This window comes from Pipistrellus kuhlii, unplaced genomic scaffold, assembly GCF_014108245.1.
Source record: "Pipistrellus kuhlii isolate mPipKuh1 unplaced genomic scaffold, mPipKuh1.p scaffold_m20_p_7, whole genome shotgun sequence".
NCBI classification, from domain to species: Eukaryota; Metazoa; Chordata; class Mammalia; order Chiroptera; family Vespertilionidae; genus Pipistrellus; species Pipistrellus kuhlii.
The window spans coordinates 51,037,887-51,109,975 of NW_023425573.1; the positions used below are offsets into that span (position 1 = coordinate 51,037,887).

Below are 72,089 nucleotides of genomic sequence, written 5' to 3' on the forward strand. Positions count from 1 at the left end.
GCCCAAGAAAGCATTCTCCAAATTCAGATTCACACTCCTTTTAAATTGGTCTTGAGAATGACAGGCAAGCTACTTGCAGGGACAGAAGAGGAAGCGCCTGGGGCCCTAGCAGCTGAATGCCCCAGGCAATCTGTAAAGACAATACCCGCTCTCTGAACTGGTGCTGGGAGTGCCCTTGCTGGACAGATTTGCTTGTTGGGAGTCTTTCTCTCTCTCTCTCTCTCTCTCTCTCTCTCTCTCTCTCTCTCTCTCTCTCTCTCTCTCTCTCTCTCTCTCTCTCTCTCTCTCTCGTTTTGAATCAAGATAGAGAAATCATTTTGCTATGACAGTCTATTAAAAAAAAAAAGAAGTCAGGCAGGACTTGACTCATGAGGTGTATATTCTCTTCTCAGTGTGTTTCTGTAACTCCTACTGAAAGCACAGGCAGTTATGCAGATGCACGCAGGAGAAAATAGTCTCTTCTTAACATTAAACTTCAGATCTGGGTCTCCCCAGAGCACGCTGGTTGCTGGAGTGGCTGTGAATGATGCCTTCTCACAAATGTTTCCGCTGTAAATCAATCCTGAATCATCATTTTCCTGGAGTTCTTTTCTACTCTTCTAAAATCCTGGTGCATCACACATGCCCCGACTCCATTTCGTACTGAGCCTAAATACATATACCGAACGAAGATTCAAATAATTAAATGCGACTTTTCTCATTATTTTCCTCTGAAGATCCAGAGCCTAATCTGACTCTTGGTTAATCAGTTTAATTGGACTTATGATACAGTGTCACTTTATTTAGTTGGAATTAGTTTTCTATTTCTCCCCTTTTTGTAAGCGTTGCCTGTTTACTTAACAATATTTGGCTTTGCCTAATGATATGTACAGAAGACAGTGCTAAGTGGAACATCAGCTGTTTACATCAGCTCTAACAATTAATGCATGTTAATTTTTAATTACACTGATTGTACTAGAGGCAGAATGTATGTTTCTTCACAGAACAGATGTACTAGTCAGCTTGACTGGTGAACATGCATATCGATCAGATGTTGATGCTGCCAGCAATTCAGCAAAGTCTGCTAAGAGTGTTGGCTTCTAATGTACTTACAAGCTTACAGCTTAGAGTCCTGGTGGAGGCAATACAGCTCCGTGCTATCTCCTTTAATGTTAATGGATTGTCACAATATGTTTTGTGGTGAGCCTTCTTCAGTGTGTGATTCGAAGATTGAATGGGTAAGAGGGGACCCAAAGTGACTTCACTTGTAGATTGCTTTCCTCATTCGTTTTTTGAAGCAGTGTCTTCCAATATTTCATTTTGTCATCAGGAATATTTTTTGACCAATGGTTCTTGTGTTAATGTTAAATGCTTGTTACAGATGACCATTGTCACTACAAGTAGAAATTGAAAAGATAACATAGATACTTGCAAAGCAATCTGTCTCCATTGAGTGCTATCAACACAGCTAAATGGAACATATATAGAAAATGCCAACAAGTAAGAGAGCAGACACCAAGCAGGCCTTCAATGAATTGTTAATCAATTAAGAGGCATTTATTGACTATTTCAATATGTTGAGCATTTCAAAAAGCACTATATGATATCTACCTATGAAGGGTAGAAAGAAATCTCAAAGTTTTTTGCCCTTAGGGAACTCATATTCTTATTGGAGAAATAATACATACTCAAAACAAATATATACATATGCAGTTATATGCTGGGTTGATAAAGTGTAGTTGGTAACATGGATTCAATAAATAGAATGTTGGAAATGCTTTATAATAGAGTTAAATTAGAGCTGTTTTCCTTCTAAATAGTTATTAAACAGGAGCTTCTTAATTTGCTTTGCCAAAATCGTTTACATTATTCTGCAGATAAGAATATCAAACTAAAACAAGTCTTCTTTTCCTCCTTTCCTCAACTCTTGGCCCCTAAAGCATTCCCAAATAAATTCATTAGGTCTCTTTTTGCTTATGGATAAACAGTGAGAGCCTGATTTAATCTTGGTGACCCAGTGACTGAGCTTGGGATATAATTGTGTGTGTGAGTGTGTTTGTGTGTGTGTCTGTGTGTGTGTGTGTGTGTGTGTGTGTGAGTGTGTGTGAGAAAATTTTTTTAAAAGATTGAAAATTTACTTGACAATACAAAGGCCTAAAAATAGCAATGGCAATCTGAAATAACGAAGTTGAGAAATGTACAATACTAGATATTAAATGAAGACAGTGTGGTATTGTCAATAAAGCATCCGAGCAACTAAGTGAAGAATTTAGAAATAAGCCTGATTATGTATGCCATGCCAATTTACAAGAAACGATATGATTTTTAAAAAAATATATATTTTATTGATTTTGTACAGAGAGGAAGGGAGAGAGATAGACTTAGAAAAATTGATGAGAGAGAGTCATCGATCAGCTGCCTCTTGCACACCCCCTACTGGGGATATGCCCACAGTCAAGGTACATGCCCTTGACCAGAATCGAACCCGGGACCTTTCAGTGCCCAAGCCGATGCTCTATCCATTGAGCCAAACCGGTTTCGGCCAATATAATCTTTTTAATAAATGGTGATGGTCCTTGTCAGCGTGGCTCAGTGATTGAGCGACAGCCTATGAACCAGGAGATCACTGATTTGATTTACTTCACATGCCCAGGTTGTGGGCTCGATACCCAGTGTGGGGTGTGCAGGACGCAGCTGATCAATGATTCTCTCTCATCATTGCTGTTCCATCTCTATCTTCCTCTCCCTTCCTCTATGAAATCAATAAACACATGTATTTAAAAATAAATAAATGGTGATGGACCAATTGTATATCCAGATAAATAAATATGGGCTTTCAACTCTCCATTTTACACCACACACAAACAGTAATTTAAGGTAGTTTCTAGATCTAAATGTGGAAAGTAAAACTATTTAAGTTTTTTAAAAAAACAAACCACATAAGACAATATATTTATGACCTTGATTGAGGCAAAGATTTCTTTAAACACACAGCAAAATATTCAGAAAACAACAAAAAAAAAATTGCTAGACTGGAATTTATTAAATAAATAAATGTATTCATCAGAAGACATTGTTAACAGAGTGAAGAGACAGACTGCAGACTAGGAGAAAGTATTTGCAATGTATGTCTCTCACACAATATATAAAAGACTCCTAAAACTAAAACAGAAAAAGACAACCAAACTAACTTTAAAACAAATTAAGAAAGAACTACAACTTGCACCTAAAATAAACTATTCATTTGGCCAATATACGAAAAGATGTTTAACATAATTAGTTATCATGGAAATATAAATTATAAAAACAATGAGATACCATCACAGCCCTTTTCCAAGAGCTAAAATTAAGAGGACCAAACAACACCACAGGGTGGCCAGGCTATAGAGCAATTAAAACCTCTCTGTTATTGCTGGTGGAAGTACAAATTGTAAAAATAATTTTGACAAATGGACCAATGTTACTAAAGCTAAATGTGCATGCATTCTATGACCCACAAGTTCCATTCCTAGAAATATGCTGAGAACAAATAATTGTTGGTGGCCATCCAAAATGTATGAAAATTGTCTTAAGAGCTTTATATGAATAGTCCAAAACGAAATAATGTTCAAGAGGACAATGAAAAATGATGGCTATTGCACAGGAAAGGAGAATAAATTACTGATAAATGCAATAACACAGATGAATCTAAGAGGCATACCACTGAGTGAAAGTGATGTCATTGTAATAACCTATTTATTATTTAACAGGAAAGGTGGAAAGGGAAGACTAGATAATATAGGTGTGCCATTTATATAACTTTGCTAATTTAACACTCTCCAAGTCTGTTCGCCACTTATGGATGGGGGAAGGGACTGGGCAAAGGCATTTAAACGAGTGCCCAGTAAGGTCTGTCTGGTGGGCACACCTTGGAAAAATCAGTGGCCAGGATGGACATGACCATTACAAGCATGTAAAATCTGCATATTTCAACTTCTGAACAAAGGAGTGCATTCTATAGATTTTTACTCTCTCTCCAGCCCAGGGCTTCCATGACTCCTGTTGCAGGGGCATACTCCCCTGCGCCCATGTAGCTCATGGCCACGTGGGACTTCACACAATGGATGAATGAACCTTTAATTAGCCTGGATGTTGAAATTCCCCGAGCTGTGACCTGAAATGCAAGCTCTGGACACTAGCCTTGCTTCTGACTCTTTTAAAACCCCAGCTGCTTGAGACTTTGGAACCCGAGGAATATAACTCTGTGCAAATAAAGCTTTTTACTACATCACATGCTCCCATGGGAGTTTCTGAAAATTCTTATTTCAGTGATTCCACAAGAACCCCACTCCCACTGGTGTCTGGGAAATCTGGCTTATTAATTCCTCCTGCACTAAAATTACCAGACATAACAAGAGTACCCCCATATGATTCTATATAAAATAGTATCAATTTATATCCTCGGGGTTAAAAAAATAAGCAAACTGATAGTTTCATTTTGAGCATGACTATATTAGGAGCTCTACAAGCCCACACCCTTCAGTAACACTGGTGAAAATTATAAATGAAAACAACCAATTAAAGTTTTAGGAAATAGTCCCATGGGCATATAGCAATCGAGGAAACATTTAGTCTAGAAAACCTACTGTAACTCAGAACTGCAAAAATCCATAGTATTTTAATGAAGGCCCATACCTTCCATTCTTTCTCCTCCTAATTCAGTAAGTCAGAAACTCCATTCCAGACTGTAAGAGCCAGGAACACAGGACTCTCTGACTGACTCTCTGGCTCGCTCCTTCCTCGCTCCTTCCTCGCTCCTTCCTCGCTCCTTCCTCGCTCCTTCCTCGCTCCTCTCCTTCCTCGCTCCTCTCCTCTCCTCTCCTCTCCTCTCCTCTCCTCTCCTCTCCTCTCCTCTCCTCTCCTCTCCTCTCCTCTCCTCTCCTCTCCTCTCCCTCTCCTCTCCCTCTCCTCTCCCTCTCCTCTCCCTCTCCTCTCCCTCTCCTCTCCCTCTCCTCTCCCTCTCCTCTCCCTCTCCCTCTCCCTCTCCCTCTCTCTCCAGCAACTACTTTCCTGCAAGTATAAGAAGACATCAGCATTTCTCATCTTGTTTCCAACTACCTGCTGCTGAGACAAAGTTCCAGGTGAGTGCGGTTGAGAGATGGGGGCTCTTTTTCTTCTGTCTAACCCCACTCATGGGACTGAGGCTCTACCTTGGGCATGATGCTTGGGCAAGGTACAACCTTACAGCTTGAAAATGAACACTTTCAGGAGATCTGGTTCACAGCATAATGATTATAGTCAAAATACTATATTATATACTTCCAAGTTGCTAAGCCTACATCTTAAATGTTCTCACTATAAAAAAGAAATGACAATTATGTGACATGATAGAGGTCTTAGCTAACAGTAGGATGACAGTCATATTGCAATAGTTAAATGGTTCAAATCAAAATCTTACACAAATTAAATTTACACAATGTTAAATATTAATTATCTCAATAAAATTAATATAAAAAGAAAATAAAGTATACATGATAAAAAAAGATCTAATTATATATAAAAATTTCAACCCAACTTAAAAATATATACATAACTTTTGCCTTTCTACTCTTAAAAAAAAAGTAATTTATAAGCCTGTCCAAAGGCCCAGAACCTATTATCTCCTACCTGGCCAATTACAAAATCCTCATACATGTTCTCCTTCTTTAGCCTCTATTCTCATCCTTTATAGATAGACTATTCTCTGTTGTTCAGGCAGAATGATCCTTTAACATTAAGTCAGATAGACTGCTCAAAACCTCCCAGTGGCTTTCAACATCAGGGCCTACAAACTTCTACCTATTGTGGTACCTGCCACCTCTCTGACCTCATTTACTCCCGCTTACCCTTTACTCATCCTCTTGGTCTTTGGCCTCTTTGCCATTCTTCACACACACTTAGCAGGTTCCTGTCTCACAATTTCCCTGGTTGGAAGGGCCTTCCCTATGTGGTTCATTCTTCTTCCTTTGGGGTCTGATTAAATGTCACCATCTCAGGGAGGCCTTCTGCCATTGATCTATGCAACTTTTTTTTCTTTTTCTTTTTTAATATATTTTATTGATTTTTCACAGAGAGGAAAGGAGAGAGATAGAGTTTGAAATATCAATGAGAGAGAAATATCGACCAGTTGCCTCCTGCACACCCCCCATTGGGGATATGCCAGCAACCAATGTATATACCCTTGACTGGAATGGAACCCGGGACCCTTCAGTCTGCAGTCTGATGCTCAATCCACTGAGCCAAACCAGTTTTGGCGTATGCAACCTTTTTTGACTCTTTCTCCTACTTATCTTTTGCAGCACAAAATAGGAATCACCTCATATTTATACACTTTTTTCTCTATCTTTTCCCACTATATTGTAAACATTTTTAATCCTTTTATATCCCTGGCTCCTAGAAAAAAATCTGACACAACACATATACTTAATGATGAATAGGTAAAGAAAAATAATAATCTTTGACTATATAAAATTCTTTATTAAAAGCGCTGTAAGCAGAGTTGAAAAACCAACATTAAAATGAGCAAATTCTTTTCAACCTCTATGCCAGAAAAAGGCCATTTAATATATAAAGAGCTCTTATATATCCCTTAGGAAATGACCAAAAATAAATATATAGGCAGTTAAGAGAATAACTAATAATAATAATACTGAATAGATATATGATAAGTTCTTATAAACTGACTAGTAATTAGGGAAATGGAAGTAGAAATACTATTTCTTGCCCAATAAGATTAAAGGACATTAAAAAATTGTGATGGTGTGCAGAGTTGTCAAAGTGTGGGGAAAATAGGTACATTCACATAGTCTTGATATCAGAGCATTTTTGTAAATTAGATTGGAAGGCAATTTGCTAATATTTATTAACATGTTAAAGGTGCATCTGTAACCCTTTTAGTAACCTTTATGACTGAAACACTCTCACCAGTACACAGCATTTATGTTATTTGTCTAGGTCATTCCTTGAAATAGTGGAAGTGTGCAGATAACATAAATGTCCTAATGACAAAACCATCTTCTAGTATAGCATGCTGGCCTATTCAGGTCTCTCTGTTCTAATTTCCCTGCCTACCTTCATAATCACCTGATCTAATGTATGGTCTGGTCCAGATTTTATTTTGTTTCGCAAAGTATGAGAAGCACTCAAATATTTATTAAAATAAAAGTATTGCTACTGTTGTGAAGGCATAGTCATAATACCTTGCCAAGAGAAGGAAAAAAAAATCATAAATACCTGGAAGAATATAAAGCAGCTAGAGGCCCGATGCATGAAATTTGTGCAAGGAGCTTGGCCCTCACAGCCCCAGCTTTGTCCAGAAGGACGTCTGGAAGGTAATTCGGCTGTTTGGTCTAATTATATATTACCCTTTTATTATTATAAATATATGAGGAATGATTCCTTCAGAGGAGTAGAAAGGCAAACAATGTTTTTTTATTTATTATCACACTCAACTGTTTGATTTCTTTTTTCCCCCACAAGAATCATGTGTTTATTTGACACTATTAATCATTTAAGAACAATAAAGTTATCTTTTAAAATAGATGGCAAAACTTACAATTACTGAAACCAGATGTCAAATGGGGGTCAGGGTTAGGATTAGGGTTAGTGTTGGGCTTGTAATTTTTATTTTATTCCATTTTCCCTCCAGAGAATGCATGAGGGAGCACATGGCATGAGAGTGCAGGGAGAGGATGTGTGAGCATGCACAAAGGTGTGTGAGATGTTGCTTCTCACTGTGTTCCTATTTGAGAGGTGTGGGGCATTCTGGGTCCAAATACAGAAGAGTTGTCATACCTATAGGAGAAAGGAGCACCCTAACTTTTCCATTTTTTATTCCTACAACAAACCCCCTATCACTACAAAAGTTGTATTTTTCATAGAGAATATGAGCATGTGTTCAGTGTTATCTTGTGCCAACTAATATTGTATTTCTAGGACAATTATAGAATATGAAAGATTTAGTGTAAAATTTTCATTATCCTTCATAGATATTCAAAACATATTCTCTTGACTTCTTAGTAGACCTAAAAAGCACCCTTGAAATGCTCTTTTGATGAAGAGCTGGATTTAAAATATAAAATAATAAATGGAGCTACAAAAAGTAGAAAAGAATTCTACCAAATGCATTTCTACTACTGTGACAGCTACTAATACTCATAAGCACCATTATTACCAACATTCATTGAATGCTCAGTGTATGCCAGAAACTATTCCAGGTGGCTTACGAACACACAGGCTTAATATATGTATAGAGTATTTAGAAGTGTTCTTGGTTCATATTAAATATTCATAAGTATTAACTATCATTATTCTATACAATAAGGTGGGAACAATTACAATTGTGCATAGGGGAAAACTGAGGCACTGAATTGAAAGTCAATCCTCTTAACATTAATTCCAGTCTTTTTTTCAGTAAAGAAATCTAAAATGTTGCATGTTGTCATGTAAATGATTTATATTGTTTGATCCTTAAATTAAATGGGGTTGGGGGGGGGTTGGCAAGAACACAGAAAATCAATTCATTTGCTGCAGCATGTCAACAATTTCCAAAGAAGTCAGAACTAGCCACACTACACATTAGAAAAAATGACTTTAACCCAAACTTGGAAAACATTCTTGTGTGTGGCCTTAAGAATAACAGAGCTATGTTGCACAATAATCTGTGATTCAAAAGGAAAGAACTGGAGACGCTTTAAGGCTGGTAGGTTATGATTACCTAATTGGAATATTAATTTCATTGGTCTTCCTTTGAAGGATGTTTCATTTTTGTTTTGCTCCTTGGTGGTACATTTGATTACTGAAAACAGGATGTGCTTATAAAAAAATCCAATTCCCAGCATTGAAGAGCAAGGGCACATCTACTAGTAATTGTTGTTATTGAACTGAGTACCACGGAAACCAAAACAGCAAATGGTGATGTTAATAATTAAAACAAAACAAAAACAATCTCGCTGTATTGTGCAACAGGAAAAACAGGGGAAACATTTTTCAGGGTTTAGATTTGCTTCCTCAGGACTGAAACTACTAAAAAGGAAGAAACTTTGGAATGAGTTTGTTTTGTCCTTGTCAGTTCCACTCCATCTTATTTTGCGAAATATACAGAGGTGGGACAAGGCTCATGTATTTACCGGACATTTCTACCGAAAATGCTGAAGTCCACATGCCCACCGCTCATCTGCACTGCAACAGCATTATTCACAATGGACAACTCCCGCCCACGGCATCTCTCTACAAGGACAACAAAACCCCTGGTATAGAATTCAGTGTGCCTGTTGCAGCCAAATGTCAAAGGAGAGAGAGAAAAAAAAAAAGAGTCCACCTTAGCATTTTGGAATAAGGAGTTAAAATAGGTCTCTGTTGAATCAAAGACTAGAAAAGAGCACCATACTTTTAGTCAGATCTGTGTTTATATTCTACCAGAGAGTAGAGAATATGTCCAAATATTAAACCTATGCACAAAGAGATTCCACAAACTCTTATGAATTTCGGCAGCAAGATGTACAAAAGGAAGTTTATATAATTATTGTATGTATTAATGTTACACAGTTCTAAAAACTCTAGAGAGAATATTTTACTTTATCATTTCTGTTGGGATTCTGCCATTTTAGTGCTATCTCTGATGTTTTATTTAGGTGTTCAAATCCCCAAACAAGCAAGTAAGCAAGCAAACAAACAAACAAACAAAGACATTTATTAGAGAATTCTCTTTTGAATTTGCCAGGCTTTATGATTCCATTCTATTACTCATTAGTCAAAGCTCTTCTAAGCATTAGAAGATTTAGTTCTTTCTTGTCTCAGAATTTTATACTTAATGATTTCAACTCTATCTCTTCTTTTTAATGAATGCATATGAATATCTTAGATAAGAAGCTTCCCATATGTACAGATTGCACTTGCTATTTATTCTGTAGAGAAGCCAGCACATTTTTAATACATGTTTTCTGGCGACAATGCTGAGGAGTTGAGGAGGATGATGATAGGTTAAGTATAGTCAAATATTCTTAGAATAAGAATGTTTTAGTTTAAGCTCCTCTCAGATTGGGTAGAAAAAGCAACAGTTGAGATCAAAGTATGTAAATCAAGTAGTTGTAGTTGCTAAATGTCTTAGCTGGACTTGACAACAATGATCAAATCTTCTATTTAATTTTAATTAATATTTAGAGATCTATTATTTACAGGTATCCCAGATCCTATTTCTGAAATTCAGTGTTTTTGATAACCCTGTAAACATTGCAACATCTTAAAATTCAGGAAATATGTCTTCTTCATCAGCCAATGGACAAAAATGTACATGAGTAGCACACCTCAATCTGAAAGATATTAGTCCATCCTTCTGTACTCAAGTAGGTGGTAAGTGTTCAACTGGTTATTCACCTAATTGCTTTGGCAATCAGCCTTTGTAATTTCTACCTTAACTGATTGTTCCAAGATCAGTCAGTACCGGCTAGATTTATGCTAGGATCGCAAACAACCCTGAAGTCTCAGTGGCTGTGACAGTTTTCTACTGCTGCCTACAAATTATTGCCAATTCCATTGCTTAGATCAATTTACATTCATTAACTCAATTTTTAAATTTATTGATTGATTTTAGAGAGAGAGAGAGGAAAAGGAAAGAGGAAAAAAAACACACATTGATTTATTGTTCCACTTATTTACTTATTCATTGGTTGATTCTCAAATGTACCTTAAGTTTGTTAAAATTTGTCCCATGGGAACTTCAATTTAATTAGAAATTTTCATGCAGCATTTATTTTAGCAACCGCAACTGGGGATTTAACTATATTTAAAATTTTTCTCTAGTTTTGGAAAACACCTTCTAATACTAATCATAGCACCAATATCCTCCATTACTATTTTAGGTTACATATGTTAATAGCTAGGCCTCTTTAAGTGGTCTAGCCAGGGATCCCAGTTTTGGCAACTTTTGTTAAAAAAAAATTGTAAATATAACTGGGGGAGTACATTCTTCTTCTGCAAAAGACAAGATAATTGTTTAAATAGTAAGGAAATGTCTTCCTTCCCCATTTAAGTTTGGTCTTGTTAAGTGCACTCTTCCACAATGTGGGCAATCACTAGTGTCCATGGCACATTTAACTGAATTAATACACGCATTTGTATTTGCAAAGATCTTTCCTCTTTGTTTCTAACACAGAGTTTACTTACCTTCATATCTGTTTTCTTTCCTGGCTACTAACGTCTGTCCTGAAAATATATATTAGTTCATGAATATTAAGAGCATTAAAGTTGCTAAAATGGATATAGCTCATTCATTCATCATTAAAAAAAAGTTTTTCTCTCCACCTTTTCCCCATTGTCCAAAACAGTTTAATCTATTTTACTTAATGTCTCTGTTTTAATACACAGACTTAGGGTCATTTGGCTCTAGTTTTTGTGAGATTCTCTAATAGCCTTTCAGATAAACTCTTCTAATCCATACCATTACATCCAAATCTTATTTTCTATGGGACTTGAATTGTGTCTGTTTTATTTCTGGTAGAAGTTTATTTTTTATCCCCTGCCACCATCACCACAATGAGTCCTTACAAGTCGCATTGCTTTGTATAATATTTGAACATTCAATCAGCTCTCTCCATACCATCTGGGGTTCCAGTCCAGTTTCATGTAGGAATGCCCATCAGAGCTCCCAGCTCTTGCTGCAATCTGAGCTGGTGTCAGTCCCAAAATTCAGATGCACCTCAGGCTGTGTCTATGGAGCTCCAGAACATGGGTAGCCCTATTATTCAGAAAATGGTTAGCCCCTATGTCTACGGGGGTTTTTGTGCTGAAGAATTTGCTTTAGGTTAACAGACTGCTGCAGTGTTAATAGAAACATATGCAATCTGCACACGCAGTCTTTTTCTCTTAAATAGTGCCCATTAAAAAAAACACACTATATGATAATTAATGAGGAAGGAAGGTAGTACAGGGTAGATGGTTTGTCAATATTATAGTTAGGTCATTCATCTGTGGAGCAGTGATATTCACCTACTTCCTCCTTTGTTTCAGAGACGTAGAGTTAATATTTCACTTCTTATTTCAGACACTCTCTCAAGCATTATTTTAAACAGGCAAACAGGGACCACTTCCAAGATAAAGAAACTCGCCATTCTTTAATGATGAATTCATAATGAAGGGAATCCTCATTCCAAATGGACTTCTGTGAGGCACCATTCCCCTCAGCTAATGTACCTGAGTACGTGGGAGAACCGGTTAATGAATGGTAAATTAAGTTGTAACACACTTAGAGACATGGGTGATGTTTATGTGACACCAGTTTACTTTGAAACACTCCCCATTGACCTTTACAAAAATAATACGAGTGCAATTTGAGATGAATATTTACAGTAGGTGGAAATAGTTCTGAAGTGCTAATTCCCAAACTACTGTTTGTAAAATGTCCTGCTTCTGTGACCCAGGTTTTCATAGATTTCTTTAGGCAGAGAGGAGCAAGCTTGCCAAGGTCAACAATTTCTTACTTGAGGAAAGACGTTACCTGCAGCCCTTACATGGCAGGAATCAAGTAGACTAGGTTACTATGCCCCCCCTCCTGGCCCCCCGCCCCCCCCCCAAAAGAAAATAATCACAATTTTTCACACTATAGCACCTGCATTCAAACTCCTAGTTATATTTGAAGAAAGCCCGAAAGTACGTAAACTCAAAGGGAATACATCATTTAAGTAGAAAATCTGTAAAAAACAATTCTTGGTACTTCCATATTAAAAATACGACTTTAAAAATTAATTCTATTTGTTGATAAAGAGTGTCTTTGCAGTGGATACCTCTCTAGTCTGCCCTTATGCATTTGTAAATTGTGGGGGAAATCTTTTAAATCAAGGCCATAAAATAAGCATAGTTAGAGAGCTAACATGAGGATTTTTACTTCATTTACATTCATTACATATTATGGGTTTAATTACCTTCCTCAAATAATACCAGGACGAAGGAAAGATGCTGAAGAAGGCGTACTTCTATGATGATTTTATTGATTGTGACTGATGGATGGCATCAACATTTCATAGTGAAGAATCATGGTTTTGTTACATCAGGAAAATTAAATTGGGAGAGTTATTTTCTTTCCCAGTGATAGTGGCAGTTAGAATATTTCACCTGTAATGAGATGTGTGCGTTATGTGCCATCGTGAACCACGGCTCAGCCATTAAATATATGTAAATGAAGAGAAACACAAGAGAGCCCGGGCATAATAACGTGCAGAACAGAGAAATGGATCCTGGAAAGTGATTAATTTATTTGATGATGCCTCAAGTGAGGAATTTTAGGTCACAAATGAAGTGACAGAATGACAAATTACCATTTTAAAGAATTTACTGGGCATCATTACTGAACAATTGTCAGGTAGTTTATGGTGGCTGAGAAGATGGTATAAATATAGATCTTTTCCTTATCTGAGATGAATTATTAATCACCTTTTTAAAAATCTTTGTGAGTGATGGTTGGCTGTCTGATTGGAAATAATGTGTTCTACAATTTTAACTAAATTCTAATATGATATGTAACAGGAATCTTTACAATTAAAGTCTCAGTGGAGAGTGGTAGGAGGTTTACAGTCAATTGCAGTTTTAATGTGATAGAAGAGGATGAATCCACTGGCATATTTCAATAGATTTCCTTAGGTATATTATCCCTGCTGTGATGTTATTCAAATGTTTACAGTTTATTTTCATTTGAAAAATGACATTCAGATACTTAAATTGTTTTCCTTGCTTTATTAGTTAATGAAAATGAAATTCTAGTAATTGCTATAGTTTTGCAGCCTGCCACATTATTTAAAGTGAAGTGACTGCCTTTGTCAGTGACATTATAAATGTTGTCCTCTTGTGTTTTGTTCCATTTTTGTTTGCTTTATCTATGTCATGTCCCTTCTCTGTCTATGTGTCACTGTATCTAATGCCAGTAACAACTAGAGTGTGAAAGACAAAGACAGAATTTGAAATAAAGGCTTTTCTTAAGTTTCTTTGTATGTTTTGATAATTAAAGCACGCATTGACCTGCTTTATATATAGCCCTAACAACCCCCAAACTAAAAACAAAACTCTCCAATATGAGGTGCATTAAAAATCTAATCACAAATGTCTGTTATTGTTAGGCTACTTAAACCAGAATTTATACATCTATTCATGTATGATCAGCCTCTTAGATCAAATGTATTTGCTGTCGCACAGACGTTCTTTTTTTATAAGGATTAAAGGCAGAGATTGTTTTTAAACAGAGTTTGCCTATAACAGAGTAGAAATATCTAGAAAACTATTTTTGACAAGCTTGGTCCTAAGCAAGCAGATAGCAGCTGCCTTTTTTGTCTTTTTAGAGGGGAAGGCCATAAATGACAATTTTTTTTTCAAGTGGAAGAAAGCTTGAAATCTTGCTCCCTTTTCACTATATGTGCACCTTCTCATTTGAATCTTTATTCATTCTGGAAGAATATAAAAAATTTAAATAAGTATTCCCCATGTTACCCATGACATCTTACATTGCTAGACTGGCAAGAAATTTAGATTGTGAATGTACAGGCTACTTTTTAACTCATTTTCCTTTTATTTTTTTCCCCCTCAACCTGGGTGGTAAAATTTCACTGAATCTTTCTGTCATAAAAAAAAGTAAACAAATAGAGTTCTTTTTTATTATTTTTATATTTTATTGATTTTTTACAGAGAGGAGGAGAGAGGGATAGAGAGATAAAAATGTCGATGAGAGAGAAACATCGACCAGCTGCTTCTTGCACACCCCCTACCAGGGATGTGCCAGCAACCAATGTACATGCCCTCGACTGGAATCTAACCTGGGACCTTTCAGTCCGCAGACCGACGCTCTACCACTGAGCCAAACCGGTTTTGGCCAAGTAGAGTTCTTTACTTTTACTTTCAGCGTGCATGGATAGCATGCTGAGTTGAGAGAACATCTTGGTGGTACTTCCTCTGCCTCACTTTCCTTTTCCACGAAGGATGCTGAGCTTTCCCCTGATGTGAGGAATGGCACATCTCAGGTCTGTGCACTCCAGTGTTTCTGCATTAGAGATGGCCCTCACCTCCCACATCTCCTTTATTCTCGCTTGCCACAGGAAATGTAAGTGTGCAAACAAATGAACGAGGGCACGCCTCTCTAAGGAACACTCAAATCCTGTAAAAGGCTTGACAGAGACATTGGACTTGTGTAGCCCAGCTCAGTTCAGAGTGATCAGGAGTGTCTCAGAGGAAGAATGACTGCACTGTGTACCTTCTGCCACACTTTAAATACCTTTCGTGCTCTGCCAGCTTCCATCAGCTGTCAGGGGGCGTTGCAAAATGGAATGAAGATGTCTTTGACTCCAAAGCATTGAGAGAGCAAAAGAAAAAATTTCTATGTGGAATAGTGAAGAATAGCTTTTAAATGAACTTTGCAGACATGGCAAAGGAGAAGCTTTATGCAGTTACAAGACTATAATTTTTGGCCCTCCGCATGATTCAAGACTATGATAGAGAAAGAGGAAGAACATTTGATTAATTGATATGTCAAGAAACGGTCACTGTGCCAAGTGCATCGAGAAAAAAAATTGTTATCTGTGCTCTTAACAGTCTTACAAATGGATGAGCAGTTGAGACACAGAAAATGTTCAGACATTTCTTGCAATTTTACCACTTGAGATTTCTGAGTTTTAGTATACCAAAATGACTTAATTATGTTCACTTCTTCCCTTTCTATCAAGATTGGCTTCTTTCAGGAGCAGTTCTTCTCTGACTGCCTTTCCCCCCAAATCTTTGCAGAGACATTTCTCCTGTCAACATCGCTCCAGAAGTCTTCTCCCTACCGCCTATTTTTCCAATTTTTAGGTATAAAACTGAACATCTATATCGGCACTACCTATATTCTGGCATTTATATTTTACTATACTAACTTAATCAGATACCTAACCATCCACCATTAATCCATCTTGTAATTTTTAAATGTATTTTCAAGTAAGTTACAGACATTGTTACGTTTCTTGTTAATACTCCGGTGTATATATAATGAACTAGAACTTAATAATATTTATTTTTGCTCTTTTTAAAAACAATGTATTTATATTGATTTCAGAGAAGAAGGGAAAGGTGAGAGAGATCGAAATATCAGTGCTGAGAGAGAATCTTCGATCGGCTGCCTCCTGCACATCCCACACTGGGGATCGAGCCTGCAACCGGGCATGTGCCTTGACCACTGAGCCTCGCTGGCTGAACTATTTTTTTTTTACCTTGAATTAAATGTGACATATAATGGAATGCATACCGTTAAATTTCAATAAATACATATTTTGATATAACCCAAGCTCCTGTCAAGGGAGAGGACATTATTATTACCTCAGAAACTTCCTTCATTCTCCTCCCAAGCAATACCCTAACTCCCTTCCCAATGGGGAAAACTGCTCTTCAGAATCTTTTCCAACAAAAGTTAGTTCTGCCTGTTTTGGAACCTCATATAAAACAAAGTCATGCAGTATGTACTAATCTGTGTTTGGCTTCTCTCTCTCTGCAAATCATTTTCTGAGATCAACCATATGGTTACATGTATCAGGTGTATTTTATGGCTTAGTAAAATTACATTTTGAGAATACACTGCAATTTGTTTATCTATTTTATACGTGGACAGTTGTTTTTACTTTGAAATTTGGGGTATGATGAGCAAAGTGGATGTGGATATATTTTTCATGGACATGTTATTTCATTTGAATAAGTATGTGGTTGGAATTGATGGCTCATGGAGTATATGGTTGCTATAAAAACTGACAGAATTTTTAACATAATCATGGTGCCATTTTATATTTTCACCAACATTATATCAAAATTATGGTTGTTTCACTCTCTTGACAACATCTAGTATTGCCATTCCCCTTATTTTAGGTGGCTTCGCATTTTTACTTTTCTAATTTTTCCCTCATCTCTTTTGTGTCTTCAACCACTTTTTTTTCCTTCAAGATTTCGTTTTAACCAGGCATCAAACATGCTCTTGTATTTTCCTTTTTGAAAAACAAATAAAAACAAAATTTTTTTACCAAATATCTACCCATAGATACCCAGTTATTTTTCTACTCTCCTGAATAACTAAGCTTTTCCACTTTGTTAACTAGGCTGCTTCCATGTTATTAATAGAATCTTCTGACTTCTAGATGCTAGGACTCCTTAGCCCTTGGTCCTGGGCCTTTCTTACGCTCTCACTGTTTACCTTCTGCCAAGAGTATAGTGTTGATCCCTATGATTTTTAAATCAATCTCCATGCCAACAGTTCTCAAGTTTATGTTTCTGGCATAATTTACACTTGCACATGGCTATGGCTCTGATGTGTCTAAGTCACCATATCTGATTTTGATCTCATATTCTAATTATGCTGTTCCTCCAGGATTCTTAATCTCTACTAGAATTGTGCATTTCTTATTCTTTCTGCCTAAGCAAAAAAAAAAAAAAAAAAAAAAAAAAAAAAATACCCCCCAAATAGTTTTCAAATCTACTTAAACAACCTAAAGTATATTTTTAGGAAAAAACAAAAATACAACTTAAAATATCTAATGTCTAAAAAAATTATACAATACTTAGAATGAATTAAAATTTTACTATCAGTACTTAGGGAATGTAGCTGAAGGGAACTCGAGGGACAAAATAGTCAGGTTTAGAGAGTAAAGAGTGTCTATGGGAGAGGAATGCATAGGTGAGGGCATAGAGTCACCAGAAGAAAAATGTACAAAAAGTTACTAATAAATTAATAACGAAAGAAACAAGAATCAGAAAATAGTAAAATATAATTAATATAAAATATAATTAATTCAAATATAATAAATAAAACAACAAATGGTATGATCAATAAAGCCAAATATATGTTACTTGAATGACTAATAAAATTGTCAAATCTCCAGCAATGTTCATTGAAATAAAAAGAGAGCAGTTCCACCCTAACCGGTTTGGTTCAGTAGATAGAGCATCGGCCTGTGGACTAAAGGGTCCCAGGTTTGATTCCAGTCAATGGCATGTACCTCAATTGCAGGCACATCCCCAGTAGGTGGTGTGCAGGAGGCAGCTGATCAATGTTTCTCTCTCATCAATGTTTCTAATTCTCTATCCTTCTCCTTTCCTCTTTCTAAAAAAGCAATAAAATATATTTTAAAAATAATAAATAAATAAATAAAAAGAGAGAGGTTCCAAATAAACAAAATTTCATATATAAAAGCAAGCATAAATACAGAACAGATTAAGACTAAAATAAAAAAAAATTAACACTTATGCCAATAAATTAGTAATTTTGAAATGCATTGCAATGTATTCCCAGAAAAAAAATTAGCTAATGAAAACAAACTAAAGAAGAAATAGAAAATATGAATGGTTATATAACTACTAGAGGCCTGGTGCATGAAATTCATGCATGGGGTGGGGGAGGGGAGGGGTTGGTGTCCCTCAGCCCAGCCTACACCTTCTCCAATCTGGAACCTCTTGAGGATGTCTGACTGCCCTTTTTAGGCCCAATCCCGGTGGGCAGTTGGATATCCCTCTCACAATCCAGAACTGCTGGCTCCCAACTGCTTGCCTGCTTCTGCCTGATTGCCCCTAACTGCTTCTGCCCGCCAGCCTGATCACCCCTAACTTAGGGGTGTCAAACTCAATCAGAGAAGGGGCCAAAATCTAAAATCCAGCCTAAATCGCGGGCCGAATGGTTTACTGAACAGTCATAAACTGTCATTGTGATGGAAACGCAGCGGAGTGCAGTGATGACAGCGCGGTGCGGTGAGGGCCACATTGCAAGGCCTGGCGGGACGGATTTGGCCCGCGGGCCTTGTGTTTGACACATGTGCCCTAACTACTCCCCTGACAGCTTGGTTGACTCCTAACTGCTCCTCTGCCAGCCCAATTGCCCCTAACTGCCCTCCCCTGCTGACCTGGTCTCCCCTAACTGCCCTCCCCTGATGGTCTGGTTACCCCAAACTGCCCTTCCCTGCTGGCCCAATCACTCCTAATTGCCCTCCCCTGCTGGTCTGGTCCCCCCCAACTGCCCTTCCCTTTTGGCCTGGTCTCTCCCAACTGCCCTCCTCTATGGCCCAGTCACCCTTAACTGTCCTCCCTGCTGGCCTAGTCATCCCCAACTGCCCTCCCCTGCAGGCCTGGTTCCTTCCAACTGCTCTCCCTTGCAGGCCTGGGTCTCCCCAACTGCCCTCCCCTACTGGTCTGGTCATCCCCAACTGCCCTCCCCTGCTGGCCTGGTCACCCCTAACTGCCCACAACTGTCCTCCCCTGCAAGCCATCTTGTGGCAGCCATCTTGTGTCCACATGGGGGCAGCTATTTTTAATCACATGGAGGTGGCCATTTTGTGTGTTGGAGTGATTGTAAATTTGCATATTAACTATTTTATTAGATAGGATTAAAGGTATTGAAACAGTAATTATAATAATCATATTAAAAATTACTAAGTCCAGAAAGTTTTATAGGGTGACTCAAGCAAATATTAAGCAATACTAAATATAGTTATTACCAAACATAAAAGAATTATTCCAAATCAAGTTGTTATTATATAAATACTAGAGGCCTAATACATGAAATTCATGCAAGAGTAAGGCCTTCCTTCCCTGGGCTGCCTACACCGGCTTCCCTCTGGCACCTGGGACCTAGGCTTCCCTTGCAGTCCCAGCTTCATCCTAAAGGTTGTCTGGTCTACTTAGCATGATATGCTTTTATTATTATAGATTTAGCTCAATATTATTCTTTATATTTACATGTACATTATATACTTTGATATGTTTGAATTATGCATAATAAAATTATTTTCAAAAAATAGTAAAATTTCACTTTGTATCTGAATAAAGATCTAATCTGAAGATAGAGATATCTGACATTATTCTATGTAAATGAATCTAAACATACTTTTTACATAGATATGTTCTTTTAACTTATAAAGATAGAGAAATTATACAAACCTAATGAAAGTAAAAATAAAGCTATCATAAAACACGAGCAAAATCATAATTATATGAGCAAAATTCTTTGTAACTAAATTTATTTATTTAGACAGAAAGTCACAGAGGTGGTAGGCATGAGCCAGCTGGGCTGCATGGGCTCAGGAACAAGTCACAGAGGCAAGAGAAGGCGCTCTGACCTTCGGAAAGAGAAAGGCAAAGGAAGTGAGCCTGAGGGAAAGAAAGGAGGCACAGACTGCTCTGGAGAGAGAGAGTGGGGCCTGGGAAAATTAGGGATGGAGAAAATGGGGGTGCGCTCAGCAGAGAGAAAGAGTAAGCTGTATAGGATTTCTATGTCTAATTAAGTCATCATCATCTGTAATAAAAATAAAATGACATTATAAACTAGGTGAGGTTTTACAGGTAATAGTTTTCACTGTCTTTTGTGAGGTGACACACCTTAAATCATCATAATGTAATTGCCAATTTACATGTGCAATCTTGGCCTGAAGATTGCTGGAATCAGGTTCTGATAGTGAATGCTGATTAGTATCCTAGATTTTATTTATTTATTTATTTATTTTCTTATTTTGGTCTCTATCCTGAGTGTAAGATTTCCTTCAGGAATTCTTTCAGATTAGCCTTCAGCATCTCTTACCACATATCCTTTGCTTTCAAATTCACTTTGGTTTCTTATTATAGTAAACCCTCATTTTTTCAGACTTTGGATTTAACAGACAAAATTTCTGATCCATATGTCATATGTGAAAATTAACAACATGTTAACTTTAAAATGCTTTTAACCAAGATTTGCTTGTAATTAAATTAACAGGTTATTTTTTTGTTGTTATTTCACTTTTATTTTTAACAAATTTTAGTGAATAGGCCATATGTTGGAGAAAACACTATAGTAATTTTGCCAAGGTAAATAAATATCACATATCTACAACTGTCATCTCTATACAGTGGAATCTCAGTTCTTGAACTTAATTCATCCTCAAAGGCTGTTCAAGAAGTGATTTGTTCGAAAAACGAATCATTTTTTTCCATTAGAAATAATATAAATTGAGTTAATTCGTTTCGGACCCCCAAATGATTCCCTGTTTTATATATGGTTTAACCTGTAAATAAACACTTTTCTTAAATTCCTAGCCTTAAAGGAAGCATTTTCAGCATTCAGGTCAGCATGTAGCATATTTGCTTGTTTATATATCACTGCCTCTGAAGTGTTGTCACTGGCTAACTGCCTTCATTTATCCAAACCAACAATTTTTCTACCTGTTCAATTCCCCCTGATCATTGTTTCTTTCACACCCTTAGCAACATTAGCATTCTTGATGGCTTCCTTAGATTTTAAATTTGTGCTAATAGATCTCACCAGCAACAAAAGCATTCTCTCTTTAGTTTGTTGACTGAGAGACAGCTTTTTTGTTTGTTTGTTTTTTGTCAAAGCTCAGGTATCAGCATGAACTTTGTCAGGTCGAAAACCAAAGTTTGGTTCAACAACAGAGACATTTTTTTCTGTGAACAATGTGTTGGAGAACCAAATTGTTCTAGATGGGAGACATTGGAGAAATGAAGTTTGACTGTATTTAAATGCAAGTGTCACAGCTTGTAAACAACGCTTGGTGAATGATTAGCACATGATTGCACTGCCTCCAGCAGTAATTGGTTCTGTGGTGTGACTTTCTGCAGCAGTTGTAACATGTGCCAGCCAATGTTTGGATGTGAGCTGTGTACAGTTGTGTACTTGTGACTGCATGCATTTATGAGACCTTTTCAGTATACATTTAAAATTATAGTAATGCACATAGAAACATTTTCTGTGAAATCAAACTTTTTATAAATAATTTTAATTATACCAACGTGTCTACATAAATAAAAACAGGTAAACTAACAAATTTGTTAATTTTTAACATAAGCATTCGGAAAACCTACCTTATTACATAACAGACTTTTGGCTTTAAAGGACCCTTGTCACCCTACTAGTCCATTATATAGAGATTTTACTGTAAATACAAAGTAACCTCAGTTTCTATTGTGAAAAGCAGATTTGTGGAATGAGACTATTAACCAGCAGATAAAAAGTTATGTTCCTTTATGTGAAAGAAAAATATCACTTTACTAGAACTAGTATGAAAGCAAAATAAAATGATGTCACAATAAAAATCACAATATTTACTAAGTAAAATCAATTTTGGAGATGCATTTAAATTAAAAATTAATTTGCTACTAGAATAGTATGAAACACTTGGAAAGAAATTAGGAGACTTTAATTAAATTAAAAACTGTGACTCAAATTAGACTGTAAAAACAATAAAAATCAGTGAAGAAAAAGAGCAATTTACTTAAAATGCATTATATTTCTTGAATCTTTACATTCCAGTCTTTAAAATATTTTTTTAAAATTCTTTGCTGTTATCCTTAAGTATTGCCTCCCAACCAACCCTCTCTTTTCTTTTCTTTCTTTTTTTTTTTTTTTTTTTTTTACTATTATTGGACATATATTGGATTTCTGGTATATATATATACTAGGCTTCCTTTTTCTATTACCCATGACTTCTAACTCTCCCCTTCCCATATCTTGATTTTTACTTGCTTTTTTTCTTAATGCTGAGTAATTTTTCCAGATGTACTTCCCAGTTTATGAAAACTCTCTTCAGCCATGTCTAACTCATTCATTAAGTTTTTAATTTCTATCTCTATATTTTTTATCTAAAAATTCTATTTGATTATTTATAAAAACATTTTCAGTTTTAATTTTTATATTGTATTCTTATTTTCACATATATTCATATCTTTATCTCTTTAATAATTTAAAAGTGTATATATTCTATAATCTATGCCAATTCTAAAGATAAAGGAGTAATCTAAAGAGAGTCCTGCATAGAACTATCATTTCAGCATAAATTTTATTTTTTTTATTTCCATTACTTTTTGTTTTTCCATTCTTTATTTTTAATCTTCACTTTATTTTATTATTTTTTCCATATACTGGCTTCCAACTCTACCCATCCCCTTTCACTCCACAGTTATCACAGTTCTTTTTATACTTCTCTTCCAGATAAAAATCCCCTTTCCATTTTCCCTCAGTCTATTCACTTACTTTTTCCTCAACATCACCCTCTCTTTCGCTCTTTCTTCAACCATTAGATAAAATTTGAAATACTCTAATTTTTTTTAATGCAAAATATTTCAGCTGTCTTTATTTTTCTGCTCTCTTACTCAAGAACTTTCCCCTTAATGCATATACAATCTTTAAAGGAATCTTCTCCCACAACAAGCCAACATTTTTCTATAAACTATACACTTTCTAAATATGAGAGGCAATATAGTGTCAGGTATTTTGATAAAACATTTAATAACCCGTTTTTTTCTTATTGCTTCCACATAGAAAACCATGTTAAAGCAAAAGTCAGAAGAGTAAAGGGATACTTATCTATAAAGATATTCATAAAAGTTATTTTTTATCATAGTATTGTTTGTAATGTATTTTTAAAATATGAAATAATCTATATGTCTTTCACTTAATTAATAGGCACATTTCAAAACTTGCCATAATTGCATTATAACTATTACAATAAATATTGTTATATAAAATTATATGTAACAATACATTAATGTGCTATAGATAAACAGATATTATTAGTACACACATATATACACATATTCATGCATACCCACAACCTGTTGAATTAAGTTCATTTGTGACAATTTGTTAAAGGAACTTAATTCATACACATTTACCTACAAACAGCATACATACACACATTGCTTGTCATGAATTAATTCAAACAGATCAATTAATTGGCCTGAAATAGACTTAAGATCTTTTTTCTCATCTCCATTATTTGATATGAAGCCTATATTATTATTATTATCTGTCAAGTTAGAAAAACATTAAATTAGTTTAATGAGGTTAATTTACATATAATATACAATTGAGACTACCTATTCTAAGAGAATTCCTTTCCAAAATTTGAAAGAAAGGTGAGGCAGGTAATTTAAGGTCATGTGAGATAATACTGAGACTTTGGGAATTGACATAAAACAACATGAACACAATAGGCACTTGAGAACATAAAAAAAAGTTACTTTGAAGTGGAAAGTGGTACAGAATAGAAAGATATGTACTAAAATGTTTTACACATTTTTTTCCTTAGAATCATATCTAGGCATTCATTTTTTTATTCCCCTCACATCCTCTCCTCTGTGTAATATTCTGATTTTAAATCATTTCTACATGATTTATAAATCAATCTCATTTTGGTTGAAATGATATACTACTGGACTTCATGGTCTTATCTACAATTATAGAATTATTCTATATAAAGTATATTATAAAGTTTAAAGAGTTCTCTTATCAACATTTGAAGCACAACTAAGTTTAAAAGTTGGTACCACCTACAAGTTTATTTTTACCATATAATTTATTTTAACTACTCTTACACCCTCAAAAAATTGTAGAATATGTGTACATTACCAGTACTTGAACATTCAACAAATATATATGATTTTAATCACAAGTGTCATAAAATGACATGATGTGTAACAGTATCTCCCTGTCATTTCTCTGACAGGCAGTGAAATTACTTGAGTTTAATGTCTCTTTAAATTTTACATTTCCTCAAGGGATGTAATAGCCAATTGTAAGACATTGTTAAGACAAAATGACTAAATTAGAAAGAGTGTAACAGAATGTCATAAAATCAAGTGAAAATTTTCAAATTTGGACTTCCTACATAAAAGCACAGTGAGTTAAAAAACAAAAACAAAAAAACTGAGTATCTTAGGACATGTGGACAACCTGTTAAATGAACTTAATCTTTCTCTTGAAAGAAATGTCAAACTGTGATCAATTTCTATATCATGTTATTATATTGAGCAAGGTAAAATCCTGTTTTGAACTGTTCCTTTTTGACAATGTTTATTTAAGTCCATATTAAATAACTAAAAATGTCCTTATAACTTTAGTATAGTTCCTTATGTTTCATCCTAAGGCAATGACAAGCAGGCAGATGTGCTTTTACAAATGTTCTTTGCAACAGAGTTATAATGAAAATAAAAATATCATAAATATATGATAGTTCACCTTTCACACTAGTTTTTTTATAAATTACACTTGCATTGAATTTAATAACTTACAAAAAATTCTGTAGACATATTACTTGGTTCTTCAAATAGTAGGTTTTATATCTGTTATTATACTCTGTTTTCTATTTTTACTTTTCATTGTTTTATTTTTCCTCTACTATTTTCTCCTCCAACTTAAAAAATAAGTTTCTCTCTTCCTCTAGTAGTTTAGAGAGTACATTAAAAAATTAAGGGCATACTATAATCAGCAAATGTAACTTTTGTTCAAATAAGACAAGATTTTCTTTAAATTGCCTATCGCCCTTACCTTCTTTTAATTTTTCACATTACTGATAAATGCTTTTCATTTCATAACTCTTCTACTTTAGACTTTTTTTGAAATATAAATAAATAAATATCATAATGCATACTTTAAATAACAGTAACAAGTATTTTACCTCAATTATAAATTTTATTGGATGTGTATTGTATTGTATGGTTTCTGTGTTTGGTATTTTTATTTTAGTCATTTTAATTAAAAATAACTTGAATAGACACAGAAACCTTGAGAAAGAACAAACTTGATGCTATCTGATATCAAATTATTCTGCAACGCTATCATAATCAAAACAGCCTGATAATTGAAAAAAAGAACAATAAGCAGGCATATAGATATAAACGCATGCTTTTATGGTTATTAAATCTCTGTACTTCAAGTTAGCACTATTCCTTGGACAAAAGCTTAGGACTTCATATCCCATGCTCTTTGGTACAAAGTCTAGAAATGTCATTAGAGCTAGAAACTCCAGGTATGTAGTTAGTTAGCTGAGATATGTGAGTAGCCAAAAGTGGGTGAATGGCACTTTAAGGGCAAGTGAATATTTGGCATTGCATATGGCAGTGTGTGTCTAAGTTTGAAGCCATCCTTAATATATGTGTTCTTTTTAATAGGATAAGCAGGAAAATTAATACCTGAACTCAAATCATCCTAACTGGATTCTCATACATGGACCTTTATTCTCATTTTTCTTGTCTTTTTTTATTTTACTTAAATGAACATACATATTTCACACTTGAATATACAATACATTTTAGGGATTACCTAGTTTAATACTTTCACTTTAGGAGTGAGAAAACTCAAGCACACAGATGTGACATTCCTTGCTTCATTTATTTAGTTTGCTTTACCTAATTTGCTTAGACTTGGAATTTGGTCCTTAATTCATAAAATCCAAGGAACTTCCCATTATTTGACACTTACACTCTATGAGAATATATCAGTAAAAAAATAACACGAGATGTGACTTGAAAAGCTATGAGTTTTCAAATGCACATAAATTGAGTTACAGTGGTGCCTCACACAACGAACTTAATTCGTTCCAGGAGCAAGTTTGTTATGCGAAAAGTTCGTTACGTGAAACGCGTTTTCCCATAACAATACATGTTAAAAAAAAATAATTCGTTCTGTAGCATAAAATATGCTAAGATGACATAAAAAAAGATAAATTTTTTGTTATTATTTTTATTCAACAGAAATCACCTTCCTGCTTTTTTTAGAAGCCATGATATAAAAAAATATTGAGTTTAACTTAAAAGGACGACTGCCACGATACGTGCGTGATTTAATTCGTAATGAAGAACGATTGCCGCGATACGTGCTTAAGTTAAGCGCAGTGACTAACGACTGCCTGCAGTGCCTGCGCGGAAGGATGCAATACATCAGCAGCGATCGTGGAAGCTCGGGCGAAGCAGTCGTGGAAGCTCGGGCAAAGCGGTCGTGGAAGCTCGGGCGACTTCGTTGTGTGAAACGAAGTTCGTTGTATGAATCATGAAATGAAGTTCGTTGTGTGCAGCGTTCGCTGTGCGAGGCGTTCTTTATGCGAGGCACCACTGTATTTACTTTTGTTTCCCAAATATGGTATCTGACATAACAGAACTTGAACTGATTAAGGTGTTCAGTATAAAAAGTAAAGCTGTGATGTTCACTTCAAAGTTTTCAGTTGAAACATTCACTTCCTTCCAGGGAACTGTGAAAGGTCAGTTACCAGAGAGAAAAAGAGCAGTTGAGGCTTAGAGTTAGTGCGGCAATGCTTTAGTCGGTACTGGATAACCAGATTAGTGAACTTGCCTTACTGATTCTTTTGTCATTTATTTTTCTGAAAGGGCATATTACATTCCAATATGGTTTAATTAAGAGAAAATAATATGACTATTTGAAAAAATACAGAAATCAGAAAGAAATAATCATTACAAATTGAAACAAGAAAAAACACACTAATTTTTTTTTTTTTTTTTTAAGCATCTAGGTTAACCAATTGGTGAGCGTATAATCCAATTTAGGGGACCTGATCTTAAAATGAAGGTAATCAACAGCACATAATGTATGTTGTTTGAAAATATAACAATAGAAAAATTACAAAACGCACTCAGATTTTGTTCTTTTTTGTCATAGGAAACAGAAGCAAACTGCTGTTTTCTGGTTTGATGCCAAGTGAGTAGGTGATAGCTTGCAGTTCATCCAGAGTCACTCACATGCAATCAGTAGACGCAATGCCTGAAGTGACAGGTCTTCATTTAGTGTAATTTACTGTAACTCACATGTATTAATATCTTAGTAAGCTCCCTGGTGTCCCATTTCCGGCAGTGAGTGTGTCTCATTTTCTCTGTATGGGATTCCCTTGTGAAATATTTGGGAGCTCTATCATGTAAAACATCAGGAAGCAGAGGATGCTGCTTAGAGTAAAGTTTTATATGGTTGACCATGTAATCTGTTATTCAAAAGGTGATAAAAAATGTAGTTTGGCTAAATTGTTGCAACATTTATTGTAAATTTAAGATAGCATATTGTATTGAAAATAATACCTTTGTATAAATGTAATACCTTTTGTTTTTCTTACTATATTTCATTCCTGGACTTAACAAGTATTTATAAAGCTCATACTATATGTTCATATACTATTACTATATTCATATTTTTTATTGTAATAGCACATGTTTTAGAGACTCAAAACATATTGTAGGAAATTCCATTTTCACCAATATGAGCAAATAGATACCTCCAATTAAAAATGATGAATGCTTGATAAACTATAAAGTATTATTTATTTATAATAATATGGCCCATGGACTTTTAGTGTATGCAATGGATTATATTCTATCAATATAATTATTCATTTTTAATGCAAAAATGTATATCTAATTTGTTTAGTAGGGCCCCTTTAAATCTGTCTGTATGTCTTTTTGGTTTGTCCCCTTAATTCTTTGCATGCTTTCTTATTGAAGAGAGTATAAGACATTTCAGGCATACTTATTAATTTCCATATCCTACTTATGAAATCAGCTCTTTCTCTAAAAATGCTCACAACCTAAAAGTGGAAAATGGTATTTAGAAACCAAGATTGGGTGTTTGGTGTGCTCATAGCTACCTGTGCCATTGCTTCTAGGCTTTCTTACTGGGGAGAGAAAGGGAATAAGTCATAAATAATATTCACATCTATCCACTTTTTCTCTTTTTTAAAACCATGAGTTCATACTGATATTTCCAACTCCCAAAAGTGAGAAACTGGGCTCTCATTTCTGTCAATATGTTTAATCATTTGCTTAAACCTAAAACTGACAGAAAGTAGTTTCAAAATAGCTAATTGATAATACTACAAAAAGGAATATCCTATTTATTTACTGTTCTCTCTTTGTGGAATAGAGATGTCAATAATTCAGTTCAAGCTGACTTGTAATTCAAACATTTGGGACACTTTAAAGTTAACATCAATTTTTTTTCTCTCTTTGGAATTTGTAACATATTTCTGATTATTTTCATGCCAAGAAATTTTGGATTTATCTTAAAAATTTTAAAACTTCATTGTGAGTTTATCACTCCTATTATCCTCTGGATAAATAGTTAATTTTTACTTGTTTGTTATAGCAGACAATCAGCTTGGTTCGGTTTAGACCTCAAGTCTATGTTACCTTCTACAGACAGTGATTCTAATGTCATTTCAGTTTTCATAGTCTCTTTAATATATATATATATTTATTGATTTCAGAGAGGAAAGGAGAGAAAAAGAGAGAGACAGAAACATCAATGATGAGAGAGAATCATTGATGGGCCACCTCCTGCATGCCCCCCACCAAGGATCAAGCCTATAACCTGGGCATGTGCCCCTGACTGGAATTGAACTCAGGATCCTTAGGTCCTCAGGTCGATGTTTTATCCACTGAACCAAGCCAGCCAGGGCTCATAGCTTCTTTTTAATGTTTCAGATATATTTTGAACACTCTCATCTCAGAAGTTACACTGGAATTTGAGCATGTAATTTTATTCTTATTTTAATTTGTATTTTACTGATACCAAATGATGTGGAACATATTATCAAATGCTTATTTTGCCATTTGTATATATTCATTGATGAGTTGTCTTTTAAGGTATTTGGCCTGCTAATTTCTTTTCCTTTTTAAATTGGGTTGTTTGTTTTCTTATTGTTGGGTTTTAGGTGTTCTTTGTCTGTTTTAGATGACAGTCCTTTGTAGTATGTGTCTTTTGCAAATATTAATCCCAATATTTGCCATGTCTTCTCATTCTCTTGACAGGACCTTACACAGTGCAAAAATTTTTATTTTAATGAATTTCAGATTATAAATTATTTCTGTCAAGTATTATATTTTTGGTGTTGTATCTAAAATGTCATTACCATACCTAAGGCCATTCTGTTACTTTGAAAAAAGTTTTATAATTATATATTTTGCATTTAGGTGTATGATGTATTTTTAGTTAATTTTTAAAAGAGTAATAGGTCTGTGTCTTGATTCTTTTTCTTTCTTTCTTTTTTTTTTTTTTTTTTAAGTTATCTTTACTCCATTGTATTTCCTTTTTTACTTTTTCAAATACCAGGTAAGTATATTTATTTGGATCTATTTCTGGGTTCCTTATTCTATTTCTTTGATTTATTTGTCTATCCTTAAGCAGTACCATACTGTCTTCATTACTGTACTAGTAGTTGTACAGTGACTGTAAAATTGGGTTTGTTTTCCTTTAATATTGTATTGATTATTCTGAGTGTTTTGCCTTTCCATATGAACATTGTCTAGTTGTCTTAGTATATATTCTCTTTCATAGTTTATACCAAAATAATTCTAACTTTAATATGTCAACAGTTTTCCTTACATGAAAGTACACATTCTGAATATTTATAGAACTCTTTTTAAACTTTGAGTTTATTCACAATGTTGTATTTTGTTTTGATCTAATTCAGAATACTTTTTTACTTAAATACACTTTTTCCAAATGTCTTGAACAATTGTTCTGACTTTCTCTGACTCTCTGCTCTTTCTTTCCCTTGAAACTCATTGTCTCTTACCTTATTTTAACATATATATATATATATATATATATATATATATATATATATATTAATCTTTACTTGAGGATATTTTTTCCATTGAATTTTAGAGAGAGTGGAAGGGAGAGGTAGAGAGAGAGAAACATTAATGAGAGAGAAACACATTGATTGTTTGTTTCCCCATGCACACATCCTTATATATTTCCCCCACCTCTACCCTCTCCCTCCCTCAGATTCTGGGATTGAGTTTGTAACCAAGATACATGCCCTTCACTGTAATCAAACATGGGACCCTTTAGTCTGCAGGCCAATGCTCTATCCACTGAGCCAGGGCTCCCTCAATATTTTATGAGAATGTGGTCCTGGATGTACAGTCCTTCACTTATTAAATAACATCAAAGTGCTATAAATATAAAAAACACATGGAGTAAAATAGGATGAAAAATATCTATAGTTATCCATTACAGATAAAAAGCAAGTATTTCCTCTTATTTCAAAAATTTTAAGTAGCTGTCTTGTGTTTTCTCAGATTCCTAGTCACTATATTAAAATGTGGAAAATGTAATAGCTGAGATTCTAATTCATTACAATGTTCAGGCCAATTGCCCCTAGATTAATTCTTTCAGTATAAAAATATTATTAAACTTAAATGATGTTTTCTGAAATAAACTTATTTTCAGATTAGAAGTAAGAATTATCAAATTGTATTTATTTGTATAAATTAATTTAGAAAAAGAAATTAAGTGCATAAAATAGTGTTCATAAGATCACTGTAGTAAATTTTATATTTTGTACATTATATATGTTATATGGCCTCTACAGATAGCAGTCAGTAAATCTCAGCTTCATTAAACTAGAGGTTGGTAGTTCTTTATGTAGAGGACTGTATTTAGAGATTTTCTTGTCTTATGAACTGACAGAGTATAAGTTGATTGGCCTTCATGCCTAGGATCTTAGGTCATGCCATTGATAAAGTTCAGTGGCTAAGCAAGGGGTCACTGATTACTATTTATAATTTGTTTTCTCATAATTTTATCATGCACATGTACTCAGAGGCCATGGGTTGCAGCTCATAAATTGGAACAAATGAATAAAAATATGTAAAATGAATTCTGTCAATTTTCAAAGCATATAACTAAGATATTTGTTATATTCGTGTAAATTACTATGACTTTATGCATTCACTATAAAGTATAGATAGACAATAACAAAATATTCTGTGTATGTCTTGTTTTGAATTTTCAGGTATGAGTTTTATAAAATTCATATTGATGAAGAATTACAAAAGTCAACACAAAATATTAAAGGATAATTCATTTCATGTAATTTACAGTTCCTCATTGCTGTTTCTTATTGTTCAAGAATTTAAAGACTTTATCTTTTTTATGTGCATAATAAAATGTTCCATGTGAAATATATCATATATAAATTTCTAGACTGGTCATTGGTAAGTATTCACTATCAATTCTTTCTTTTGATAAATTCTGTCAAGAGTTTTGGGAGCCAAATATTTTATTTTGCTTGATGGATAAACAGAAATTCTACATTGAATTTATTGTATTTTAACAGTAAATTTTGTTTTACACTTAATTAAGAAAATTCTTAATATCTTGGAAAACATAATAATTTTAGATAGTATTTTACTAAGAACAACTATAAGAATAAACTTTTGTCTGCATACATAAGCATTACTTAAATAAAAACTCTTATAAATACTACCTATATATATAAAATCCTAAGTGACCATTACAACTGAACTACTAGAATGACTGGCAGCGGGGGCTGAGTCAGAGACAGGGGTGATCAGGCATACAGGCAGGAAGTTAAGTGCAATCAGGCAGGCAGGCAGAGTGGTTAGGGGCAGTCAGGCAGGCAGGCCAATGAGCAGTTAGGAGCCAGAGGTCCTGGATTGCAAGAGGTGCAAGCTGGGCTGAGGGACTCCCCCGCTTCCCATGCATGGATTTTGTGCACTGGGCCTCTAATGGAAGCATAATACTCAAAAAACAAGCTTGCCATCTTGAGGGCTATAATAAAGCTAGATATTTATTTTCTCTTTCTTTGCTGTGGTTTAGACTGAAAAGATCTCCATTTCCAAACTTGTAGGAAATGGGTACTATTAAAATACAGTCAGTTGTTAATAGTGAAGTTATTCACTTACTTTGTGGAGGAGATAAAGTAATATTAAAAATGTAATGTATTTTAGAGTCATAAAATAATTTTAAAATGTATGGAAATAGAGTAAGATTGAAAATAATAAAAAATGTAAACAATTTCAAAGGGATTTTGTAGTCTGTCTTTTTAAAGTTTCATAGTGGAATCATTCAATTTAAACTGTAAGTTCATATTATCTTATAATTTGAATTAGTAATAAATTATACTGGAAAGTCCAATGAATAAGAGGTTATGATCTTTCTTTATTCCACTAGATACTTTCAAAGGAATAGAATATATTTTTTTAATTTTCTTGTAAAGAAAATTAATAATTATCTCATACTAGGCTTTTGATGGAATCCAGATTTTGTGTCCTATATTTAACATTGTCACTGTCGAAATAAATTTAAAGATGCAATATTTTATTTGGGCTCCTAGTTTTTTCTCAGGTAGATCAAGTTTTGGCTAAAGGCTAATATGGAAATAAACTGGACAATGAAACAACCAGTTGCTATGACGCACACTGACTACAAAGGGGCAGACGCTCAATGCAGAAGCTGCTCCCTGGTGGTCAGCGTGCTCCCACAGGGGGAGCTCTGCTCAGTCAGGAGCCCTGAGCAGGGCTCATGGCTGGTGGGTGCAGCAGTGGTGGCAGGAGCCTCTCCTTCCTCGGCAGCAGTGCTAAGGATGTCCAACTGTCAGTAGGACATCCCCCAAGGACTCCCTGGTGTGAGAGGGTGCAGGCCAGGCTGAGGGACCCTGCCCCCTCCCCCAAGAGCACGAGTTTCATGCACCTGGCCTCTAGTACTATAATGTCTTCTTAGGGGCAAGGCCTCTATCTCAATTTTTTTAAAGATAGTAAAGGGAGGGGCAGAATTTATCACTTGAGCCTGAAGCTAAAATTGCCTTTAGCTCAAAAATCTGCATACCACTGAGACACATCTGGTTGAGGCTCATTCTGAACCCCCACACTGTTCTATTATGTGTATAAGTGTTGGGAACCATCTTATCTCTTTAGTGAAAGGAACCCTTTGTTATGTTATAATGACTAACTTTTATGCGCTGTGTTTTGGGTTCAAGCCTCTATCCAGTATTCATGCAGCAACTTCAGCTCTTCTGTTTGATAATTACCTGGCATGTCTTTTATTTCCTTTTCTCTAAATCTTTCTAGATTTTTACGTATTAGATAGGAACAGTTCATGACACAGGCAATAGACTGGCCAAGACCTAGAAGGGGCTGGTGCAGGGTGGAGGAGATCAATGGGGAAAAAACAAAACGAAAAAAACACAACTAAAACAAAGGAACATCTGTAATACTTTCACAAAATAAGTAAAGGAAAATATTTTAAATAAAGGAAAATATCTTAGTTGAATAGAGTTTTATGTGAAATAATATAAGTAATTGCTCTACACTGTACTTTACATTCTCAACTCTCTCAAAGAGACATTAAAAAATTGACCCTATGTTCACTTAATATTAATTGACCCTATGTTCACTGACTGCAGGACTGACTTCAGCCACGCCAACCCAGCACTGACTGTCATAACTGTGATCAGACCCTGCTTTTCTCTCCCAGCCTCTGCCCTGGCCTGATCACAGCCCCCTAGGCAGTCAGTGTGGATCAACCCAGCACTGATTGCAGGACTGATTTCCGGTGTTCAGTCGATACAATATCGACTTCAGTCATTTTGGATGTTATAGACCCTGGCTCTTTACATCTATAGATAAATAAGTTTTATACAAATAAATTGATACTATATATCTTAGAGAAAATTTCCTATCAACTTATGTAAATTCACTTCCTTTTTATTGGCTCCGTATTATTCTATTTTATGTATGTATCATGATACAATTAATTAATCCCCTCTTACTAAATATTCAGCATATTTTTTTGTTATAAATAGTACTGTAACAAACGGCCTTGCATATAAAACTTTATGAAGTAAAAAATTATTTTGATTAAAGTAATATAGATTGTGGATAGGTATTTCTGAATTAACCTTAAGAAAGTCTATATCCCAGTCAAGAAAAAGAGATTGTATGTTTCTCCACACCCTCGCTACTTTCTTATTATCCAATTTATATTTGGATGACATCATGAGGTTTAATAAGCATTTATTTACATTTTGGTGAACAGGAGTATCTTTACCAGCATTTAAAGGTTTGTATATCTGAAGCACATTGATTGTGTCTTTAATCTTAGAAACTCTTATGCCTCAGTTTTCTTCTGCTCTAAAGGTCTCCCAAAGTCTGTTTTTTCATGCTTTTGATCTCTAGTTCTCTATTCCTTTCTAAAACACTAGTTTCCACACCCTATTTTATCTTTTAATAATACCAAACTTTCCCTCAACATCTGACTATTCAAAAGATACATTAATATTTTATATAATGTCAGTTTTTCAGTTTTGCTATTAGAAATTATCTAAGACTGATATAAACTCATTTTTTTCCAATACTTAAAATTTAATAAAATGCCAACAGTAAGCATGTCCTATATGCTTCAGTTGATGTACCTGCCTACTCAGAGTAAATAAAAAAATACTTATTATCTGTTCTACTATTTCAGGGGGAAAAAAACCTTTTAAAGTTAAGAAAAGTTCTAACTTTGAGAGACGTAAAGAATATTCATTTAAAAATATGAAATGCTTCCTGAATTTTCTTGTCATCTTACCACAGGGGTCAGATTAATATTCTCCATATTGTTCTAAATTTTTTTTTATTTTTTTTTTAGCAAATGTGCTGCTGAAACAAACATGAACTTCTCTGATCATAAACTTGTCTGTACTGGTATGATTGTTTTTGTATGTGAATACATGTATGTGAGATCCAATTATTTATCTAGTTTTACTGTTACCTTAGTGACTCACCTGTTCTGGAGCTGCACTTCATAAAATACTGAAATAATTTGCATTATAAGTTTTACGTATGCTCCAGGTATTTAGAATGTCTCACCTATCTTTATCTCATCCTCACATAATAAAAACTGAAAATAACCTTTAATTATCATAGGATTTTGACACAATTTTTAACATTCAATGCTACATGTATCTTCAAACATTAGAGCACTTGATATTTGATAGCTGTACTATAAAATTTAGCATCTTAAGTTTTCACCTTATTTTTTAAAATGTACTTTAAAATTATGCATGTTAAACATTGTGCTCATATATTAGCTTTAAACTATAGTTGAAAGGAAATATTTGTTACATTTTGCATGAGTCTCTCTCCTCTCTCCCTCTCTCTCTCTCTCTTTCTCTCTCTCTCGTCCCCCCCCCCCGCCGCCGCCCCCCCTCCCCTCCCGCTTAAGGAAGGCAGGAACAGAAGCAAGAGGAAAAGGTAATTGACCTCTTGACCAAGTAGTTCTGTTTGGTGAAGTTGTACCACATTGCCCTTGTGAGGTTTACAGTAAAAGCAGAGCAGAGGTCTGGAGTAGAGGGACTAACAGTGTTAGGATCAAAGGCCTAATTGTCTGTTTCCCTGAAGTTAGGGTTATTGGCAGCTGCCATTAGACCGTCCATGCTGCTGTCACCCAGCACAGCCAACCAGCATGCACTAATTGCAGTGGCCTTTTCATCAAGTAAGATCATCCCACTAAACACAAAGAGCTGTCTTTCCATTAGCACAGACAGTAGCCAGCTACATCAGCTGGCCTCCTTGAGTATGATTGGACTGTCATATTGTTATGATTTGTTCAAGTTTAGAGCATTTAGCAGATACCCTTTGCACCTCTCTTTGTACCTGAATACTATAACCTGACTGCCCCTATCATTTAAGAGGGTACTATAGCTTTTCAAAGTTCAGCAGCACACAATTGCAGGCAGGCAACTGGTTTCTGACAAGAGATCAATACTGTCCTTCCAAACGCTGGAGTCAAGCTGCTGGGTCTGTCAGAGGGATATGTGCTGTAATTGGATCATGGATGCTGCGAGTCATCCGAGTTTCCCTTCAGCACTGTCACAGCTGTCAGATGTCATCCCTTTGTACAGCTGTCACTGCGGGAGGGTTGGGGCTCTTTTTCTGTTCTAACCCAATGCAAATGTCCACTTAGCAGATGAATATTGAAGATATTAGACACTTCTTTATGCCTTTATGCAAAATAAAGATCTGTGTCATCTGTGAATTTCATGGAAATAAGTTGCAATTTATTCACTGTGAGAAAAGTGAAGTGAAGCCTGTAAAAATGAGAAATTATTTGGTTCAGGCTATTAAAAAAAAAGGAATATTTTACAGGATAAACACCAATATGCAGATATTTCTCTTGAGACGGCAAAGCTAATACTGTGCGGTATTTAGAATGGTCACCTGATATTCAGATGAGATTTTAAGATATATATGTATCTTGGTTTCCATATTCTTGGGAAAAGGACAAATTTTGACTGGATTTACTTCCTTTGATATCATTAAAATTTATTGAAAAATATAAACGCAATACCTATTTTAAATGAGCAATATCATCACATTATTTAGAATCAGGTCAAGGGGTCTCAAGAAAGTTGTTAAGACAAGGAGAACAGTCTCAATAAAAATGAGTATGATATTTTGGTCACAAATCTAGGTTATTACAAAATGGAATAGACATGTGCATAGTTGGCAAAATATATAAAATATGAGTGACTATTAATTTGTCTATTAATTTGAGCCAATTTTGCTTTTGTTTAGATTTAAAGGATCGTTCAAAATAGAAATGCATTTTATTTTATTCAATTATGCTTATAAAACTATATTTTTTAAATTGACTGATTAATTTCTGGAACAGTTCAACACGAGTCATGTATACTTGCAAGATATAGTAAAAGTAAAGATGTGTCACCAGTGTGGCTTTGGCAATTATATCCTTAACTTAGGAACTTTTATAACATCAAGATAGATCCATGACTTTCCCTAGACAATCTCAAAATAAAGTGCAATCTTAAATTTTTTGTTGTTGTTGTTACCATTTTCTTCCTGTCTCCTTAAGTTGATGTGAGAATCATTTTGGGGAGGCCGACAGGGCAATTTTGATTTGGGTGGCTGACTTCCTTTTTCTTGAGGCCCAGACCACACACCAACTTTTCCGTCAAAAAGGCAGCTTGCACCAGCCCCAGTGACAGGGTAGCATGAACCTTATTTTCCAATATCTAACCTTATTGTCCTGTCATCCGCCAGGGGACTCGCCGGGTCAGAGCCTCAAATACCCAAACTTTTTGCCTCCAACTGGCATTATGAGGTGACCTCACCTCATTTGTGGTGGCTCATGGTTTTTGGAGCCTAAAATGAGTGACTGCCAAAATAAAACCATAGACATTTGGTCCACATTGTGGGGTAGAGCGGTGGGGAGGGAGGGAACCAACAAGTAAACCCACCCAATGTTGTTATTGAAAAGATGAAGTGTTTGAAATTATTATAATAATATATGCTAACCCGGATAAGAAGTATTATATTTCCTATCGCTTCAGTTAGCCATTCTTTTTCTCAGTGTGATTTTTACATTTATAAGAAACTGGATTAAAAATCGTATGAAAATTAAAATGCTTGACTCTCATGAAACAAATTAGTTAGCAATCAAATCTTAGTTGAATGTAACTGGTATAATAAAATAGTCTTTAACAGTTACTTAGGCAGAAAATATAGGAATGAATGAAGTGACGTTCTTAAGTGAAGTTCCTAAGGTTATTCTTCTGTGATAACTGTGAACTTTACATGCAACTCCAGTGACTCAGGTAGGCACTCTTCCTTTTTTTAAAAAAAAAAACAAAAAAAACCAAACATGGTTTATGGCTAATTACATCAGAGATCCAAAACAGTCTTTCTTACATTTGCATTAATAAGGGTGTCACATGACCACAGTGAAGTAGAAGTATACATCAAAGGTAGATTAAAGGTTAGTTAAGCATCACACCATGTTCCATATGTAAATTTATAGCAATGATGTGCCGTAGGAAGATAGCTTACCCTCTATTTCTCTGCTACTAAATAAAATTAAAAATTCACAACTCTGGGTTATGGGACTTTAAATGAATTTGATCTCTCTTTTGGGCAGGGCAAATAAGTGTTTTGTGATGTATTATTTTATAAAAAAGAAAAAAAAAAAGACCATCGTTCTGGCTCATTTAATTTTGCGAGTGAATGATCTAAGATTAACTACAGACTAGTCAGTGCAGTTTTAAAGCTGAAAGCAATTTTCAGCCATAGATGGTAATGCCACATTCAGTCCACAACCGAATGACTCTAAATGACTAAGCTTCGAGGTCTTTGTATATGACCATAGGGCCTGATAAAGCCATAGGAACACAGTAAAAGCACAAAAATAGTTCCAATTTATTTGGTGCCATCACCTTAATGAGATTAATACAGACGTGTTCATGTGCCTAATTGGTGATTTTGTTTTAACTAGTAATGAAGGATTAAAACTTCAGGCAACAGGCTGCTTGCTGGAAAGAGGATGGGAGGGGGGCGAGTTTTTAATTATAAAAGAAAGCCAGTGAAATACACCACTGCAAAGTTAATAGTAACTCTTTTCTTTTTTCTTTTCTCTCTTAAATGTGTGCCCTGGATTGTTCTGGCCATTTTGTGAGACAGGGTGATTTTATGAGACATACCACATACAGTTTTTATTTACCAATAGACCCTTTGGCGTACAAACACATATAGAACTGTTACTCCTGGTGAAAAAGTGTTAAAACTCAAAAGCTTTGGCCCTCAGGCCACTGTTGGATGTAGAGTAGGTTGGATTTTTTCTAAGTTATTTTTTTCTTAACAGGTTACTACAGCTGGGTGACCTGTGGCTACTAGCTGTCCCAAAACCCTCAACATCCCAGTCAACCCGAGCCTCTTCGCAGAAACATCACCTGTGACTTGAATGAGGTCCCTCCCCTCAGCCTCTCTTGGTAACTGTTGAAAGGCTAACACTATTAAGCATGCTGCCAAAACACAAACGCTCAGCCTGTCGTTAAGATGTAATTATAAGGGGCAGCTGAGCCCTGTCTGAGTTCTGAATCTGAGGAAAAAAAATCTTGTTTTTAAAAACGAAATCAGAACTACCAATCCACACCTATCACATCTGCCTGCACCAGCCCAGGGAACTATGCGGGACCAACACCGCAGGCTTTATCAGACTTCAGCATGCTCGCAGCCCTCACAGGAGAGCATGTTTTGATTATTACTCATCTGGCATAACCGTAAAACGGATCATTGTTTTATGTGGCCGTTGGTGGTAGGGAGTTGTATAACCTGTGCGGTGCGTATCTGTGCCAGCATATGGAAATTTTGTCTTCCAGAACAAATAGTGAATTAAAGGAACTGGATTGCCCTACACTGCCAACTGAATAAAACAATATTATCTAGTTTATGATTCCCGGCCCCCCCTGAAACTTTGCCCAGTGCTAACATGTCTTTTTGATTAGGAAAAACAACAATAACAAAAACCGCAGAAAGCCCCGAAATGCAAGAATTTAGTCTTTGCCATTCTAGCAGGAACCCTTTTAAAAGGATCTTGTAGGGATGGATACTCTGCAGTGTGAGATGCTACCTTCCCGGAGAATGAAGACAGAAATATATTTTACATTTCTTGTCAGATTGAACTTTAAGACATCCTGACTGCTTTCTCTGTAATTTAAACATCACAGCCCAAATGGCAACATGCTTTGTTCAGTTCCAGTTGTGTGGAGTTTTAGTGCTTCATTGACTCGGGGGAAGGCTGGGGCCGCGCGGCGCTCTCACTGCAGCATGTCAAGCCATTATGCGCGGGACCGGAATGTCACCGTGGTCTCAGTGGTTCGCCAGCTGAAGGATATGGTTAACAAATGTAAAACCAAACTTCAGAGGAGCCGGCTTTCCGTGCTAAGTGATCTGTATTCCCTCTGAATTTACTTTCCCCTAACCCCGTGAAATTAACAGTACTTTCTGACATTCGACCCCCTGACCTCGCACATAATAAGAATTTGAAAAGCACCATGCATGAGTGTGCCTCCGTAATGCAAAACTGGGGAAAAATGACCATGTCACCGTTTTATTATACAAAAACCTTCCCCGTCTCCGTGGCATGCTTCATATGTGAGCGCCCGGCTTAAAGTTTATTATAAAAGAAAAAAAAACAAAAAACAAAAAACCACACAATTTTTTTTAAAGAGGCATCGCTCACTGCCCGTGACTTTTATAGACAATAAATTGTAGCAACGACAGAAGGCTACCCGAAGAGCTTTGTAGTCCATTAATGCAGATATTTACCGAGATAAGTGTTAAAAATAAGGCTCCCAGGCTGGGGCCTCGGGGAGCCGGTTGCCAAGGGGGCGAGCGCACTCCCTGCACAACGTGGTGCAGGTCTCCGGGTGGAAGAGGCAGGAGCGGGAGAGTGTTCTGCGGAAACGATTTTGTGTTATCAGGCTCGGGGGATGACAGCATACAAGAGTAAGAACAAGGTGCTAGGTGGCTTTTTCTCGGCGGTGAAGCCGAGATTGGCAGCTGGAAGTAAGGCTTGCAGACAGACCCGCACACAGGACCTCTTCACCCGGGACTCATAATCACTACTCAGAGGGAAACGCATTTACCAGGGGGAGAGCGGCTGCAGCCATCAGGAGTGTGCTTAAAACACCACTTAAATATCACTTTATACGCGATTACTTGCAAACGGGGGCTTCATATTAAATTATACTTGCATAGGCTTTTTTTTTTTTTTTTTTTTTTTTTTTTTGCTTAGGTGCCGGTAATGCTTCTGAGGTTGCACCGGTGAGGGAGAGTTTAGGCTGCTTTGCGAGGGAACGTGACCGGAATATTCCACGCAGGCTGACAGTGACAGGGTGAAAAATTGCAGAACTGTACTTTCTTTCCCCATATAGATTGTAATTTTAATTGTCATTGTGGCCCTTCTGTTTTAATTATGAGACTTCTTTGATATATACCAGGACATCGTATTGAATGAAAATATGGTGCTATAATAGTCTCTTTATAATTAATGACCACATGTAGATCTTGGTGCATAAAAGGGAAGGAATAAATGAACAATTTATTTAACTAGGTTTTGAATTTCGTTCTGTCTTCCAGTGAATATAAAACGATCCCAGGGCTTCTGAGAATGTCTGATGTGAGAAACTACACAGAATATCTAATAAAATTACTTTGGGCTAGATTACAAAACATATTGTGCTTTAAAATCTTCTGCTCTCCAATGGTAAAGCTTATCTATTTACCTTGTCATTCTTTTAACATTTTATCTCAAACAAAGAATCTTTTAAATTTCTTTGCAGGCCTATTTTAAATGTGTCTTCTTAAACAGGTTTTATTTGTGAAGTAGCTAATTTTTACAGGTAAAATGAGCTTTCAAGAAAGAGATTTTAAAGCTTCGTTTATCAAACTGTAAAAAAAATAAAAAAAATCTCAGAACTTTTGCTTTCAAAATACACTAGATCTGTGCTGCATTTTTCCCTCTGCAGGAAGAATAAAATTTTCTCAGGGACTACTACCACACAGAAGCTGCTTTTCTACAAGTCACAAATAAGTCGTCTATTCAGAGGCAATTTAAAGCTCCTGAAAACTGTGAAGAGGAAACAGAAAATAACAAAAGCTTCACATTGTTCTCCAACTATTGCATAACAAGATTGCCAAATAGAACACGGGGACATAAATATTCCGGGCTCATAGACATTTCAAGAGAGCCAGACCTCTATGGATTTCTGGAAAGCAGACCTATTTGTCCAGGGTCTGTCACTGTAAAAGAGGAAAATGCCCCCTGACAAGCTTCTGCTAATTTTATTGTGGCGCGGAGTCCTGTGCATACATCCTCTACAGGAGGACTGCAGTGCAATCGCAGAGCACAGTGAAATTGGATCGGCAGAGACAGGGACTACCCTGGGGTCAGCTGTGACCATGCCACTTCCATGTGATGTCTAGTTGGGGTGATGGTGTGTAAATAAACGCAGAGAATTGCAAATCTTGTCATGGCCGCGCAGAACAGCTCAAGCATTTAAAGATGGTTGCCCGCAAACCTGACTGGAAGGTGGTTGCTCAGTGTGAAGGCTGAGGGAATACTCACTTCCTTGCCCCAATCTTCTTCTTGACATATCTGAAAGTACTTGACCCCGCATTGTGTGGCTGAGGGGGTTCGCCACTAAATTGTTTTTTCATCACAGTGAAAAATAAAGAAACAAACTAATCATGTTTGAGTATTGTGCTCTTAAAGCTATAGTGCTGATTCCAAAGACACCTTTTATTTGTATGATCCTGCTCTGATTTATTTTATTTCTTTTAATGAGGTGAAGCATCTTAATGTCCTACTGTTTACTGAATTTGGCATATTAAAGTTCTACGAGTTCTTGTCGTTGTTATGAACTTTCCAATGTTAGAAATAAAATATTATAGAATTCACATTTTCTGCTTATGAATCTAATTTTATTTAAATACTACTTAGAGTACTCATTAAAATATACTTAGGTTTTCCTACCTTCAATCAATAAGATGTATTTTTTTTTTTTTTACCAGTTTTGCATTTATACATATCTGTTTTTCGGTTACTTTTCCCACATGACAATTACCTTTCATTACAAATTTATAAAATCATTTACATTTTAGCAGTTTAAATGTTTCTGCTGACATTTTGTAACTATTACCCTCTTCTAGAATGGCATATGTTCAGGCAGTTAATAAAAAATTAAATGGAATAGCACTAGACACGGTGAAGCTTTGTATCAGAGTGTTCCCCACATTTCTGAAAATACCATCCTTGTGTTGCAAACTGTGAAGTGAGGTTAGGGCTGTGACAATATGTGTATTTGTCACAACTGTCACAGAGACTGTGAACTAGCCAATCACACAGCCCTTAATTAGACAGTCATATTTTGCTTTTTAGAAATTATCCTCATGTAAAATGGTGTCTATAAAAGGTGCTGAGAGCTAAGAGGGCAAAGAATGCCAGCAGAAAAACACTTTCCTATTTTTGAAGAAGATTTATTAACTGCTGCATGATTTCTTAAATATGAAATAAAAATTGCAATGTAAGATAAATTTTGTAGATTTAGCAGAAAAGATATTATAAGGCTTATTGAAATAGCAATAGACTGAATTAAACATTACGATGATGTACAATGTTTTCATATGGATTTTAAAATTATAAATTCAAAACATCCTCAAAATGAGCATTCAAACCATATAGATATCATAGATGCTTTAGTCTTTATATAGATTCACGATTGTGACATTAGCTTCATTTGAAAAATTTGTTTAAATTATTTATTACTGAAAGTAAATTATATATTTTTGTCAAGATTATTTATGCTCTTACTTTTTTTAAGTTTTAGAAATATCTACATAGCATACTTTTCTATTTTTATTTTTTTTTAAAGAAAATGAATTCAGGATTTTTCACCCTCAGAGTAAAATGTATTAACACCATGCCATATTTTAATAAAACACAGTTTTAAGTTGTATAATATATTCATATAGAATTACAAGCTTTAATGAAGAATGGGGGAAACAAAAATATATCTGTATATTTTATCTGTATAGTTATTTTATCCTTCTACATATTATCCTTTTACCCATGGCATCTCCATCCATTTTTAGATTTTGTAAATTAGAAATTAAAATTACATTTATCTTTTGAGTACTAAATCACCAACCAACACATTCAGTCAAGTTTACCAGCAGTATTGCCTTTGGATAAAAATATGATGCATTTTATAATCTCAAATATAAGCAAAATTAAATAACCATGATTTTTAAAATATTGTAAAACTTATTACAACCTTTTTATTTCATTTGATTTCTGAGGTCTTAAGCAAATTCCAACCAGAGCAGAAGCATTTGGATTTCTAGAACGTAAGAGAGGGAAGTCCTAAAAAATCCCAATAAATCAAAGCTACAAAACATTACAAAGAGCTCTTCTTAAGAAACTAACAATAAACTCTAATTTAGATGGAAGATATTGGACTTATTTGTTTGTTTCTTTTTAACAATAGAAATTCCATGTATTTTATGAGTAAAAAAAAATCTAATTTGGAGTTACTTGCATGGTTCATCCATTTTAAATCTTTATTCAATAGGCATATCATAGAAGTTTTAACAGTCATAGCAGATTAACCTTGCCTGTGCTTTTGGAGGCTAGTCATCTGATGAATTTACATGCAGCTGGATGAAAATGCTATTTGGAGAGAGATTGAGAGTTTATTTGATTAAATCCCTTTCTCCACTACCTTGACCTCTTTCTTGTGAAATAATCAGAACTGTTTAGCAAGAATATTCAGGCATTAATAATGAATTGCTTCTGAGCTGGTTTCTTCTGCATGAAACAAACCCATTGGTGTCTCTCCTTTTCTTCTCTCTTTGAAAAACAGTGCTTTATTGAATGAACACTGCGATGAGAAATAGTAAGAAATATACCTTTGAGGAGTTTGTTTTATAATTTGCTGACCATTTTGCTATTTGTAGTACTAATTGCTGTGGTTTTACCTTCTTCTTCTCCCAATGACCATCTCCTCACAATCTGTATAAAAATGGATGTGTTAGGCAGGGCCAACTGCTTCAGTGTGACTGGATGGTAGTTACCTGGTTTCTCCTCACCAACTGTCAAGATGGTTTTGAGAGCGCACAGGTTTTTCTGATCTTAAATACTGCCATTGTTCATAATTTGATTGTTTGTGTATTTATATATTTCTCCCCAAATAGAGTCTTGGTTTCTAACAATTTTGTTACTTCATTCATTCAGTTCATAGTTATTTTTTGGTGAAATTATTAGTTGGTTCCTTGATTTTTAAGAGACTTTAGAGATATCTGGTGCAGGCTATGTTTTAGAAAAAGAAAATTATCTGTAAGGAGATTAAAATAATTCTGCATCTTGGGGTTAATTCCAAAGTCATTCTAGGCCAAGAAAAAGGAGTTCAAGGTATGATTTTGTCCTCGTCTAGTTGACATATAGTGAATGACAATATAATCACATGTAACTAAGTAATTTGTAATTAATACTAGTCATAGAGGAGTGAGATAGGGACTTCTGATCCTGAAAGTTGAGAGGCAGAATTTTCCTCCTCCACATCTTCCTGGATTGTTTGAACAAAAACATTGGTTAGTATTTGGCAGCTAAAATAACTTCCAAGCGTAACTCTGGCATGAAGTAATGGGAGCAAGTGGGAATCTTTAAAAGTACAGTGCTATCACTCCTGGTGTATTGAATGCTCTTGGTAGAGGGATTTTTTGGCAGGTGTCAGATTTGCTATGTACATACCCTGCTATGCTGTCACTCATTAGAAAGCTACAGTATCTTGTCTTCATACCAAATTAAGTTTCATTTTAATTTGATTCTTAATAACATGCACTTCACTGTAATATGTAAAATGCTTGGCTTTCACGAACAACTTTTTAATGGAAAAGCTGTACAGTATCTCATTTGCATTTAACAATTATATTACATTACAATATACTAAGCTGCAGAAAATCTAATCTAACAGCATAATTTAAAGTAATAATTCCCAGTACTTTACAAGTAGAATACAAGTCAGATTAACACAATGTAGTATTTCTTTGTTGCTTAAAACAGCATGGTTCATTTCTTTTAACTAAAAAATATTCAATAAAGATTTAGTTCTTTAATAACAAGAAGATTATTCTATGGAAAGGGAGAGATCATTAAGATTGCTCATAGAGAAGTAAAATATGTTTTTCTTGATCATAAATTAGTCAAGTTTTTTCTGGATCTAATGATATTTTTAATTTGTTAAGTTTAGAATAGCTTTTTGAGACTCAAATGACCTGATGTCAATCCTATTGTAAAAATCCTATACATCCAATTATAAAAAATACTTATGTTTTTAATTAGGAAATAATATATTATTCAAAAACATACATTAAAAATAACAGAAAAAATAAATTAAAATTTTTATAATGACATCTAAATATACCCAGTCTCCAACTTTTGTTATACTTTTAATGCTTATAAAGATCACATAATCTTGCCGAAACCAGTTTGGCTCAGTGGTAGAGCATCGGTCTGCGTACTGAAAGGACCTGGGTTCAATTCCGGTCAAAGGCATGTACCTTGGTTGCGAGCACATCCCCAGTAGGGGGTGTGCAAGAGGCAGCTGATCGATGATTCTCTCTCATCGATGTTTCTAACTCTCTCTCTCTTCCTCTCTGTAAATAATCAATAAAATATATTTAAAAATAATAATAATGATCTCACAAAGTTGATGTTTTATTTGAGCATATAGATTTGAGGGTAGGGCTTTTAATCTTAATATATCTTATTATAATATAATCTCCCAGTGCCCATATTCATGCACATTGAAAGGAAATTAACTTGAAGGTGGCTGGCAGGGCGGGACTGGGAGAGGTGGGCCAGACACACCCTGGAGCAAGCCTCTCCTGGTCTTTCCTCAGCCTGCACACCTGGGGTGGTGTCATGGCTTGAAGGGCGTCTGTGGAGTGAGTGGGGTCCCTCTGGTAGTTGGATCCCTCAGCCTGGCCTGCGGCGATCGTGCCAAAACTGGCTCTGTGATATTCCCCGAGGGGTCCTTGAGTGCAAAAGGGCACTCTGCAAAGTTGCTGTGGTATAGGATGTGGAATGCAAATGCAAGTGTAAAGTAAACCAGATTTGACCAGATTCAGGGCTCACGGTGCCCCAACAACAACATAACCCATGGCCAGAGATGGAATTGCATGGCCGGGCAAGGAATTGGGCTCCCTGCTCTGAGCATCTGCCCCCTGGTGGTCATTGCACATTATAGCTATCAGACATGTGGTCAGATGGTTGCTTCGCCATACGCACACACACACACACACACACACACACACACACACACACACACACGAAGCATGGTGCATGAATCCATGCATGCGTAGGGTCCCTTGGAGAGGCTGCGGATCAGTGCTGATTGGATGGCCTGTGGTGGTGGGCGGGGAGAACATGACAAGTTGTCTGTGGGAGCGCACTGACTACCAGGGGGTAGCTCCTGCATTGAGCAACCAGTCGACCTGTCATTTGGTTATTTGGTCACTTAGGCTTTTATACATATATATATATATATATATATATATATATTTTTTAAAGAACATTTTTGAAAATATTTTGAAAAACTAAAATATATAATAAGTATTTGAATACCTATGACATGCAATTTGTTCTAGAGTACTGATCTTTTTGCTCCCCAGAGTATTTTATAATATATAGGGAGTGATTTTTTCCCTATTAATTATAATATAAGAATAAAGTCAGTGGCATAAAAGAATGAAAACAATAGCACTCAAAGAAAAAAGTCATACTTAACAAAGGACTGGAAAATGTTTCATGGAGAAAGTTTTATTTTAGATGAGGCTGAAGTTCAATTTAACTCGGCCTAGAAAGCATTTATTATCATCAACATTAATATGATTTCTGTTTTAAGGAATGTTATAATCTGGTTGAAATAAGTGCACATTGGAAGGGACAACAAATTCTGTCTAAGCTTTTAGGAAAAGCCTCATAAAGTAAGTCATATTTAACCAAGTTCTTAATGAAATAAGAGATAAAGTGTGAGGAAGAAAAGATAATCTTGGATGAATGAAAAGCAAAAGAAAAGAAAAGGTAATAGAAAGGAAAGGCATGGATCTTCTGGGAGGAGAAGACCTGCCAGTGTGGCGGAATCATGGGAAGGGAGCACTGTGATAGCTGATGAAACAGCGTGGAGACAAAGATTAAGAGTGACAACATCTGTCCTACTTCATTTTCTTCTTTTTCTTTTCATATTTTTCTTTCTTTTTCAGGAAAAAAAAAAAAGCAGGCAGTTTTGCAAAAACTCAACTAGAATGTGAAAAGAGAAACTGAGAAATTTTACTTCATATTGAAGCAAGTCAACTGTTGGAGATAAGCTGACAGCAGTCTAAACTTCAGAAATAATATTTTTATTTTTTATTATTGTGATGATAAAAAACATACAACATACAATTTTCCATTTTTTAAATTATAGTTCACATTCCATATTATTCTGTATTAGTTTCAGGTGCACAACATAGTGGTTAGGCGATCATACACTTTATAGAGTGGTCCACCTAATATTTCAAGTACCTCCCTGCCCAGCCCGTACATAGCTATTACAATATTATTTTCCATCCATTGACCTCTCTCGGCCACTTCCACCCGTAGCACATGCCCTCGCTCCCCCCACCCCCCAGGGACAGTGTCCATTGGTAATGCTTATATGCATGCATACAAGTCCTTTGGTTGATTTCTTACCTCTTCCCCACCCCCACTGCTCGGCCTTCCCTCTCACTCATTTGTGGAATATAGTGAGGTACATAAATTGATGAACAAAAATAGATCTAGAGACAGAGAACCATCAAAATGACTGTCAAACCTCAGAGAGAAATAATAATATGTCCTTGATAATATTTGTGTTTAAGAATTTTTAGTGCATTCCTTACTTGGTTTCCATTTAATGAGATTATAATACAAAGTAGAAACATAAGTGAGAAAATTAGACAGCAATCTTCATGCCTAAGAAAATTAATACTTTTTCATTCTCAAATTATATAAATTACTTGTAAGGTAAATTTAATTCTTAGGTTATAGTTTAGCCTCCTTCTCTTTTATTTCATAAACAAAATTTATTCAGTAGAAAGTAAGTAGATTCCTTTTTATTATTTTTTAAAATTTATCTTTATTTTAGAAAGTATTACAGATGCCCCTCCTTTTTTTCCCCAATTAACCCCATCCTCCTCAATCCCAACCCCTCCCCTCCCCCAGCCTTCACTCCACCAGATTTTTTAAAAAGGGCTGTCTTGATTCTTTGACTTAACAAACCCAGATAACAAGTAATTACAAGTTATCATTTTTTCTATATGCCAATAGGAGAAACTATAACAAATGAAGTTAATTTTATCCAAATTTATATTCTTAAAAAGCACAAAAATTATGTTTATTGTTTGGTTTGATTTTGTAAAAATATTTTTATTGATTTTAGAAAGAGAGAGAGGGGAAGAGAGAGAGAGAGAGAGAGAGAGAGAGAGAGAGAGAGAGAGAGAGAAACATTAATGATGAGATAGAATCATTAATTGGCTGCCTCCTGCACCCCCCACTGGGGATAGAGCCTGCAAGGCTGCGACCCAGGCATATGCCCTGATCGGGAATTGAACTGTGACCTCTTGGTTCATAGGCCCACACTCAAGCTCTCAGCCACACCTACCAGGATGTTTGATTTTTTTCTTTTCTTTAGCATAAGCTTTTTTCTACTTATACTCTAAAATCGATTAAAAATGCCAAAGTTTTAAAATATTTAAAATAATGATATCCACTCTAAATATACATCATGTTTAAACCAGATAAAAATATTTCCAACTGAAAGAAATGTATTTTTTATACTCAGAAAATCTAAAAGCAATTTTAATCATAGAATTACATAAAGCATTGTCTCTAGAACAATTAGATTGGGCAATGTTAAATTTTAGCTACTATTTATTTTGTATTATTTAATTCTGTGTAGAATATGTTTACCAGGTATATCTATTTATTCATGTCTTCTAGGGTACAATATTTAAAGGATGTATCCCCAGGATCTAGTGTAAAAGAAAAATTAGAGAAGTAAAAAAGTATGTACATTTCCAACAATGTTGATTTATTTCCTATTGCTAAACATGCCAAATCAATGATAAATTTAAGACTAAAATCTAAAGAAGGCTAAAATTATAGAAATACTTTTCAGCAATAAATTAGGTGAATTGACTAATAATGGGATCAACCAAATTCTCTAATGCTAATTAAAAATATTTAATTATTAGACTAAAACTATTTAAATGCTCAGAATAATATTTTTATTGTATACAAGTAGGAAAAGGTTGGGACAACATTTTAAATTGTTTTAACCAAAACCTGAATTTTGACTATCTCTTAGAAATTAAATTGACTATTTTTCTAAAAATAAAAATATGGAATTTAAAAACAGTTACATAGTTCCTTTGCCTTAACCAATCATTTTTTAACTATCTTATACCTATCATACAACCTAATTAATCAGTATATCTAGTGGTGTACGTACATTGTAACATTAAGTCTCTGTCTCTCCATTTTATACTTCATTCTTAGCAGCTTCACCATTATTCTTGAAGTTTTTTTGTTTGTTTGTTTGTTTTATTCTTTAGATTTTCTTTGCTTTCCTAAGAGCAATAACCTCAGTACACAATGAGAGGAAGTGCTATGTATTGGTCTTGGTCATAAGTTGGTCGAATGAAGAATCCAAGTATTCTGACTGGGAGGATGGCAATGCTATTAAACACATTTGGATATAAGTAAGAGAACATATATAAAGAAAGTAGTAAATAATAAAGCAATATTCTATTTTACTTTGAAACTTGTGGCTGGATGGTTTTATAACCTTCATGAGGGAGTATTTTGGAAGCAGAGGTGGAAAGAAATCCACATTTCAGGAGAGTAACACTGGGTAAAGGGTGAGATTTGTAACAGTAAAATTGTAAATGTTTGGTGATAAGGGGAAACCAAAGGTAAAGTTATGTCTGGAGAAGGAAAGGAAAGACATTTTCTAGAGCAGAGAAATATGTTAGGGTTTAAAGGCTATAGGTAAGTGAAGGGAAATTTCGAACTAGTGCAAGTTCCAATGAAAGAATCATCACTTTCTTGAGTAAAGAAAAACTGACAGCAAGGGAGAAAACTGAGGTACTGAAACAGTAAATAGTAGGTTGACTATTCTCTTATTCATGGTGTAGAGAGCCATAATTGGGAAAAATGGATCTAGTGTCTCTCTCTCTCTCTCTCTCTCTCTCTCTCTCTCTCTCTCTCTCTCTCTCACACACACACACACACACACACACACACACAATGCAAAAAGAATCCCAAGAAGCAGAGAGAGAGCCTAGATCCATTTCAAAGAAGTATTTTACATTTATACTTTCAAAATACCCTAACTATTAGAATAGGGTTACTAATTCTAATTTTTTCCTCCACTTATGGATGTTTGTTCTTACAATAAAATTTTAAACACTGCATCAGAAATAATATTTCTGAAGCAATCTTGTGCCACCTTTGTAAAATTTATCTTTATGTTAAACTGAAATGTTTCCCTCTGTAACTCTGGTGCTAATATATCAGAAAAAAATATTCTATCTTATTAGGACTCCTTGTCAAAAGCTATCACATCCTTCTTTGCTTTCAAGAGTGAAATACATTCTTTGTTAAATTATTTCTAATATCATTGGATTTCTTTCATTATCAATGAGGGAAAAATACCCGTTTCAACTCAGAGAAATGCACGTATTTTTAGTAATAACTCTTAGCTCAAATAATAATATGAATTACTACAAGTAAAAACCTATTTCTTGACTTGTTTTCTGTTTTGTATATATTTATATAAAAACTAAAGGCCCAGTGCATGAAATTTATGAACTGGAGGGGGGTGCCCTCAGCCCAGCCTGTGCCCTGTTTTAGTCTGGGACCCCTCTCTCTTTACTGCCTACCTACTCACTGCTCCTTATCACTCGGATTGATAGCAGCTCCTTAGCACTGCCATGGAGGCGGGAGCAACTCCCACCTCTGCCACTGTGCTCGCCAGCCTTGAGCCTGGCTTCTGGCTGAGTGGTGTTCTTTTTGTGGGAGTGCACTGATCACCAGGGGGCAGCGCCTGTATTGAGCGTCTGGCCCTTGGTGGTCAGTGCACATTATAGCAACCGGTGGCTCAAGTCTTTCTGTTGTAATGGGCACATAGGCTTCAAAAAAAATATATATTGTCTAAAGTTTTACATATGTATCCTTTCCCCCAATTGACCCCCACCCCACTCCAGTCATTCCCACTCTGGGCAAACCCCCACCACCCCAGTGTCTGTGTCCATTGGTTATGCTAATACACATGCGTACAAATCCTTTGGTTTCTCTACCCGGTCCCTCCCCTACCATTTGTCTCTGGATCTATTCTTGTTCATCAAATTATGTTGATCATTATATCCCACATATGAGTGAAATCATGTGATATTTATCTTTCTCCAACTGATTTATTTCACTTAGCATAATTTGTTGATTTGTTGATGATAACCATTCTGACAGGTGTGAGATGCTATCTCATTGTTGTTTTGATTTGCATCTCTCAGATGATTAAGCTTTTATTATATAAATTATTTTGTTCTAATGGAACTCTATTCAATCAATTTAGATGAACCCATATTAGTATTTCTGAAGACATAATGTCACAGAGATAAATGGAGCCAAGGAATTAGCAATAAGATTTGCAAAAGATATCAAGAAAAATATTTAAATATTTTTATTATTTGGAATTTTTTTATTCTGAAATTGTGATAAACTAGATTACACATTAATCTTCTATGAGTAAATTTCTCAGTGGGTGGGGTTTGAATGGTTTTGAACACAAGTGGTATTTCTTGTCCTCAGTGCATATTTCTAGAAGATAAGAAAATGATTGGAAAATTTCTTTTTATGGTTTATATCCTGGCCTTATCAGCTTTTACACAATGTTGTAGAGTAAGTCTATATTGTTTATGACCATTTTCTGTACTAAGAATGTCTATATTAATTAAAAAGAAAAATATTCTTCATTAAGTTACACTCCCCACACCATGTCCAAAAAAGGTTTTATTTACTTAAAGAATATGATAATGTTATTCTTCATAGATAACTTTTTTATTGACCACCATTTTACATCCATTAATTATTACTATATGTGATAAAATACAGAACATTCTAATATGTTTTAGAACTATTTTTATTTGAGATTTACTGTTACTCAGAAAATAACCATCAGAGAATATATCAATAAATAAGCATATTTGAATACAAATTATTTTTATAATATTAGCTCTGAAATCATTGCAGATGGCTTTAAAATGTTGGTAAAACTACAAAGCCATGTACTAACTGAGTCAATAAAGTAGATGATATCAGTATTCAGCCTATTTTTTACATTCAAGTTAGTCTAAATATTAATGAAAATTGCAACAGAGAGAATTACATTAGTTTCTGACAAGATTATATACTGCAAAGGGGAATTTACAATCACTTGTCATAGACTAGGCCAATTCAGAATCCAGATACCCTCTGTCTTGTCAATGGTTTTACCTTAGGCCACATATACCCTTCCACCTGCCACATTTACTGTAGGAATCTTCAGAATAGATTTATTAATCCTTCAAAAGCTTCTACACCAGTATAGACTGACTACCTTATCAAAAATGTTCAGAACACTTTGAAAAAAATTAACCATTACTAGAGTGAATTTTCCCTCCTTTCTTTCCCCTTCCCAAGCAGAGAGGGGGAGTAAATGGAGAACCTAATCTTTTATGCTTTCCTCTTCAAATAAAGATCAAATTAATATACTCAGAAACTTTTAACTGCTTTTGAAAACAGCGTTAGGGTTATAATTTATTTTTTAATTCAGAAATGCAAAACTAATATTAATACTTTTCTTCTGTTGAGTACTGGGAATTTCATGCATATTTAAATGCCTATGGTTAATTCTAAATAATGTGTAATAGAAATTATAATTATTCACTTAATTTACATTCTCTCATATTTTCATCTTTTTTATATTTCTTCTTCATCTTTCTTATCAACAATATTTCTTAATATATCTCACTCAAATTTAATATTTATAAATTTTATGCAGATGATGCAACTTTAGTTGCTTTTAGTTAATTCTCAGAACAATCCCAGGCAGTGGTGTTATATTGTTGTAGTTTTCCAGTTGGGAAATTGTGGCACATAGAGCATAAGTGATTTGTTCAAGATCAAAAAGTTGATTGATGGTAAAGATACAAATTTCAAGTCATGTGGCTCCCAGGGTCCTTACTCTTAGCCATGAACACTACTGGATTTCCATAAAGTAGGAGTTTCTAGGACCAGGGTCAAAACTTTATTCCAAAATCAGGCCAATATTCTGTCTCTTTGTAAAATTCATTCTTACACATAATAATTCTAGAATGTTATCTATCTGTCTATCTATTATCTAACTATCTATCTATCTATCTATCATCTACCTATCATCTATCTATCGTCTATCTCTCTATCTCTCTATCTATATCTATCTATTTATCTATCTATCTATCTATCTATCTATCATCTATCTATTTATCATCATCTATCTATCTATGGCTAATATGCAGTGTCCCTTTGGGAGTTCAATCAGAGACTGGGAGTTCGATCACTAGCTATGACATGCACTGACCACCAGGGGGCAGCCTGGCCGGCAACTGGAAATCCCCAATCAGCCCTGATCACTGGCCAGGCCTAGGAACCCTACTGTGCAAGAATTTCATGCACTTGGTCTCTAGTTTTTTATAAGTCTGTTAGCAAAAGATCAACTTTGAAATCAGGTAAAATGGGTTAAACTCTTATTTTTATAATTAGTTTGTATGGCTAAACTTGAATATTTATATTTCTCAGATCCCATTTTACCACTATTATGAGGATTAAAATAGTTACACATATAAAGAGACTAGCATCAAACCTGCTTTGATAGTAAATTTCCTCTTTTGTTTCCTACGAAAAGAAGAAAATACTCTATTCCATGCAAGTGAAGCCTGAAGGGATTAATAATAATACCCTTTGGTCTAGGCTGAAAGAAATGTACATTTTATATACTGATTTGCAATAGTTAAGCATGTCATTTTCTATGAATTAATTATCTGTGCCACAATAGAAGCAATCTACTCCTCTGATCTACAGTGCGAGCACTTTATGCTAACATGTTACTCTAAAGCCACACACATGAGAGGGGGAGAAACACTTTCTACCATTTTACAACCACTGCTTGCCAAATCATGCTTTGAGAAAGTTTTTTCTTCCTCTGTGGGGACCGTGTTTGACCAGATCAAGTTTCATGTAATTTGTGAAATGGTTAAATACACTTATTTAAAACTGGGAATTATGTCTACTGATAAAGCACTCTTGTGAATATTTCACTAAAACACAAATTATTTTTTTTATAATTAATTTATTTTTTTCAGGTATTCTATAATGAAACATATGGAACTTTTCATAATGAAGAAGATCTTATTGAGCACTGGGAATATACTTTGAGTATTAATATATGTGATCAGTTTGAAAGAAGATAATATCTGCTGTTTACCTGGATTTTGTTTCTTGTGTCAGTTTGAGGTACTAAAACTGAATAGTACAATATGCTGAATTTACTAACAATAAACCTTAATATAAGGAAGGTACTTGCTATCTTGTTAATAGGTCAGGAGACTCAGTTAAAGCTGAACTTACTGACAAGGAGTGAAAGGATCCTTATTTAATATTTCTAAAGTATTTGTGAAAAATGGGATGTAGCTGGAATGGAAATGTTGCTTTGCTCAACATTTGTGTAATGTCCCAAGTCATTCAAGTATCTGTATCCACTTCAGAAGTATTTAAGTTGTATGTTAGATTCAGGTTAGTTATATGCTAATAATGTACATGATTGTCAGCATGGCATATTAGGGAGGCACAAGAAGAGGACAGATGTTATACTTGCCTTTTGTTGTACAATGTTCTTGTTTTTCTTTTTATCGCTTACATAAGTCTCAGAACAAGTCCAAATGATTGAAACGATTCAAACAACATATATAATTAGCAAGAGAAAACTGAGCATATGCAAATCAAAATAGACCTTCTTTCCTTTCCTGTGGAATTTACATACCAATTTAATATTTAGGACTGATCCCAAACAGCTTTTTAAGAGTTTAATGGCATTATCAGTTGTTTACTATAACCATGTTTGGGTTTGCTTTGTATAAAACAAATTCCCAGAATAGCTCCTCTGAAATTTAAAGTGCACTACCCTTTATGATATGTGAAAATGAGTTGTTATTGTTTTTTGTTTTTGTTTTTTTCCCAGTATCTTCTCCCCCATATTTTATTTTTCATTTCATTCACCCAGTTTCACTGTCTGGGTGATGATCATCTATGTAATATATGTTAGGAATTTTCACTTGAAGGACCATGTATCTTTAAATGTCTTCTTTTTATTCATCCTAGTTTTAACACATGTAATTTCCCCTTTAATTTGACATCATTTAACGGCACATTACACGTCAATGATGTGATCTGTGAATATTTACAATGTTCATGTCATTTTTATTTTCTAATCCAATTTAAGTAGCTCTGCTTTTTATGACATCATGAATTCTTCAGTCTTTTTGGTCTTTTTGGGACTAATTATTCCATTAGTTCCTTTGAAGTAGCTCTGTGTTGTCAGTCATTTCTTCTCTTTTGATCATAATACCTTTGCTGCCCTCCTTTGCATGTACAATCAGCCCTTAGGCCTATGCTGCCAACCTGAGAAGCAAGTGCAGTCCTCATGCTTGCAAACGGCTATTCACAACCATTTCTGTCCTGAAGACACTTTTCAGGTAAATCATCCTATCGTAAAACCATGGCTTCTAAAGTTGTTATCTACTGAAAACAAATTTGGATACATTTGAAAATAATATTTATAGTAATCATGTGTTTTATATAAAGTGCTTCCACTTGCTAAGACAGCTATTTAAGAAAATAATAACTACAAGTAGGAAATAAAACCAAACAAAAAGACTACATTTTACTTGTCACAGTATTATGAGACACATTATTTATTGTTTAATGTTGGTTTTGGCATGATTATAAAATATCTTAGATTCAACTTTTGAAAAAAAATGTTCTCTCTTCTGGTACTTTCCATATCTGTTTGCTTGATAACATATAAAAGTTTATAATGTTGTTAATGTTAAACAACATAACGTTAGAACAAATTTGGAGTGATTAAAGCATGACTTTGTGTTTAATCCTCTTGTTTACTAAGAACTTTAACATTTCCTCCGTGATGTCTCGAGCTCCGCTGTCTGGTGCTGCCCTCTGTAGTGACGAGGAAGAGAGCACAAGATCAGCTTGGTTAAATGCAATAGAACTTGACTCTCCATATTTTTTTAAGAATGCAAAACACAGCCTAGTTTAGATTGAGATTTTCTCTGAAAATTAAAAGCCAATTGAAGTATTTTTGTATTCAAAATATTTTTCTGCAAATAGTAGACACTGAGAGCAAAACCAAACTGTCTTTGTAGGGCTAATTTTTTTAAATTGCAATATGATTAATTTAGTAGGTTAGAAAGTACCACTAAGAATATTTAGATATGCACTAAAATTAAAATAATTTACTTCAAAAGTAGATTTATTATTTAAGATTTTTATGTATTAAATACTTGTCGCCCTGCCCACGAATCAGTGCGCCAGTAGCTCACCGGTAGCTCACTGCTGCCCTCCAGTACCTCTTCGCCCGCTGCCCTGCCCTCCTGCAGCTCTCCTTAACTCCCCCACCTCCCCCCCCCCCGCCCCCCCAATAACGTGCTGCCCTGCCCTCTCCTGTACCTCTGTCCTGCCCGCTTGTAGCTAGCTGATCCGTGATCCGGTCCTTATGCGGTCGGTTCCTTACGCTTCAAGGCGTAATGACCATTTGCATGTTACATCTTTATTATATAGAATATTTTTATTGATTTCAGAGAGGGAGGGAGAAGAGAGAGAGAGGGAGAAAGAGAGAGATCAATGATGAGAGAGAATCATTAATTGGCTGTCTTCTGTATGACCACACTGGGGGTGTAGCCTGCAACCCTGGCATGTACCCCAACCAAGAATTGAATTATTAAATTATTACCTCCTGGTTCATAGATCCAAGCTCAACCACTGAGCTATACCAGATGGCTGATTAAAAATTTTATATCAATTAAATGGATGTTAATGGTTAAGAATGATTCAGAATTTTGGCCTCTATAAGCCAAATAATCTCAAAGTAAGCCACTAATTCTCCATAATTTTCTTATCTATCAAATGCAGATAATTATTACAAAGGTAAATTGTTACAACAATGATTCATAAACTATAAGTCTACCACACAGGAAGCATTTTTGCTTACCTATCTGCATATAGTCTGATTTAACTATGAAATAGTTAATGCTTATTCCTTCCTTCTCATTTACACCAACACATTGATCCCACTGACTCTTCTGGGAATAGAATCAGAGAGGATTAGTCCAAGTGACAGGCAGTTGTTGAACTCAGTAGGGAACTTAACAGGACCTGGGAAGTGTCCAGAGAGAGAAACAATAGAAATGTGTCCTCTTGAAAAGAGGGTTGGCAGAAGCTGGGCAGGGCTTAGGGCCTGAGCTAAATGGGCTGAGGCTCAGATGAAGGGATTCTTGGCAGGAAACCTGAGTTCCAAGCTCCTGGAGAAGAATAAGGCCATCTTGGCTGATGTTAGGATAAGACCACAGGGCAGGGGTTCTTTGGGAGCAGAGCTATTTTCAGACATCATCAGGAATTATTACTATTTAAAGTTCTCTTTTATATTACAAAGTCAAAAGATGTGAGTTTGGCTACAGCTTTGGCATTTCCTGGCTGGGTGGCCATACCAGAGCCAGGTTCCTCAATTTCTCTGAGCCTGTTTCCTCATTTGTAAAATTTGGAATAATTGTGAAAAAATTTTTTGAAAACGCCTGATCTAATGTCTATTATTAAAAATGGTAGATAGTTAATAAAGTTAATTGATTCTAAATTTGTCAGAACTTAGATGAGCCAACTTGTAGGTAACATCTTGTTGGGGCCTACAGGCACCATCCAACTTTTTTTATAAATTTCTGAAATTACATGGCACATGTGATTTCCTGGTCCGTATATGTTCACAGTAATGAACTCTAATACTAACTACAGGAATTTCACATGTGGTCAGGGCTCAGTTATTGTGCCATACTGTCCGTAAGTCGCATAAGGCTTGCATTGCTTTGTACTTTGATTTTCAAAGACACCATTCCTTCCTAAAGTAAAAGTTCTGGCTCAGTCTGACTCTGACTGTGACTGTAGATTGTGGTTCATATGTTTAAGTCCCCAATGTAAAAAACAAATCTGCCTAAAAAAATATGTGGTGTAATTGATTTCAACTTTTTTTCTTTCTTTTAGTGGTACTGTCACTAGGTATTTTTTTATTTTTTATTGAATTTATTGGGATGACACTGGCTAATAAAGTTTTATGTTTCAGGTGTATAATTCTATGATACATCATATGTATAATGTATGTTTAGCACCTCAGTTCAAGTTTCCTTCCACCTCCATATATACCCCCTTTAACCTCTTCCTCCTGGTAATCACCATACTATTGTCTGTGTCTATGAAATTATTTTTTGGCTTAATCCCTTCATCTTTTTCACCTGCCCCCCAACACCCTTCCTCTGTGCTGTCAATCTGTTCTATCTATGAGTCTGTTTCTATGTTTGTTTTTTTAAATGTGTTCATTAGATTCAACATATAAGTGAGATCTCTGACTGGCTTATTTCATTTAGCCTAATGATTTCCAAGTCCATCCATGCTGTCAAAAAGGGTAAGTGTTCCTTCAATTTTATGGCAGAGTAGTATTCCACGGTATAAATATATCACAGCTTTTTTATTTTTTTATTTTTTTATTGATTATGGTATCACATAATTGTTCTCATCCCCCCAATCTCATCCCAAACTCCTCCCTACATATGCCCTCACCCCCTTCCCCACCCCCCCCTTTGTCCATGGCCACTGGCCAGGTCCATATGCATGCACACAAGTCCTTCGGTATTTTTATAGATATCACATTTAATTCCTTAAGGTGTGCTAGGAAATATTTGCAAAACAATGATTCTAATGAACCATGTATCCTTTTACTTTCCTTTAGCTTAAAAATGTGGTTAATCCTATTAACTCACTTCTACTTAAAAGGTTGGGTGAAGAAAAGCGGGGGCCTGGTGGGGTGGTGATTAATAAAACAGCTATTCACGGACCTCCTTAAAATGTCTCAGTTTTCTTTTGTGAACAAGAGAAAATATTGAACATCTAAATATTTAAACTTTCATAAGTAGAAGTAAGAAGTGATAATTTTTCTGAACTCTGTTCAAAGTGAACTTTGAAACTGATGAAATAAACATATGGTCCCTGGGGCTAGGATACCTATCTGTGTTTGAATCCTGAATTTGAGACTTCCTAGCTGTGTGACCCTAGGAAAATACATATGTGTTTCTGTGCTTTAGTTCTCTCTACTTTAAATAGGATTAATTACAGTTCTCATGTCACTTTGTTGTGAGGAGTAAACAAGTAAATACCAAGCATCTACCTGTATGTATAGGTTTACAGGGAACCAATAAAATGAAATCTAAATCCAAGGTTTAGAAACAGTTGCAATAAGACAATATGTAGGCTTTAAAAATAGCTATCCAATTAGATATGCTATTCTTAGAATAATTTTATAATAAGGATATTGATTGTGCAAAATCCATAACATGGTAATGTTAATTAGAAATCTCTGAAGTTTCTCAAGAAAAAACTGAGTTACAGGTTAGGGGCAATACTGTCCATCTCTTCAAGTCCAGGGTTGTTCCTTGGCTTTCAGGGTGTTCTTCAGTGGAGTATAATGAAGTGCGTCTTTCAAAGTCCTGTCCAGGTTATATGATTAGTGACTGGGTGCTAGTGAAGAGTGAAGGTGGTAATTGCTGGTTGGCCTCCTTTTCGATGCTTCCTATTTTTTAGTGCGCTCTTTTTGTAGTGTGCAATTTAATCACTGTCTTAACTGTGAGCCAAAAGTACATATTTTATGAATTTTCCTTAAAGATTTATAATTTTTTTTCTTTTCCTACGAATATACAACATGACCATTTTATGTCTCTAATGATTGTGTCTCAATAGCCCAATACAATTAGTAATAGAGAACTACATGGTCTGAAATGAGCTCTGATATAATTATTGCTATCCCTAGGTTGTGGGTAATTCAATCTTCAGTGCTGATGTACTCACTTTAACACAGTGGATTTACATACTTACAGTCTTAGGTATGTATCTACAGAGGCCAACTGGTATCATATATAGTAATCATTTCATGTTGTTACTTATCTAGTGAAAACCTAGACTAAAATCTAGATTCTGAAAGTCTTATATGATTTTTCTCAGGTGCTCACTATTGATGAAGGAGAAAAAATTACATGAATTGCTTAGGCTTAGAGGTCCCTGGAACTAAGCCTGCCAAAAGTACAAGTGGAACTTTAAAATTTATTTTTTTCTAACTGAATTTTTGGAAAGAAAATAATCTCTCAAAAATTTTCACAAGCAACTAATGTTTGTTCTTTACTATACTGAAATTTGAGGTATATTATATATTCTTGGTTTATTCATGTTAATAAATAGTACATGAATGATGAGAAAATAATGGTGATATGCTTTGACCTTGTTTAGAGAGTTTATTCTGCAGTCTCAGTTTATGCAGCCTACTGCTCATTTCTATACTACTTTATATTCTTTCAAGAATTTAGAATATTAAACTGGCTCTGCCATTAAAGGAAAAATGTGGGCTGACTGCCATAATTATATACATTTGTTTAGCATCAAGGTTGCTAAAGCCCAAGAGCTAACACAAACATAGAATGAATCACAAAGACTATTAATTGAGCTTTAGCTACCATAAAGCACCTACGGTATTCAGTACTTATAGCCAAGTGTACTTATAGATCCAGCTGGCTTAGAATATTTTTTTCCACTCTCTTCTATGGGGCTTGAAGTGTCTATAATTAGAGATATTCCTTTGGGTTCAGACATTATCACAATTGTTATCTGGAAGGTTAAACTGTTACTGCTCATCGGCCTAGGAACACGTACGATCTTATCAAATATGTAGCTTAAACAGTACTGTGAAAGAAAAAAAATAGTACAGTGGAATGGGAAAACCCCAGTTCATGGATTATTCTGGAAAGGGTAATTTTGGGTGACATAAATAATGTAGGGTTTAGTTTTGATATATAAAGTTATTATGATTTTAATTTGCTTGCCATTGAGCCCAATTATTCAGACTTTATGAAAAAAAAATCAATTGAGGTATTTTTAACCTAAAATAAAAAAAATACATAAGTTTTTAGAATTGGTGAGATTTTTGCATTCTTATAAAACCTTCATGATTTCAAGTTTAATTATATACATATTCACACCATAATATTTTGCCTAACTTTGAAATTTTTATGTTGAGGAAAATAGCTTCTTTTATGAGTCTTGAATTAATGATTTCTTTGTGATTAGGAATGGAATAAACCATACATATATTTTTTAGGTATTTTATTTTCCTCCTAGCAAACATGTTTGATGTGCTCTAGTCTGGTTTTCCTTGTGGTCAATGACATATTTATGAAATATTATGATCAATAGAAATAGAGTTCATTAAGAAATTAAGCTAATCATTTCCTTTTAATTTTAAATTCATTTTCCAAAGGGATGCTTTTCTTATATACACTAGTACAGCTATATAATTTTGTAAAATTTATTTTTTAATTAAGTAACTTAAATACATATTATATATATTTTGGGCACTGGCTATGTACAAAGTAATTGTTTATAAGCTACTTGATGTAAGGGTGGGATGACTCAGAGATAAATAAAATATGGCTTCTGGTTTTTAAAACACCTTACCTTAAGTGAGGAGACATTTTTGTATACGCAAGCAACAGTGTAGAGTAAATGAAATAAGTATATGAGGGTCTTGAGCAATAAGGCCACATTTCAAATTGATTATAATGTAGTATTATATAATCAGAAAATACTATGGAAATGTAGTGGGAGAGACCGCTTTTAATATAAACAAAAACAAACATAAAAACACATTTTTATAAAAATATTCATTCTTTTTCCAAATATAAAAGAAGATTAGGACCAATAATACTGTAAGTTCATTAATATTTTTCCTTCCATATATATTTTCCCCCTCAAAATGGGATCACACTAAAAAAACAAACTATTTTGTAACCTACATTTTATCTTTCTATATATTGGACTGCTTTATGTGGTAATAAATTATCTTTTCAATATTTGCACATTCATCATTTTTTATCCCTTTAATACAGGTAATTCATTATATTGTAAGTACAGTTTTTCTAAAGACAAGATGTGTATATCAAAGATATGTATTGCTCTTGGTACAAAATCATGGTACAATTTGATGTCCATGAAGAAGACAAGTGAAAAATAATTCATTTTAATTTCCTCTGTATTTAGTCATTGCTGTGAATGTTAACTAAGTATTTGGATAACACATATGTTCAGTGAACTGCAAGACTAAGATATATAGAGAGTTACTTGAGTTTGCTCTGCTTACAAAATAGAAGGAAATGTCTATTTATTATATCCATAGATGAGATTATACAATAACTGCAATACAAACTTTAAAGGTAGAATAGGTAATTATACAGATGTAGGTTCAAGTTTTAGCTCTCTCACCTAAAACTGTGCGACCTTGGGCAAGTCAGTTTTTGAGAATTGATTAAAAATGTTCTACTGATTACTTACTGGCCTAGCCTTAGAAGTTCAAAGAACCTCACGGTTAGGTAAAGAATATTGTCTTTCTGTCGCCACAAGATGCTAATGAACTGAAACAGGAAAGCATAAATGAAATGCTAGTGAAACTTACAGAACTTGACTAGTGCTATTTTTCCAATAGTTGTGTTTATAGTAATTTTTCTGTCACCCATCCATCATTCATCTATCCATGCAACTATTTATTTGATATCATCTATCTATCTTATCTATCTATCTATCTATCTATCATCTATCATTTATATAGTTTTCATTAAAATTCTTATAGTAGATAAAAAAATGTAGATTTTGAATACATTGCAAAGGGAAAGAGACACAGAAAGATACTTTCTTTTCATAAATATAAGAGCAAATATGTATTAAAAGATGTGTAAATATATGTCTTTACACATTCATATGTTAACCTACTCCCAATCATTCCTGATATTTTTCTGTACAAGTCTTCTTAACTTTCTTGTAACTTTTTCTCTGCCTAACCAAATACTAATGTGCCAGAAAGCTCTTAAAAGTGGGAGAGGATTTACCCTCAGTTGTATAGAATTGGTCCACATGTATAAAAACCTAGAGAAATAGAGAGCTCTCCACTTAAAATTAGTGTTCAAAACAGAGAGTAATTATGTTTAGAAGAAACTCAGTTAAACTTGTTATGTGACTACACTATTAGAATTAAGAGGTAACTGAGATTTCCCAAGTGATAACAGACAATTTGCCATTTAGCCTATAATGAGGTTTGAAAAAAAAATGCTCAACAAAATATCAGCAGTAACTAGAAAGGAATTTCTTAGAGGTCCACCCAATGTGCATTTATTCCTTCATCCTTATAAAACAGACAAGTTGTCTAAAGGAATGTATTCTCAGTAGTCATCATTAGGGTCCCCCAAAAGATTTCTATTGAGCCTAACCATGTCTACTGATTATTTCCTCCCCCTTGGTTTATGCTAGTTTTCTGCTGAGCTATTCTATCATAAGACATCTGGTCATATGTGGTAGAATAGTAGAAAAGAGAAATAATAACCTTCAACATTGTGGCAATCACATTGTACTTGAAATATCCAGAGAAATATGATGCAATCTTTAAATGCATATGCAAACCATGTGCAAATTATATGCTAATGCACGTGTGGCCCACCTAACTATTACATATAACTGATTGCAGCCCTTGGGAAAATCTTATTGGCTATCATTGGTCTAATGAAAATTGCTGCTGCACACTAATGATAGTAACATGTGTGCTGTTGTATTGCCCCTTAGTGGTGAGGGGGATGACAGAGGTTAGTTGAAGTTAGATGACTGACTGACAGATTATTTCTGTAATCGTAGAAGTAGTTAGCAAAATATTTTTATTTTCAAAAAACCTAATTTTTATGAGTTTACTTCTAACAAAAATGCAATATTGGAAAGCTACTGACAATGTGTTGAGGAGAATAGGAATCTTGGAGACAGAAGACACAAATTACTCCTTGACTGAGTTAATTTAATCTCCCTTTTCTATAGAATTTTCACATCTTTTTATTTTATACTAGTTAACTAACTCATAAGAAATGTTTACATTATAAAAATGTACTTTACACATTCAGAGGAGAAATTCCACATTTATTTTCCAAAAATTAAGCCAAGAGTTAAAGGATTTAATAATTCCTTTGTAACAGGCAAATCCAAGCTCTATTATGTTCAGTCCGTATGACCTTGGACAAGTCCCTTAACACCTCTGAATCTCTATTTACTTAACTATAAAAATATGGTGACAGAACACACCTTCTTGGCTGGCTAAAGGAGTACATAAAAAAATATTTTTAAGAGCTCTGTATATGTAAGATAAATGCTTATGAACCTATTTTTTTTAAATGAGTAATTATTAAAATTACTTTTATATCAAAATATCTTCTCTAGTTTAGACAAATTTTTAATTTATGATATTTGCATTTTCTAATTAGAGCAGTACGCTATGTGAGAGATGGCTCATTTTTATTTAAACTATTCACTGATAGAAAAGAAAAACAATAGTTTTAATTGTGATGTAGAATATTAAACAGAAGTATAATGTGTGATTGTATTTTGGAGTTCTAATATCACAATTTGACACTATGACTAAAAGGTGAAGAGATTGAATTGTGGGGGATGAGTGAAGAAGAATTACCTTAATTATTCATTAACCTAATTAGCTTAATTAATTTAAGCAGTTTCCCTGCTTGAAAGAAGCACTTTTCTTAACTTGTTAAGAAATCAGGTCTACTTTCATTAAAGCCAAATAGACATAAAATGTGTAGTGGTTAGTTTATGCTAAGTTCAGGAATCAAAGGACTTGGCAGTTGTGTTGGTCAGGAAATAGCTCCTGGAAAGGATCCCTTGATTTCTAAGATTTATTGATTCTTGTTAGGCCTTTCTTTATGTCTTGTTTAAAAATATTATTTTCCTATTTTTAGAGCTATACCAAATTGGAGCTTTTAGTATGTTTGAGAGCTTCTTGAAGCTGTGGCTTAAATCAAGGATATAAACATTAGTAGAGGGAGAAATCTACCGGGTTTCTAAATGTAGAATATGTAATTATTTTTAATTTTTAAAAAGGAAACAATTTAGGTCTTCTTGCATTAAATATGCATTTAAATAACTATGTATGGCTGCCATAACCTCGCCATAAATTTTAGGTAGTTAAATATTCTTTTGTCCAAGATCATTTAGAAGTTGAATAAAGGAATGTCCAGCTCATCATACATCATATAAAAGAAGATTTTTAGAATTAAACATATGTTGGCTTTCAATCCATACATAGAGCTATTTATGTGTAGTGTATACATACCATTAGCAATTAATGCTTTTACTTTTATCATAAACACCAAGCAGTTTTCATGCCATATAAACAACATTAAATATTCTCTAGTATGAGAATAATGACAGCAAATATGATTGTTTTGGCATTACTATTTTACTGAATTTGCTCTGTTTGACATCTTAAAAGTTAAATACAGGTTGTATCATTGTGGACAGCAAGTTGTGCCTTAAATATGTCACATTTTTCCACACACAGATGATTTAATTACTAAAATGAAGTCATTGTCTAATTCTTAATGACTTAATTATTTGGAAGCAAATTGATTGATCTTTTTTATCTCAATAAGCTTCTTACTTTCTCCTTAAGCAGGAGGAAGTGTATTATGAAATAAAATGGAAGGTTTAAATACATTTGATCACAGTTTTCTCCTAGTATAAAATGTGTGAAATCAACAGATTCAACACTTTTAGCTTCAGGAAATGCTTGACTCTCTGAAAGGCATATAATTGAGTGTACCTGTGGTACAGGGATATGTCTAATCAGTCGACTGTGTAGCTGGGTAGAGTCAAGTGCCATTCATCTGCCTCCCCTGAGATTTGTGGAAACAAGAAGGAGGAGCAGGCGTAAGACAAAGATATATAACCATGTTGACCACTGAAGTTCATGGTTAACAACTTAATTATCTAAGTTCAGCTATCACTCAGAAACAAACCGGTGCAATTTGCACACATTTTATAATTTACAATAGAAATAGCATAATGCCAGAGACAGTGCTGCTGGAAATAGAATCTGCATTAAGTGTGTTTAATTTAATTTTTCTAATTATATTTCTAATAGCTTAAATATCTTGTCTGATAAAATGGTTAACCACCTGCATTTTAATGCCACCTGATGCGTTTATTTTGGAACAGTAACAGATGGGTATAATTTGAGCTCAAGCTCCTCTGAAAATTCTTTTATTAATAGGCCCTAAATAAATCTTTGTGCCTGATCTGCAAATGTTGTTATAAGACAGCAATCATTGTGAGAATTGTTGTGATGTGGTAATATTCTATTTTGCTTTTTATTTTTGAGTTCAAACTTAGATCAGTGGATAGCTAAATTAAAAATAGGAATTTGCACTGGCATTTTTATTTTCCTGTGGAGCTTCAATGTTGGAGTAGTACCTGCTTTAAAAAAAATATCAATCCGGCCGAAACCGGTTTGGCTCAGTGGATAGAGCATCGGCCTGTGGACTGAAGGGTCCCAGGTTCAATTCTGGTCAAGGGCATGTACCTTGGTTGTGGGCAAATCCCCAATAGGGAGTGTGCAGGAGGAGCTGAGTGATGTTTCTCTCTCATCGATGTTTCTAACACTCTATCTCTCTTCCTTCCTCTCTGTAAAAAAATCAATAAAATATAAATTAAAAAAAAAAACAAACACACTGTCAAAAATAAAACAAACCTACCTTGCACTTTCTGTTTCAGTGTCTGTTTCTAGGAAAACTCAGACACATTGTATCACACTTTTCTTTCAGAAAGAACTATTATTAATCAATGTTTCAGAAGAATTTGAAAAAGAGGAGGGAAAGTTGATTTAAAGGTGTCTTTCCTAAGCTGCTACAAACAATGCTGAATGAATTTCAAAGGTTGAAGATGGCTTCATAAATATGTGACTATAAGCTTAGGATAAATTTCTACTGGTAGAATTACTTAGTTAAAGGGCATGTCCACTTTAAATTTTAAATACAGTTCTCTGTAAAGAGACTGTAACCTCTCAGGGCTGACCTATTGAGCTTTGCCAAACTGTAGATGTAGAATGATGCTGGCCTTGGCCAGTGAAGCTCAGTGGGTTGGAACATCCTCCCATACACTGTAAGGCCGTGGGTTAGTTTCTTGGTCAGGTCACATACCCAAGTTGTGGGTTCAATTCCATTATGTGAGGTGTGTGCAGAGGCAACAGATAATAACATCTCTTCCTCTCTATCCTCTCATTCTCCTTTCCTCTCTCTATAAAATTCAATAAGAACATATCCTCAGGTGAGAAAAGAAAAAAGAATGGTTCTGGTAATGTTATTTTATATTTATCTCATTAAAAGTGATTTTTAGCCGAAACTGGTTTGGCTCAGTGGATAGAGCATCAGCCTGCAGACTGAAGGGTCCCGGGTTTGATTCCGGTCAAGGGCATGTACCTTGGTTGCTGGCACATCCCCAGTAGGGGGTGTGCAAGAGGCAACTGGTTGATGTTTCTCTCTCATTGACGTTTCTAGCTCTCTATCTCTCTACCCTCCTCTCTGTAAAAAATCAATAAAATATATTAAAAAAAAAATATCAGTCCGTGAACTCATTGCATAGCACTGTATGAGGAAGTTTAGGTGGATATGCATGACACCTACTGTACCAAGTGAACAAACATGTGAATGATGTACTTATTCCCATATAGTTTCTATATACTCCATAGAGTTGGCCTGATGACATAATGTGACCTAAACTAATTCACTGCCCAAGCAATGAAAAGTGCAACCTTTTTAAAATCTGATGAATGATATAGACCCTCTCCTCCTTTCTCCAAAAGAAAAAAACAAAATCCATGAAGTCGCTATCAGCATTTTATCATGATAGTCAAATTTAACTCTTCTACTTCCTTTCGTTTAGAAATGGGCCTGGTCCTAGCAAAGCTCCCATACACAATGACATTTGAAAACGTTGACTTAAAATACTACACTTTCTCACCGACTCTGTGCATACTCCAGGCTGAAAAAGCTATTATTCAAGGATGTGTTTGATAATGCAGCCACAGGGAATAATGTGGCAGTCCCGCAGAAGTTTCAATGTTAGCTAGAAGTATGATTTTAATTAGCAACGGTGATAATAATACTGATGGCTATTATGTTATATCTATTTTCTTTTTTATTGAATATGATACAGCAGAGTGTTGAGCTGGGAATCATGAGTTTAGGTATTGGCCCTAGTTCTAATACACACAAGGTGTGTGACCTTGAGTAAGTCATTTACCCAATTTATGCCACAGTTTCTGCTTCTATAAATTGTAAGGTAAAAAATAAAATAAATAAAATAAGATATAGAGGTAAAAACTGATGATTTTTAAACAGACAAGCAAAAAATTCTGTATTGAATACTGTCACAGCAGCCTCTGGCCCACATGCAACAGAGTGAATTGTTTGAACTATTTTGAAACCAAAATGCTTATTTTGAAATCATGTCCCATGTGTCAGTCAGACTTGTGTGTTCATCATTAGCTGAATGAGGCTAACACAATAGTTATACTCTGTTAAAGTTATAGATACTTTTGCTGTTTTATTCACGACATGTTGTCAAATAAGGCTACACAAGGTTGCCAATTGCTGATTGTTACGGCCCCTTTTGGAGCCTCCCAAAGTCCACCTTTCTAGATAGTTTGAGTACTTTCCTTTTGTTAGCAAAAAAATTGAGCTCACTATGATCTCTGAAATACATAATTTTGGGAAACCATGTTTTGGACTGACATTGGGGATGGAAAAGGCACTCATGACTCCTGTTAGGACAGGAATGACTATTGGAGAAGAAATTACCCTTGATTGACAGAGAAAAGCAAGATAATGAAGCATGAATTGACAGGATATGGGATAGATCTAAAAAATGTGAAGGGCCTGTATAATAAAATGAGTAAAATAGGTTGACTCGATCAAGGAACATTATGAGAAATTATGTCATTACTATACTATTTGTTTCTTTGATAAATGAAAAACTCTATTTCCTTGGCTGAAGTCTAAGAGTTTTTTCAATTCATAATTTCTTCCAAATCTACTTTGGAAAAAAAAAGAGATTCATTTGTAAGGTATTATTATATTTGCCTCCTGGTCCAAACTGTGTATGTCATTTTGAGCTATCCAAGATGAATATTGTGGTAATGATTGTCTTCTTTCTCCAGTAGGAAAAGAAAAACAATTTCAGGTAATGGTCAGTTATGAGACCATCAGAAATAGTACATATCGAAATATGCTTGCAAAAATTACTTAACAATGTCTTTCAGTGAGAAATGTCTTCAGTGCCAATTTGGATTCAGGTAATTCTTGCCATAAAGGAGAAGGGATACTTCTTTAATCTTAGCAATATTTTTAATATTTAGTAACATGTTCTGGTTCAGGACTTGTCGATGAAATAGTGTGACTTTTCTCAGGTAAGGGTTACTGGCTATTCTGAGAAGAAGAATTATTTTCAATTTTTCTCAAAGCCTTGCTAGCACTGAGTGTGGAGAACTGCAGAAGCCGGCAGAGGCATCTCAGAGGGACTGAGCTGCTGAAAGGAATTATTTGAGTGGATCAGAGATAAGTAAGGGTGCTCCGCCAGTCACTCTCCTCTCTTAGCAAGGAATAATGCCCGATGACCTTAGGGCATTATTTCAGGAGTCAGATGATATTTTTACTTGTTGAGGTTTCAAGATAGACTAAAAAAAGCAACTTGTTCACAGGTAGCTTGTCTACATGAGAAGTGACTTATTATTATTCACTATTTAATTGTGTGAAAGTGTAAATGATTATTCAAATCCTGTTGATATTTAAACACACTTTTACGCACTATAAATATGACTGCTTCTGACCATAAGAAAAACTTAACAGATAAATTCATTGAACATGTTTAAATCACTACTTCTACAAAACCAGTACTTCATTCCTTATTCATATATTTTAGATAATAAAATATAAATCTTCATTAACCCCTCCCAGCCATTCTCCAAAATATCCACTGTTACTGTCATCTCTACATCACAAGTATCTCCCAAATATGGATGCTTTTTCCTATTCCTACTCCTGTTTCAGTTCAGAATCTTAGCAACTTTCTCTAGGAATAGCCTCTTTGGGTGTTTCAGTGCTTTGATTTCTGTCTAAAGTGCATCCTTCATTTTGCCTCTGGTTTCTTGTCTGAAGAACATTGCTACCTGAACATAGCTCTCTTGGGTTCAGATCTGAGGGAAGAAGAGGGAAGTAAAGCACCAATTATCAGGGAGGAGTCAAGTTTGAGATATAGTAAGAGATAAATGTTGAACCACATCAATTCTTGTAATTATAACTAAGAGAATATTTAGATACATCAGTTGCTTTTTTGAAAATGTACAATTCATTTAGTGTAATTTTTTTCATGAAATACTTTTTAATAAAATGAAAAAATTAATTAAGTAACCTCTTTTTATAATATTTTCTTGATACAGATGATCAGCATGTATAATGGAGTGTTTGAATCAGAAATTGAGTTTAAAGCTTGCCCATTGGAAGCACCTAACTATTGTAGATATAAGGTCTCTGTCTCTGATCTGTGTTCTACTGATTTCTTCAACCTCATTTTAAAATTATACCCCAGTTACAATGCATTGACTGCTGTTTCTGATCAAATCATGGGGCTCTTTTTCCTCCAGCCTTCACAGGTATTGTTTCCTCTCTCTGGAATATTTGCCCATAATCCAACTTTAAGCAGTGGTTTTCCACCCCCAACCTACATATATGCATATGCAGATGCAGATGCTAATTTCTCAGCATCTTTCAGGGTTCAGCTTAAATAATACTTTTTATAGGAAGTCTTATTTGATCCCTGATTTTAATTAAATCCTCCATCCACTGTC

General features: G+C 34.8%; 1 long non-coding RNA gene across 1 annotated transcript; it reads left to right on the plus strand.

Annotated features, from left to right (window-relative positions):
• Positions 1–20,840: 20,840 nt before the first annotated feature.
• LOC118709538 lies at positions 20,841–38,252 on the plus strand. The gene is made up of 3 exons (XR_004985043.1): positions 20,841–20,998; positions 27,038–27,044; positions 38,241–38,252. It is a non-coding gene; the product is annotated as an uncharacterized LOC118709538 (long non-coding RNA).
• The last annotated feature ends 33,837 nt before the right edge of the window (positions 38,253–72,089 follow it).